This window comes from Chelon labrosus, assembly GCF_963514085.1.
Source record: "Chelon labrosus genome assembly, chromosome: 2".
NCBI classification, from domain to species: Eukaryota; Metazoa; Chordata; class Actinopteri; order Mugiliformes; family Mugilidae; genus Chelon; species Chelon labrosus.
The window spans coordinates 9,413,341-9,474,288 of NC_140338.1; the positions used below are offsets into that span (position 1 = coordinate 9,413,341).

Below are 60,948 nucleotides of genomic sequence, written 5' to 3' on the forward strand. Positions count from 1 at the left end.
GAGAGGTTCTCCTTGGCACCGTGACCTCATGTTTTGAGTGATTGGAGATGGGCACCTTAACATAAGGCCGCCGAGTGTTATCAATCTCCAAGAGGCCTTCTCCTACACTCAACTGTCCTAAGGCAGCACTTTCCTCAACAGGTTCATATAGAACAAGGGGGTTAGAGGCATCAAAGTTTGGGGGTACCCTACACCACACATGAACGGTTCTGCCAGGGGGAATGATGGCATGGTCTTTACCCACTCTTATTGTGACTGGATCACAGTATGTCCTAGGCGGCACCTGGATAAAACTCACAATGGCCTCTGCCTGTTCTTCCTCTATTCCAAATGCACTGCAGAGAAGGCTGATAACTGTTGCGACTGCCTCGCCAGAAGACTCCTTTCTTTTTATGATCTCCTCCAGTACATTGGCTCCTAACAGGGGCTGGGACAATGGTGACTGGCTGACTAGGAAAGGGGCCTGTATGGTAAGATTGGGGTCGTCATTCCCTGCAAGGTTGACAGTGAGCTCAACCCATCCACTGTACGGGATGGCATCGCCAGTGACTGCATAGATGCCAAGTTCTTCCTCTACCAGCTCAGAAAGGGGTCTTACTGTATAATTGGGGATGTGAGTGTCAGCCCATTCTTGGTCAATCATGCTCACCTGTGAGCCTGAATCAAACAGGACTGTCGCTGGGTAACCACCAATCAAACATTTCAGCAGACTTTTCTTTCCAACTAGGGGTACCTTGCAGGTGACATTACTCTGGCAGGCAAGCGCGTGTGGCTTTTGTTGTTTGTTTTGCTTGGGGTGTCTTGTTACTTGATTGGGGATGTGGCCTACTGCCTGGGACTGAAGCTGTTCACCGGTCTCTGGGCGTCCCTCCACAGAGACCGAGCCCCGTTTCCCTGCACCTTGACTCGTTTCAAGCATCCCACTGCTCTGTGTCCTGCCTCTCCACACACGAAGCAGTGGTTACACTCCTGTAAATTCTGCTCAGTACATTTTGGGCAACGAGCTGTTCTGCCTCTCACATGGGTTGCGGGTGTGGTTGGGTAGACCTGCAGTGGTTGGGCAGACCTGTTGGGGGGTAGTTGAGAGGGGGAGTGGGTCTGGATCTTGGCAGGCATAAGGGCTGGCATAGCTAGAGAGTGAGGCACCTGTGCATTTGCTGCCTGCTGATCAATCAAAGAAGCCACCATGTGCGTCAGGGTCTCCACCTGAGCACTGAGCTGTTGTATTGTCTGGAGATTTTTATTGTCTGCTGCTGTATCCCATGACTTGTCGTTGTTGTGACAGTCTCCCGTCCCAACCTTGGCACTGTGCGCTTGTGTTGTCTTCTGTCGGGGCGGTTGACCAAGTCTGCGCTGGTGCTCATTCTCATCGCTTATTATCTTCATGACCTGGCGAAGAATTTCCTCATCTGTGACTTGACTGTTTGAGGTAAGAGGCCTCAGTCTCTGCCGGAGGTCTGCATGTTTTGTCCCCAAGCCCTGGTAAATAGTATGGAGGAAGACTTCTTGGATGGTCTTAGAATCATATGTAGGGCTGAAACGATTCCTCGAGTAATTCGAGTACCTCGATTACAAAAAGTGGTCCGAGGATTTTTTTCTGCCTCGAGGAATCGTCAATTTAATTGTGGTTCAAGCGGCCGCACGGACTACTTTCAATGTGGCACAACGTGCTTACGTCACCTACGCAAGGGAAGGCCGGGGAAGAAAGGAGGAGGAGGAGGAAGCGGACGTACAGGTGTTTGACTGAGGGAGCGGGAAAATGGCAGAGGCGAGGAGAAATAGCGACGATGAAACAGAAGAAAAAGGCGATAAAAAAAGACAGAAAATGTCGAAAGTGTGGGAGCATTTCCGACTGAAAAGAAAGGAGAACACCGTGACGTGCATTAGTTGTAACACGGCCCTTGCATACCACAACAGCACGTCTTCTATGTTGCAGCATCTCCGCAGAAAACACCCGGACTCGAGCGGAGGACCGGAGACAAGGTAATATTAACGTAGCAAATCAGTGTGATCAACGTTAATGTATTTTACGAACATAAACGCCAGCCTTGCAGAGGGCTAGGTTTTTGTTAATTATGACTGACTACTGTCAAGTTTGTGGTTAGTTTATTACGAGCGTGACGACATGACTTCATAGAGGGTTGATTTAAAATTTAAAAGGACAGCGCTGATAAGTCTAGATGGAAATAAAAACATAACAAAGTTAATTAAGCAGTTTTAAAATTTAGTCAACTACTAAGTAGCTGGTCACTGGTCACAGTGTGCCTCACTCTATTGATTAGGCTATGTGTGTGGTTATTGTGTTCCAATACAGTAGTTGTCTTAATTGTGGACACTGCAAAAACTCAAAATCTTTAAAAAAAAAAAAAAAGTATTCCTAGTCAGCTGGTGTAAATTCATAAATGCACAGCCATGAACCTACTGTATTAAGTCATTTAGTCATAGTAATATCATTTAACTAATTATTATTTCTCTTCTTTTTTCCAGTAAATCATCACAGTCTCGGATGGACAAATTTATCTGTAAAGCACCATTCTGTGGCCCTGAGCAAGCAGCTGAGCTAACAAAGAGCATTTTAAACATGTTAGTCAAAGACATGCGCCCACTGAGTATGGTAGAGGACAGTGGTTTTAAAGCAATGGTTGCAACTTTCCATCCGAAGTACGAGCTTCCATCAAGAACATTCTTCACAAAAGAGATGGAGAAAAAGTACGAGGATGTCAAAGCGAAGATGAAGCAGGCGCTGCAAGAGACTGAGTGCATTGCACTCACCACTGATATCTGGACGAGCATTGCAACAGAGGCTTATATGGGGGTGACATGCCATTACATAGGGGAGAATTGGCGCATGGTGTCCCACTGCCTGACAACGATGCCCCTTGAGGAGAGACACACAGCTGCAAATATTGCACAATGGATTGAGGAGGTGATAACAAAATTTGACATCCCAGTGAAGAAAATCAAGGCTGTCGTCCACGACAACGGCGCTAATGTTGTAGCAGCAGCAAAGATTTTGCAAGAAAGGCACGGATGGGCATCAGTGCGTTGTGCCGGGCACACCCTCAACTTAGTTGTGCAAAGCTCTCTGAAGATCCATCAAGCTATCTCCAAATGTGTTGCGGCTGCGAGATGCCTTGTCGAACACTTTAAAAAAAGTGAATTGGCGAGCACGAAGTTGAAGGACAAGCAAAAACAAATGGGTGCTAATGAGAATATGCTGGTACAAGATGTCTGTACCCGTTGGAACAGCACGTACGCCATGTTGTCCAGGCTACAAGAACAGAGGTGGCCAGTGACAGCCACACTCTCTGACCCTGCAGTGACCCAGAGAGGGAAACACTATCTGGACCTGAAACCTGAACAATGGAACCTGATTGAAGAGCTGAACCAGGTCCTTGAACCCTTTGAATCAGCCACAGTGTTCTTGAGTGGACAACAATATGTCACACTGTCTGCACTTCCACATCTTGTGTGCAAACTTAAGCAGAACATAGAGGAGCCAGAACTTGAGACTGCACCTGTGAGGTCGTTCCAAACTCATGCAGCAGAGCAGATAACAGTACGATGGGAAGGACTAACTGAGTTTACTCCTGAATCTCCAAACATCACCCTGCTTGCTGCTGCTCTAGATCCCAGGTTCCGAAAAATGAAGTTCTTGCCTGCTGATGAAGTATTCAAGATCCAAAACACAGTGCGAGCCATGGCTTTTGCTGCCAGCCAGCAAGTGAGGAAGCCCACTGCAAGTAACCATGGAGCATCCAGCACAGCACAGGACTCCCCACCAGCAGCAAAGGCCAAGGGGGCTACGTCATTCCTCGACTCAGACTCCACCACAAGTGACGAAGAACAAGATGAGGAGCAGCAGTTAAATGATTCTGTACAGCAGGAGGTAACTAAATTATTTTTTACATTTGGCTATTAATATGAGATGAGATACATCAGCAGGACTCATTACAGTGCAGTTATTTATAATGAAGTGTTTGTGTGTGTGTGTGTGTCTTATTCCATAGGTCTTGATGTACTTCGGAGAACGGCCCCTATCCAAGAGGGAGAACCCACTGTCTTGGTGGGAAAACAATGCAGCGCGGTATCCACATTTGGCACAACTGGCGAAGACTCTGCTGTGCGTTCCGGCAACATCTACACCTTCAGAGCGCCTGTTCTCCGCCGCAGGCAACATTGCCTCTAAGAAGAGGGCAAGCCTCAGCCCTGACCATGTTGATATGCTTACCTTCTTACATTGCAATAAAGAGCTCCTTTAAAGGTTTGCTCACACACTCACACACACACACAAGATGAGAGAGAGAGAGAAATAAGAGGGTGGCTGTTGCCTTGATATGGACTTACTTGTTCCAAGTTCCTGTTTTTGTCTCCCCTCCTATATGCCAAAATAGCATCTTGTGTTTTACAGTTGTTATGTACATGTTATGCACAACATGAAGGCTTATTTTGCCTTCTTTCTTTTTTATAAATGCCTTATGTTTTTGATAACTTGAAAGTAATGTAATTTTATTTATTTTTGATATATTGAAAGTAATTTAATTGTATTTATTTTGATATATTGAAAGTAATTTTATTTTATTTATTTTTGATATCTTGAAAGTAATTTAATTTAATTTATTTTTATTCGTGTTTTATTTATTCTTATTTATGTTAGCAGTTGCCTCTTTGGTAATGTTTCAAGACCAGAAAATACTTGCTTGTGAATTTAAGAAATAAAAACAGTTGATTCTAAAAAAGGAAACCAATTGGTCATTCATTAAGTGAAATATGTTATTTTCTCTTGTGTATTCATAATTGCTCTTTAACGAAGCAAAAATACGTTTTATCCGATTACTCGATTAATCGATGTAATTTTCAGTAGAGTACTCGATTACTAAAATATTCGATAGCTGCAACCCTAATCATATGAGATGTCTGAACTGGCCTGCCGGGACTGGAAAAGGAGTTTCTGCTTGAGCCCAATCATGCGGTATAGAAACTGCTGGGGTGTTTCTTGGTCTGATTGTCTGGCGCACATCAATTCCTGGAACATCTCAGTCGTTGCTTTCTCACCGAGGTGGGACCTGAGGAAGCCTTTGAGTTCAGATACTGTAATTGAATCTTTATTTACAAGCATGTCCTTAAAGGCCCCCGGTTTAATGATCCTCAACACCCCTCTGACAACCTCTGCCTCTGCAAAGCCCTCTCTCACTCCCTCGTCGATTTGTTTACTGATATTGTTGAAATTTAAATCAGAATTTTGATCTCCAACCTGACCACCATGTACTTTGAAGTCTCTGCGCTGCAAGTAGGAGAGGTCCTTCAGCACTAGTGGTCTCTCTGAGATCATCTGTGGCATACAGTATGACTCTGACTCACCTTGGTGGGGGTAAGTTGCGGCTGGCGGGGTTGCTGTAGAGCCACACTGTCGGAGTTTCTCACCCAGCTCTGCATACACCTGTCTCAGTTCTTCTACTGACTGTATCGTTGCATTGGTATGGGTGTTGGGGTGGGGTTGTGGTTGCGTAACTCCGCTGTTAGGGTGGGAATCAGGTTGTGGTACAGAGTTTGGGATTGTAGTGGATGGACTGTGACTGGGTGTAACACGTGTGCTACCATCACTCAATGCATTAACAGGAAAATTGACAGGAGCATCAACATCCATTACTTTAGATATCAAATCATTTAAAACCAACAATTGACTCATACCTTCATCCTCAAGTCCTAGCAAAGTGTCAGACTGCATGTAAGAGACAACATACTCCATACAACCTTCTTCATCATTAGGATTCAGCTCTCCTTTGTGCTGGCTGTCGATCGCTTTTGCAACCTGATAGATGTCGTTACTCGAGAGTCTGAATAATTGTTTCTTGATACTCCACACTAGTTCTTTACGAGCTGCTGACATGGTGCGTGTAGTTCTGATGTCACCTTATATTTTGTTAGTTCAGTAAATCAGCAGCGTGGCGACTTGGCAAGCAATGTGTGTGTGTGTGTATTGACCTCCTGACCACAGATGTACGATGTGCGACGGCCACAGGATCAGCGGTGTGGCCCTCTGGTAAGTAGCGTGCGCTGGCCCCAGGAACAGCAATGTGGCTCAGCGATGACTGGTGCGCGTTGGCCTCACGATCAGCAATGTGGCTCAGCGATGACTGGTGTGCGCTGCCCCCAGGGACAGCAATTTGGCTCAGCGGTGACTGGCGTGCGTTTGGCCTCAGGATCAGCGGAGCGGCTCCTTGCGAGGTGAAGATCTCTTATCTCCTTGGTTTCCCTCCTTGGACACCCACGGGTTGACTCCTGGCCTGCAGCAGCGTCTTGTCTCCTTGGTCACGTGGTTCTGGTATCTCTGGATCTGCTCCTACGATGGTTATGATGAGGAGAGATCCCGGACGAGCCCCCACAGTTTGTTACGGGTTTCAATATGGAACTGGAGTAACAAATGATTTTTTTTTCTCTTCCTTCTGGTTGCTGGGATCCACCGCTCTTCACTTCCCTGGAAAACCGAACCAATGAATTTAGTGTGTGAAAGAACGAGCCCCCATCTTCTGCTCCGAAACTCTGTCTCTTTATTACAAACTTTCAAAATCATGGTATAAAAATAAACATTCCCTAGTGTAATCTTGTTTCATAAAGTCCATTTGTTATTTTAAATTTTAATAAATCAATATAGTTGTCTCTGTTTTCACACATCTGAAGGCAACAGTTTCCCACATACACATTCACAGAAATAACCATGTCTTTATAAAAATAAACATCCCTCTTCCTTTCAAGTGCAATAATATTCAAAGAATAGATCATGTGTTTTTCACATATATATTTTTGTTCTTTAACTCAAGAAATCCACCATCATACTAATGTAATAATGTAAATCATAAACCCTCTTTGGCTTTAGATGAATATTTAAATGACTTCAGTCATAACCATGAAACATCATACACATAGGGACAACTGCTTAAATTGTAATGCATTTTTGAACACAGACCAGACATAATTACTCCTCTGTAACTTCAGGATTAACTTTGTTCCTTGAACACTAACATTTCCTTCATCACATGTCATTCATAACACATCAGGATACCTCAAAACCGAAATTTAAAACATGCCAGGGAGTGAGGACACTAGCACACAGAACCACACATACAGAGTCGCAATTTACACATGCTAACTAGCCGCTAGCGCCATTGTTTTGAGAAGTCCGCACCTGCCGCTTATAAACGCAGTTCTTCAACTCGGTTACACACATCAGAAATTCAACAAACTTACCACAGCTACAATACACCACTACCCACTTCAGGAGGAAATAGTCTCTATAAGTTTTACCGGGTACTGACCTGGAAAACCGAACCAATGAATTTAGTGTGTGAAAGAACGAGCCCCCATCTTCTGCTCCGAAACTCTGTCTGGAGGGAGAGGGAGGAGTCTCTCACATTAGGTACCGCGGTGTAACGATACCCGCACTTTGGTTCCACCTGATTACTTCCTTCCTACATTAATACTGATCTTATCAATAAAATGTTGAAATTATGTTAAACACTGAGCTGGTTATTGCCGACAGTAAAAAGAACACCGTGTAGAATAATACTCATGTAAATAATGAATTTTCTCTTATGCTCTCACATAAGTGTATCACACAATGACCAAGTGAAGGCAGAAGAACAGGTGAGAAAACATTGTGAATTGAGCCATAAAGATGTTACATGAAGATGTTAAATAAAGGATTATGCATAGGTTATACATTTAGCTGTCAATATACATTTCTACCTATGTTTCTAGTGTAAAGTTGAAGGTAAGGTGAGCATAGGACACAATCGATGATACAGTCAGTAGTATTTTTCTTTCATTTTGCTGAGTAAAGCTGCACAAATGGTAGCGTTTACCAGCTTTGGTAGCAGTAGTCAATGTGACTTTCCCAGTCCGCTCTGCATATTAAAACAATCTGAGCACCTCCTAAAATGTAACAACTTCATTTTGTGTCCTAAACGAACTCCACACAGTTAAACCTTCCAGCAGTTTTGAGGATGCAAAGATGATGATGATGATGTCTGAAGACAAAAAACTGGTAAGATTTTTATTTTATTTTTATTGTATATGTAGCCAGGTGAACAAGGGGAGGAGCATTTTTTTACTTAGTTACTCTGGATTGTTTCAGGAATAAAATACTCATGATTTCATAAGAGTATAGGTGCAGTAGTTTTGCCTCCTCCCGCTAGGGGTGCTGTCCCTTTAAGGCAGGCACAGTGTGAGCCGGGCGAATCAGTGTTGCCAGATTGGGCGGTTTTCCGCATTGGGCGGGTGAATAAAATTTGGGCTGCTTTTGTCCACATTTGGCGAGTTTTTAATATTGTGAAAACAGCACTCTCACTCTCTCTCATTCTCTCTTTTAAATAAATAAATAGCTTTAATAAATAAATAAATAGCTTTAATAAATAAATAAATAATTGATGTGAGTTGTAGGTTATTCAATCTGCATCTTTTTTTTTTTTTTTCAATCGGCATCATTTCATTTGGCAACTTAACCGTGACGTCAGTTCAGCAAATGCACTGTAGCCGCGCTGAATTTGAAGCGGGTGGCCTAGCTAGGTTAGCATCATGCCGAAGTGGGGGAAATATAAGAAGTCCTACAGGAAGGAATGGGAGACCGACCCTGAACTTAAGACCTGGATCGCGGCTGTCCCAGGAGACGACTCTAAAGCCCGTTGCATATATTGTAACACAGAAATAAGACCTCAGCTTAATGATCTAAAAGAACATGGCGCCACAAAAAAACACAAGTCCCGCTGTGCGCCGAGTGTGAAATCGTTTGCTGTACCGATGGGATCTGGTGTAGGACAAGGCACAGTCAAAGATGACCAAAAACGTCGCGAATTTAGGATTGCAACCTACGTTGCCTGCCACACTTCCATCAATGCTGTTCAGGACTTGTCAGATATACTCCAAGAGGAGATGGGGGCGTTCAAAATGCACAGGACAAAGTGTTCAGCTGTTATCACATCTGTTCTGGCGCCACATTTCAGAGAGGAGTTAAAGGAAGATGTTGGTGAGTCTCCATATTCTCTCTATCTGGACGAAACTACCGATATATCAGTTAACAAGCTCCTCTGCATATGTATGAAGTACCGATCACAGAAACACAACAGGTTTGTCAGTACTTACCTGGGAATTGTTGATCTTCTCAGCGCTGATGCTCAAGGCATATCAGATGCGATTGTTTCTTTCCTGAGTGAATGTGGCCTGGACATTAAACATATGGTGGGGATCGCTACGGATGGGGCAAGTGTTATGGTCAGAAAAAATCATTCCGTTTTCACACTCCTCAAACAAAAGCAACCTAGTTTACATCTTATTCGCTGCGTTTGCCACTCACTGGATATAGTGGCTCATAAAGCAATGCAACTTCTTCCAAGCAATCTGGAATATATGATAAGAGAAACCTACAACTGGTTCGCACACTCAGCAAAGCGCCAGAGTGACTATAACAGTGTCTACAAGGCCATCAATGACGGTAGATGTCCTCTGAAATTCATATCCCCCAGCTCAACCCGTTGGTTGGTGATCTCAGACTGTATCGAAAGAATTTTAGAGCAGGAAGATGCCCTCAAGCTACACTTCAGTTTAGTTTCAAGTGCCGAACACTGCTATGCAGCCAGGCTTTTGAATGAAATGTACAGTGACAAATCAAACAGTCTGTACATGCACTTCCTCCGGCCCGTGTTGATGGAAATCAAAACTGTGAACAAATATTTCCAGCTGGAAACGGGAGATACGCTTGGTGTTTTTAGGGATCTTGACAGGCTGTACATGTCGACATTGAGGAGAGTTGTGAAGCCCAGCGTATTACGCATGAACAACGACAGTCGTCTCAGGGAACTTGACCTTAAATCATCCAGTCTCTACCACTCACACCAGGACGCAGACCTGGGCTCCTCATTCCAACAGCAGCTGGAAGCCAGCACATTAGCGCCGGAGCTGAAGGATAGAATTTCCGCGCGCTGTTTTGATTTTCTAAAAGAAGTGCTGGTGCAGTATCAAATGCGTCTTTCTGCATCAATGGAAATGCTCCGCAAACTGGAGCTTTTTTTGTCCGAAGCTGGTGATGTCAACAATAAACAGGCCAGGAGTAAAAGACTTGCCCGCTGAGTTTTTCTCTTGTTCGGTGGACACCTTGGAGAGCCAGTGGAGAAACATTGCATCAGCCGGCTTCTCAAGTGATCAGGCCATTGACGCCTTTTGGGTGGAAGTTGAGGCATTTCAAGATGCTGGAGGAAACCAGTGTTTCAAAGATTTAGCACTGGGTGTCATCAGATTGCTCACTCTGCCAATATCAAATGCCCACGTTGAGAGAGCGTTTTCCCAGGTGACGCTGCTAAAGGATGACACCAGAAATCGCGTGGGATTACGGCTCCTTTCCAGCCTCATGGATGTGCGCTCTGGCCTGAGCAGAAACGGACTGACGTCCACCACTTTCAAACCTCCCCGACAGTTGTTGGGGAGGTTTGATTCATCCATGTATTAGCCAGCCGACCTGGCTTCCAGTGACTGTAAAAAGTTCTTCGCTCTTAACATTGTTCAAGTTAATGGAAAGACGCTGATTCAATTGCAATTTGCAAAAAACCTATTTATCTATCATTTATATGTGGTTGTTTGATGCAGATATGAAGCTCTGGATACTTACGAGTGTTTTCTGTTGCGTGTTATGATATTACGGGTTTACACGGGTGTCTGGCAACTTCGTGGTTTGGGCTGGTTTTTATTGGATTGGGCGGGTTCTAAGATGTGATTGGGCTGGAAACTGTCAATCTGATCTGGCAACACTGGCACGAATATGTGAGTTCTTCGAGGTATCGGAAGTGAGGGAGAGGCAGTAGCGGAGGGACATAGGCTGCTAAGGTGTGTTATTTTGTTCTTCTTTTAATTTAATGGGTCAGTAAGAACATAATAATGGTTAGTAGGAGAGTGTGATTAAGCTAGTAAGTACAGCGCATTAATGATGATTTTGCATTACCGAAGATTTCTGTAGATTGTCCGTGCTGAACCTGCGAACCCTCCACCACGCTGTGAGTGACATTGAACGTCAGGACGGCGTAAGTGGTGATGGAGTAAACTGGTTAAAAATCACCTCATTGTCCCGTTGGCTAATTCTGTTAAAAAGCTGTGATTACTGTGTATGTTTCCATGTGATTTAGAGGGTAGTTATAGCGCTATCCTGAGTTGCGGATGGGTGTATCCATGTGTGCAGGCTGTACACGGAAATGCGAGTGAGTCCATATTTTCACTTATGCATTTTGTGTTCCTACAAGAGTGCTGGAAAAATGTATTTTCTTTACGATTGTTTACTTTTTGGTGATCTAAAGCACTGCTAGGAATATACAGCTATGATACAAGCTATACTGTTTGACCAATGTATTGAGTTTTTTCTTCTGTACTTTTATTTTCTTTCTTTAGGTGTGAAGTAGGCCACTACTGTTGTCTATGTGTTCAGATTTAAAAGGGCTTCTAAGTGAACTATAGGCAGGAGATATTGAGCTATAAATATCAGCAGCCGTGGCCTACTGGTTAGCGCTTTGGGCTTGTGACCTGAGGGTTGCCGGTTCGAATCCCCGACCGGTAGAAAACGGCTGAAGTGCCCTTGAGCAAGGCACCTAACCCCTCACTGCTCCCCGAGCGCCGCTGTAGCATGGTAGTTAGTGTGTTAGTGTGTGCTTCACCTCACAGTGTGCTTTGTGTGTTCACTAATTGGGACGGATGGGATAAATGCAGAGACCAAATTCCTTGTATACACAAGTATACTTGGCCGAGAGACACTTAATAAAGGGATTTCTGTTATTTAGATGTGCTTGAGTAATCTACCCATGTCTTAGCTTTCCACACCACGGTGTGCGATTTGAGTTACTCCTAATTTTCTTGCTAGCATTGGAGAGAGGCGCATCGGCATTCTTGGTTTCTTGTTTTTTTATTTTTTTTATTGTAAACATTCATTCTACCTGTTGAAGACGTTTTCCATTAGTATAACACCCTCCCAAAACTGTGAACCATTTAATGCTGTTCTCTACTGAGTGCATTCGGGGAATAAAATACCCACGAAAAAGATATTTGTCCTGTGTTCTGTCCCAGATCTTGTAATTGGACTACATATAAACTGGTGCTTATTTTTTGTGCATAAGTGTTCAGTTCATCTTCTTATTGGTCATGGTGTGTTGATTAATTACACTGGAAATGGACAAGAAGAAAAGTTAAAAGCATGAAGCATAAACTGAAGCTGTGAATCATTGTGGCTCTGGAACCAACAGTTATTGAATCAGTGGCTGTGAGTTGTTCTGACTTCACCACTGGAGGGAGTCGTGGTCCTTCAATTCCCAGTTCTAGCTTGGCTTCACACCAGTACTGAGCTCTCACCACTCCCTTTTTATTTGCTAAATGGAAGGAAGTGGTAGATAAGACGCAGCTGACAAAAACCCGGATGTGTCTGGTTTTTATGTGCACGTCCCACTCCAAAGTTTTCTACATTTGTGCATAAAATAATGACTCAAAATCTTAGTGGATTTTCACTCAACTCCTGTTGACCAAGAAAACCCAATCAAACAAGTAAAACAGAAATATCATGCTTGTGTATTTGTTTATTCAGGAAATTAATTACATACAGTATTACATACCAGAGAGTTGCAAATGTAAGTTCACTTACAAGTTTCATTTCAAGGCCAGTCAATCAGTGTTTCCAGTCAACGTAATGAGACTGTGGTGTCATTCAGTGCCCTGTTTAGTTAAAAAACTAATCAGATTTGTCACAGTCTGATCTTCACAACACATGTTTGTCAAAGTGTATGAAGGCACAGACAAAGGAGCTCGTTGTTGATCATCCGGCTGGAAAAAGGTCACAAAACCATCTCTAAAGAGATTGGAATCAAGAAATCAACAGTCAGACAGTTTGCGAACAAATGGAGGAGATTTAATACGACTGTTACCATCCACAGGAGAGGTTGACTGACACAGATCACTTCAAAAGAAAGATGCATAATAGTCTGAGAGGACACAAAGGAACCCTGAGTAACTAAAACATTTTACTTTATGTTTTTACATTGTGCATGCATTTACTTTCATTTACAGGCTATAGGTTGATAGATGTTATGTGTCTTTATATTAACGTGTGTGGGACAGTTCAGGGATTCATGCTGCTGCCTGTCACACCGTGGTGAGTTTTTGTCTTATTTCTGTTGTTTCTGTTGTTTGTGTCTCATTTCAGGCCCTTCCCTCATGTATCACTGGTCTGATTGTCTTCCCTGATTCCTGATTGTTTCCACCTGTTTCCCATTTCCCTGGTGTATGGTCTACGTCTTCCCTTCTCTTGTGCCAGAGTGTTTCGTCCAGTCGTGTACCCCAGCCAGAAATCTAGTCCAAGGCGTAGCTAAGTCTGTTCATCAAGACTGTTTATCAATTCCTTTTTGCCTCCTCATGAGTGATTTTTTGTTTGTGAACTTCGAGCTCTTGATTTGTTATTTACCGCCATTGTGTGAAGTCTGCCTCCTATTAGGAGTGATTTTGCGTTGTTAGTTTTGTTTTGTTTTGTCTCTCCATTGAGAGAGTTTTTGATACTAATAAACCCTACATCTTTTGAGAAACCGTCTCTGCTTCAGCTTTAGAGTCGTGGTGTGACAGTACATTCTGGCCAGTATGGATTCAGCAGAGACTGAGCCGATGACTCTTCGCGCTCAAGAAGCCTGTATCTCCTGTCAGGGGGGCTGATGAGAGTATGATGGACTGGGGGTTAGCTAAAAAACTGGGTCTCACAACCAAACAGCTGGTTAAGCCTATCAAGGCCAGCGCTCTTGACAATGAACTATTTATCATCACACACACCACTGAACTCCCCAATCTTCACATCCACGAGCATCAAGAACAGATGAGCTTTTAATTATTGATTGATTGATTGATTGAAGTGTTTATTTTGAATATGCAAACCAAAATAAATAAGAAAAGTAAGGCAAAACATTTTAACATAGAAATACATATTCGAAAAGGAGTGAGAAGAAGAATAACTTATAAACTCCCACCCCTTCTCTTTAAATCGTGAATGACAATACCAAGCTTCCTTGCAATTTATTCAAGTCACCCGCAAATGCACTCATTCTGGGACATCCATGGCTGCTCCGACACAACCCCCATATCAATTGGCAAACTATATTGTGGGGTGGGGGAAAGACTGTGTGGCTAACTGTTAACAAAGATTCACTTTGTCTCTGCTAAACCTGCCACAGAATCCAAGTACCCGGACCTGAGCTCTGTTCCTTCCTGCTACCACCACCTCAGGGATGTTTTTAACAAAACTAAGGCAACGTCACTCCACATCAGCCATACAATTGCGCCATAAACCTGAATCACGGTACCACATTTCCCAAGGGATGCCTGTATTCGGTTTCTGGGCCAGAGAAGAAGGCTATGAGGGAGTACATAGAGACCTCACTTAAGGTGGGGCTTATCTGCCCCTCATTGTCTCCAGCAGGTGCTGGATTTAAAAAAAAAAAAAATTTGTGGTGAAGAAAGACGGGTCCCTAAGACCTTGCATAAATTACAGTCCTCTAAATGACATCACTATTAAGAATCGTTATCCTCTCCCTCTCATGACATAAGTCTTTGACCAGCTTCTGCAGGCCAAGGTTTTCACAAAGTTAGACCTCCACAAAGCACATCATTTGATCAGAATTCTGGAAGGTGATGAATGGAAGACAGAGTTTAATACTCCCAGTGGACATTATGAGTACTTAGTCATGCCATTTGGGCTCACCAACACACCAGCAGTTTTTCAAGCTATGATTAATGATGTACTAAGAGACTTTCTTGACCAGTTCGTGTATGTTTACCTTGATGACATTCTCATCTACTTTCCTGACCTTGATTCACATATTGATCCCGTACCCTAAGTACTTAGGAGACTGTTAGATAACAGACTTTATGTAAAGACTGAAAAGAATGTTTTTCATGCTGACACCGTCTTCCTGGGCTTCATCGTAGCCACTGGAAGAGTGCAGATGGACCCAGCTAAGCGGCTGAGTGGACCACACCTGATAGCCGCAGGAAGGTTCAGCAGTTCCTCAGGTTTGCTAACTTTTACAGGCGGCTCATCAGAGGCTTTAGCGGTATAGCTGCTCCGCTCCATGCTCTTACCTCTTCTCAGGTGCGGTTCCACTGGTCTCCGGAGACAGCCTTCCAGATCCTCGAGCGCCTTTTCACCTCAGCTCCCATCTTCACCTTGCCAGACCCCCAGTGGCAGTTCGTAGTCAAGGCTGATGCATCCAACAAGGGACTGGGGCCATCCTTTCTCAACAATCTGAGCAGGATGGGGAGATGCACCCCTGTGCCTTCTTGTCACGATGGCTGTCCAAAGCTGAGTGAAACTATGACGTCCGCAACCGTGAGCTGTTGGCAGTAAATGTGGCTTTGGAGGAGTGGCGCCATTGGCTAGAGGGGGCTGAACATCCATTTATAGTCTACCATAAATACCTTGAATACATCAGGAAGGCAAAAAGATTAAACTCTTGTCAGGCCAGGTGGGCGCTATTCTTTAACAGATTTTCTTTTACTCTCTCTTACAGGCCGGGGTCCCGGTAAGGTCAAGCCTGATGCTCTGTCTCGAGCCTGTTGCCAAGGAACCAGAACCTATCCTTACACTGACCTGTGTGGTTGAAGCGGTGACTTGGCTGATAGAAAAGGATGTAAAGCAGGCTAATGGTGAGGCACCGCCACCAATGGGTGCCCAGAGAATCGATAGTTTGTTCCCATTGAGTTGTGCCCACAGGTGATTCCTCGCTGCTTTCCTGCCATCCAGGAGTTTGGAGAACCACGTTCGCCATCTACCAGAGATTCTGGTGGCCGTCCATGGAGCTGGAGGTCCAGGTGTACGTAGAGGCTTGTTCGGTCTGCGCCAGAAACAATATGTCCTCTGGGTCACGCATGGGACTTCTGCAGCCCCTCCCAATTCCTTCCAGACCATGGGTTGACATATCCATGGATTTCGTCACGGGGCTCCTGGTCTCTCAAGGTAACACCACTGTTCTCACAGTAGCGGACAGATTTTTGAAGATGGCAAGGTTCATTGCTCTGCCTAAACTGCTTTCAGCCAAAGAAACAGCAGAAATCATGATTAACCATGTCTTCAAGTTCACGGTTTTCCTAAGGACATCGTCTCTGACCGGGGGCCCCAGTTTGTATCCCGGTGCTGGAAGGAGTTCTGTTGACTCATTGGAGCCGAAGCCAGCCTGACCTCAGGATACCACCCGGAGGCTAATGGCCAGACCGAACGCCTTAACTAACAACTGGAAACCGGCCTCCGGTGGCTGGTGTCTCAGCATCCCTCTACATGGAGCAAATTCATGCAATTTCCCCATTACGGGACTAATAAAGGTTTTTCTTATTCTTAAACACCTGGTCTGGGTCGAATACGCCCAATTCCCTGTCCACCTCAAACACAGGGTTTTCACCATTCAAGTGTGTTTTTGGATATCAACTGCCTGTTTTTGCAGACAATGAGCCGGAAGTGTCAGTTTCCTCCGCTTATGCCTTGATTTTCCGCTGCCGCCGTATCTGGGTAGCTGCCGGCAGGTGTTAATCCCCCAAGGGGACCGGGTCAAGAAAGGTGCAGAACGCAAGAGACAGCCTGCCTCCGCCTACCAGCCTGGCCAGAGAGTGTGGCTTTTTGCTAAGGATCTCTGTCTCAAAGTCCCATTATCATCGGCACTTGCCCCGATCCCTTCGTATTCACCCTACCTTCCATGTAAGGCAGGTTAAGCCAGCCAAGGAGAGCCCAATGGTCACACCTGTGCCGTCACCTGAATTGGTAGACGACGGCCCGGTCTACAAGGTAAAACAGCTGCTGGCAGTTGGCCAGAAATCTAGTCCAAGCCATAGCTAAGTCTGTTCATCGAGATTGTTTGATTTCTTTTTGCCTCCTCATGAGTGATTTTTAAAAAAAAATTTGTGAACCTCGAGCTCTCTGTTTGTTATTTACCACTGTCGTGTGAAATCTGCTTCCTATTAGGAGTAATTTTGAGTTGTTTCTTTTGTTTTCTTTGATCTCTCCATTGAGCGTTTTTTGATAAGGCCAAGTCATTTCCGTTGCCAAAATCGTTTCATCCCATGCAGACAATACAAGGATTTCCTGAGATTTACACACCCATCCGAAATCTGGGCTACCTAGTTTCAGTTTTACTTTTAAGACTGTTTCATTAAATGGTTTTCGACAGATGACTAGACACTTGATATCTGCAGTGCAGCCCCCAGCTCATATGTAAAAAAATTACCATTACCAAGACAGAGGCACCTCGTTTGCCTAGTAATCTACCCGGACATCATGTTGTTCTCTTCCATAATTTTGGTTGTTTCTCTGATGAGCTCTCTGCGTGACTTCCATGTTTCCACCTGTGGTAAGTTTTCAGTATTTGTTGATCTTGGATTTTCATCGTTCGCCTTTTTACCGTACAGCTTAGTTTTCAGATCAAGTGTTTTAAATGTGTTTAATGTTGGTAATTACATTACAACAAGCCAGTACACTGAATAGTGATAATAATCCAAACCACTTGCTTCTTCAAATCTGAATTTATCCACTAGTTAACATTAAACAACATATACTCTGTACCTGAAAAATTTAACTTTTCTTTTGTATGTTATCAAAGTTTTCACTGTGCAGAATGTCAATATATTTATTATACTAACCCAGACCAACATTTGTTAAAGCTATAAACAATCAGATCTTCAATCACATCATCTATAACCAGATCGACTTATTACATATTTATTAATTATATTATTAATATGATTGTTATCTAAAATAGTGTAAAATTAAAACAGTGAGTTAGTGAGTTAAATGTGCACTAAATCACAAATTACTGAAAACATCTGCTACCCATGTGCAACCCAACAAGGAGTTATTGATATTTTATTTAGAAAAAAATATGAATACATTTCATTAACAACACTGCTACAATTTACAGTATATATAGTACTTAAATGTTTGGTTTCTTTCAAGAAGGACATTGTATGTGTGAAGATGTTTCACAGCAGTTATTGTTTATCTTACAGATCACAACTGTGCAGATAAACCTGTATTCACTCCATCCAGTCTGGTAGTGAAGTATGGAGACCCAACCTCTGCTACATGTGTTGCTTGTAAAAATTCCTGTCACTACAGCTTATATGGTTTGGAAAAATCTCAGGGAGTGGAAACAAAAAATGGAACTACATTGGTGTGGACCGTTGACAGAGTGACTGAATGGGACTCAACTATCACCTGTTACTATTACCATGCTGATGATGATAAACACTGTTGTACCAACCTGAATGTAACTGTCTACCGTAAGTAAAATTGACCAAAACACTTTTAACCCCTTGACGCAGAGTGTCACAAATTCGCGACGCACTGCTTCTGCTCAGACTGCAACCAAAATAACGCATATAATCCTCCAATGATGGTTTGTACACATTCAATACATACCTAGGAACCTTTTGCAAGCACTAGTTTCTCGTAGGACCAATCGGAGTGGGAACTACATCCGGTTAATGGAAGCTAACAAATAGAAAGTTCATTTGTGAATTAACCTTTTAAAGTTAAGAGTCCTAAGTGAAACGCTTGAACTCTGTTTCAAATTGGATTATAATAGTTGGTGTTATAGTGTATAGTGTGTAATTTGAATTTGTAATGTATTTGTACATATTGATTTTGTAATTTCAGTAAATGTTTTACCGTTTTTACCTTTCATGCCTGTTGTCTAATTTGCTTCATACCTAAAATTTTATCTATACTGTGTACTAAAGACAAATTAACAATCTCCACTTCATTTAGCAGCAGCTTCAAAGCACAAATATTCTCTTCTTTAGTTCAGATTCAATAAACAGACAACTTTATTGATTCCTTTGGGAGGTTCCCGCAGGGAAATCTCCATCGCATACAGCACTGTCAGACATACACGTACACGAATTGTATAGAAAAAAAGCGAATAAACCCCAAATACCCAACAGAAAAGAATAATAATAAATACTGTGACTGTACATACGTGGTTTGTTATTGCATAAATATTGTGATTGCATATGGTTTGTTTATTGCACATTCTTAGAGAAAAATACCAACTGCACATTATTATTGCACCCTGTTATTGCAGTCAGAGAATCAGGAAATCAGGAGACTGGCTGCCCCCCCCGTCTTTCAGTCCCTTTCCTTTTTGTCTTCCCCCCCCCAAGTGAGTGGTGGTTAAACAGTTTGCTGGCACGAGGGACAAAGGAGTTCCTCAATCTATTTGTCCTGCACTTTGGGAGGAGCAGCCTCTCGCTGAAGGTGCTTCTCTGGCTACTGATGGTTGTGTGCAGAGGGTGGCTGGCATTGTCCAGGATACCCATTAGTTTTTTCAGTTTCACAGTACTTACAGGGATTTATAGTCTCTTGTTTGCTTTGTGTGTCTCTCTACATCTTTGTCTTCGTCCTTGTCTCCTCAGAGCCTCCAGAACATGTGTCCATCAGCTTTGTAAATCACACTGGGGCGATCATTGACGGTCATCAGTACCAGCTGCAGTGTACCGTGAAGAACATAGCTCCTGTTAGACACATTGTTGTGACCTTCTACAGAGGAGAGACAGCACTGGATCAACCCCAATCCATAAGTAGTGAACGCTATAAACCAGTGAATGAGACCTTCACTCTGAACATCACTGCTAGTAAAGAACATGATGGAGCTCAGTACTGGTGTGAAGCCAAACTAGATCTCAGACCTGAAGGACCACAACCACCTCCAGTGGTGACGTTAGAAAACATCACTGCTACAGTCTACTGTGAGTCTGACAAGAAAAAAACTACTTTAACACCTTTGTTAATCATTTCACTCCACTTGCTTTGATGGATGAAGTCCTTTCATTCATTTACTGAAGCTGTTCCTAACCTGGGACCTTATAGTGACAAACACACATACAAATGTTTCCCAACTGTTTACTTCCCCTTAGCTTTAAAGAAATGTATTATTTGGTTTGCAGGTCCAAGACTTTACTGTTTTGATTTTCTCTCATAGTTCTGACCAGAATCACTTTCTCTTGCAGAATGCAGCTGTTTATAGAGCTATAGAGTTTATACTAACTCCTCGTCAACAAACTGAAGGACATTCTCCAGCACAGGTTATTGTCATTTTCCCCCTGGAGGACGCCTTAGTGCAGAGGTGTCAAACTCAATTGCACAGGGGGCCAAAACTCAAAACACACTTTAGGTCGCGGGCCGAACAGGATAAACATTTATTGAACACGCTAAAACTCAATGTTTTTTGAACATAAATATGAATAAAAACAGACAGGAATGTTATTGGAGAATACACTTTATATATATATATATATACTTTATATAACTTAAAATAATGTGCTCTCCATAAAAATATCTCTTGTCAAAATTATTAAGTTAAGTTATTAAGTTACAACTATGAACATGCTGCAAAAAAACCCTGACAAAATATAAATAAAAATTACTCTTTTCCACAAAAGTAAAAATCAAAACATTGTTTTCTTTGCTCTTGTGCCATTTTATTAAAAATAAACTTAAACTTTAAATATCTTTAAATATTTTGCCCCCCATAAAAATACCTCCTGTCAAAATCATACAAATTCAAAATAAGAGCATGGTCCAAAAAAAATTGGAAATATAAATAAAATTTGTTCAGCAAAAAAGCTTTTCAGCAAAAAATAAAAATAACAAATCAAAACATTCAGTTTTCTTTGCTCTTATGCTATTTTGTCAGAGCTGGATGCCTGGCATCTTTTCTTGGCAACAAGTTTGTCTATGTTTGGTGTAAGGTTCTGTGTTGTGGACATTCTCAGGATGGCTGTGGCTCAGTAGGTAGAGCGGGTTGTCCACGAACCAGAGGGTTAACGGTTCGATCCCCGGAATGTGCCACATGCCGAAGTGTCCTTGAGCAAGACACTGAACCCCCAGTAGCTCCCAGTGCGTGGCACTGGTGTGTGAATGTGTGTGTGCTTGTGTGAACGAATGGGTAGATGTGTCTCTGACTGTAAAGCGCTTTGAGTACCAATAGGTAGAAAAGCGCTATATAAAAGCAAGGCCATTTACCATTTACCATTCATCAGTGAGACGACTCCTGTGTGCTGTCTTTTTCATTTTCATCACTGAGAACAGCTTCTCACACAGATATGTGCTACCAAACATGCACAAGGTTCGAGCCACATGTAGACGGAGCTGAGGCATTGCTTCAGGAATAGAGCGAATGAACTGTGTGGGCCCCGCAGTGTCGTACTTTGCCTTTAGTGTTCCATTACACTGCAGCTCTATCAGCTCCATCTGAATCTGTACAGGTGCAGTTTCCACATCGATGGCAAATGGGTTGCAAGAAGCTTGAAATTCCTTTTTTGTGCTTCAAAGTCTCGGAAGTGCCGTGAGAACTCAGTGCGAAGTGCGCTCAGTTTATCAGCAAAGTGTGCATTTGGGAACATCGTTGCGCCGACTTGGTTCAGCATCACTTGGCAACAGGGAAAGTGAGGCAAGTTGCACTGGTGCATTTGTGTCTCCCATAAGAGCAGCTTCACTTGATATGCCTTCACTGCATCATACGTACATGTCAGTGATCATGCGGTCACGTCCATGGAGCTGAAGGTTCAAGACTTTGAGATGAGTTGTTATGTCAGCCAGAAACGCCAACTCACATTTCCACATCTCATCCCGCAGAACTGTGGAGTCTTTTCCTTTACTGTCCATGAACTGACAAATTTCCTTGTGTAACTCAAAAACTCTATTGAGAACTTTTCCTCGACTCAGCCAACGCACCTCTGCAATTGTATTTCTACTCAGGCTTACATTAGCCAACATCTGCTTTTTGTCTGGACACAAGACGTCGCACACCTTCATCATGCAGGTCTTCAGAAATTCTCCCTCGGTAAAAACTCTTCTACTTTCTGTAGCTTCTGCTCTGTTTTTCAGCTTATCCTGATGTTTTGTCTCGAAGTGCCGTCTTAGATTAAATTCCTTAATCACAGCCACATTAGCTCCACAAATAAGACACACGGGTTTACCAGCAATGTCAATAAACATATACTCAGCCTCCCATCGGTTTTGAAAGGTTCTGTTTTCAGAATCAACTTTTCTTGTCGCCATCGTTGGGGGCTAGCTTTGACTTTACAATAGGGTTGTATACAGCAACAGACCCTTGACTTGATTGACGTGGGAATGTTCCAGGTAACAGTAACCTATCGTTCGGCAAGGCAGCCGTTTGTGTGTTATCAGTAGGTATGGGCGATATGGAGTAAAAAATTTATCCCGATAATTTCTGGTATCTATCACGGTAACGATAAAAATGACGATAAATAAACACCAATTCAGCCTAATCTTTTTGACTATAATTCATCGGCAAGTTTTATCTGAGTTGTTGTTTTTTTACCGGACTCTTTGAATGAAGTCGACGCTGCTTCTGCATCCTTGCGCTTTTTCTGGCATTCTTCATATTCTGGTTTGTGCTTGTGTTTGAGGTGGCGGAACAAATTAGTGGTGTTACTGTTCTTTTTATGCACTATTTGTTTGCAAACCTTGCATGTTGTAATTTGCTGCTCCGCATCAGACTTTTTAAAACCAAACCAGTTCCAGATAATGGAGGTGGAGCCTCGTTTAGGAACGAGCTCCTCGCTACCCGGCGTATCCATAGACATATATACATAGACCCCTCATTGAGCGCTGTACCATATGTCAGGGTGGCCGCCATATTGGATCTGTCCCGTGAACTAATACGAGTCAATGGAATGAACATTATTAAGCGTTTTCTACAAAGTACTATAAGCATTTGCACATTCACACAGAACGTAAGGAACCAAAAACAACATCTGTAACATTAACTACTCAGAATGTAATCAGACGTTGTTTTTGGTTCGTATCAGTTTCCTGAATATATACGTTCGTGCGTGAATATGTAAATGAGAGGCATTAACTTACAGCACTTTGTAGAAGACGCTTAATAAAGTTCACTCCATTCACTCATATTGGTTCTAGGGACAGAGCTGCCCCCTCCAATATGGACGTATCGCAACAACGGGCCAACCCGCTCAATGAGGCGTCTATGTATATATGTCTATGGGCGTATCTGCTCCGCCTTCCGCCATCGTCAATTTGTCAATCTTCCACATGTGTTGGGCTGCGAGTGTGTCGCGCCCATATATACGTCATCAATGGGAATTTATCGTTTTTATCGCGGGATGACATATTCTTACCGTGGCGAATGTTTTTGACGATATATTGTAAACGATAAAATATCGCACATCTCTAGTTATCAGCGCTTCATATTGCCGGGCCATTAATAACAATAATAATAGATCTATATAAAATGATCTCGCGGGCCGGATATAATTGCACGGCGGGCCTTGAGTGTGACACATATGCCTTAGTGAGAAAGCTTTAACTTTTCTGGCTAATGTTGGTTCAAGATATCTTCCCCATCCCCCCAACATGATGCTGCCACTACCATGCCTCACAGTTGAGATGGTGTTCTTCAGCTTACAAGCTACAACCTCTTTCCTCAAACATAACATTTCACAACAATTGTTTCTAAGAGAAGACACGTCTTCTGCAGCAGGTCGAGTTTCCTTTGACTAGGCACTTAGTTAAGCTAGCAACATGATTGTTGTTTAAGTTTATTTCTAAGAAATGACAGGGGATATTCACTGGGACTCTTAAAGTCACTCTATATCCAGTATATCAGGGTCCCCCAATTAATTTACCCAAGGGTTGATTATTGTGAAACATGCCAAGCCAAGGACAAACACATTGCGGTTTTACCCATTGCGACAATATCAGTTTTTTTTTTTCATGTGGAGAGACTTTTTTTTTTTTTCTTTTTTTTTACTGGTAGTGTTTTTGGTGATGATACAATTATCATTATACCACAAGAGACAAGATACAAGATGTAGACAAAAAACACCAAGGAAGAACTTGACAAAATAAATCAGGACACACATAAAAAACACAAAATTCAGAACCATGACAATCAGTGAGAGAATGACAGCGATGGTCTGAGGCACCCTTTCTGAAGTAGCTGGCATTAAAACTGGTCGCGTGTTGACGTGCCACTTTACCGAGTACAGAGTTAGAAACATCACTGTGATGATAGAGGTACTTTAAACTATAATGTTCCTGTGTGTGTGTGTGTGTGTGTCAATGGATAATGTGTTAAAATAACTTGTTCTGTTTCTTCCTCTCTCAATCAACACACAGATGGACCTAAGCTACTTGTGTCAGCAAATGAAACCATCAAAATCGCAGCAGGAGACACTCTACGTCTGAACTGCTCGACTGAAGGAAAGCCCACACCCTCATACTCCTGGAAGCTCCCAGCAGAAAGAGCTCCCTCCTCCTTCAACGGCAGTGTTCTCACCATCCAATCTGTGGGCTCTAATCAAGGAGGGAATTATGTTTGTACCGCCAGCAACAAAGTGGAGACTGTCATTGTGAATTTTAACGTGGACGTCCAAGGTGAGTGTTTTCATTTCCAGCTTTCGAAAGTTATAGTTGTTACTGAAAAATGAGCAACCATGATTTTGCTCTCAGTATTGTTACAGAAGTTGAGAATAAATCATAATTGTAGCTACACTGGTCCAACAAAAAAGGCCATCCTTCTTACTGACGTCTTGATTTTCACCTTTATTTCTCTCTTCCACCGTGAAAACTATGAAGTAAAAGCAGAGTCCGTATGAGGCTAATGCTAACACAACTTAAATTAATAAACACTTGAAAGGTATACTGAATGCTCAAAATATATTGTAAACCACTAAGAAATTATATACAGATGCAACAAAAGCACAATTACCGTGTGTGCCCCTTGAACACAGTGTAAACAGTTACGGCCATGCACCATGACTTCCTGCCTCCATGTCTGTGGTCCCACTTCTGACCCACAATCCCACAGTTCAAACTCAAAACAGTCCAGGGCCATGTGACCATATACTTTCAAAATAAAATGTTCTCACATGAAGGTTTCTTTTTAAAATCATATCTGAAATCATTTAGGACATTGTTGCACAAGGTAATTATAATGTAACCCCTTTTACGTCTCTTATTTTTTGTCTTGTACTTATATTCCTCTTTATTAATCTTTTTAAATATTTCGTGAACTCATCTATTTGTATCATTTATAACGTATGAAATGTAAATTATATAAGCAATGAATGTGTCTCACAGACAGTTAAAATGATTCATGCAAAATCAGGAAGGAAGTTCATTTTGACTGTTTCATTTTGTATTTAATGTTCTCTTTTCTTTTTTTCTTTAATCATACATCTCACTCACCTCTGCAGTCGACTTCATCCCATACATAGTGGGGATAATAATAGCTGTCCTGATTTCCTTCGGACTGACCATGGGATACATCCAGTATAACAAACACAACCGAATGGGACAATACAACCCGAAGGATGCTATCCATTCACATACACGACACAGTCCTGTACCTGTTGAAGGTTTAATTTACATGAAGGCATGAAATGTAGATGGACCCTCTGAAACTCTACACATGAGGAAAAACTGTTTTCTAGGAAAACTTTGTATTCTACTATCAAATTCACCATGCTGATAGCTAACTTGGAGGTTATGGAGTTATGGTTCAAGTGTCAAATCGCTTTTAATGTGACCAGGACTTGACACCAACATAGGCCAATAAGCTAACAGCCTTCAAGGAAACTAGATATCACCTCATAAACATGGTGAACTAGCCAAACTGAGGTGTGTGGAATTTATTTTGCTGCAATGCTACCAACATATGTGTGCAAACACCAACTTGATGGGTGACCACTGGCTTCGCTCAGTTTTATAGCATAGATAATCAATAGGACTATACTCCCTCCCTCTTCTCATTCTCCTCACTGTGTCTCTCATCACAATGGTGGATTCATGAACATTAACATTAGCCAATGTGAGAGAGGCCTTAGTTGTTGTAAAAGTTACTCTGGGTTCCTTTGTAACCTCTCAGACTCTTACACTCTAAAAAGTAATACTGCATGTTACTTAATTAAATTGGTGAAACATTTCTACACTTAAAAATATTGAGTTCATTTGTAAACTCTCAAATAGGTTAAAACAAAACATGAGTAATGAGTAAATCTAAATAATATTTTCAATTGCGTCTGAACTAATTGACTTGGCTCAAATATCATAAACTGAGTAAATGGAACTGAAATACTGTTTTAAACACATAGAAAGCCTCAGTAGAAAGTACTTAAGAAGCTGAGTAAATATAATTAAAATTATTTGTAGGAGATAACTGCAAATTTGCAAATGACTTACTAGTCATGTACTGTGTACTGACTAATTTTTCAAAATTTTTTCCAGCATATGCACATACCAGCAGCAACATTATTTACGTTGTATAATGCAAGTAATAACCAACAAGTGCATTTCAACATGGAAATTTATTCCAATACTTCTCCACAAGAACTGATCTGTATCACAACGACACAGGGGTTCATCTGGGAATCAACAACATCCACTTCAACAAGCATCTTTTGAAATACTTCAAAAATGTTAGAGTTTTGGGATATTTAAGGTCCAAGGCATACGTCAGCCCAAGCAAGAAGCAGCAGGCTCTGCTGAGATCCCGAAAGTGGTTGAATATGATGATCCTACATCCCTGACTTGTCCATTTCCATTACCCACATGGTACAGAGCCATCATCTCTGCTGCCAGCTCTTCTTCCACATTGATTGCTAAATCATCGAAAGTCTGCAGACATTGTAAAAGAAACTGCTTAGAGCAGGCAGGATGTCACCAGAATAAAATAAATGACCAAACTGACTACATAAATTAGCTATACAAACATATGACAAATATGAATGATATGAACAACAATAATAATAATGATTTCAACACTAATGAAAAAGTATAAAAAGTACAAAAGTATTCGCTCATCTGCCTTTGCACGCATATGAACTGAAGTGACATCCCATTCTTAATCCATAGGGTTTAATTTGATGTCAGCCCACTCTTTGCAGCTATAACAGCTTTAGCTCTTCTGGGAAGACTTTCCACAAGGTTTAGGAGTGTGTTTTTGGGAATTTTTGACCATTCTTCCAGAAGCACCTTCATGAGGTCAGACACTTATGTTGGATGAGAAGGCCTGGCTCGCAGTCTTCGCTCTAATTCAGTCAGAGTTCCTTTCACTGGAACTAAGGGGCCAAGCCCAACTCCTGAAAAACAACCCCACACCGTAATCCCCCCTCCACCAAATTTCACACTTGGCACAATGCAGTCAGACAAGTACCGTTCTCCTGGCAACCGCCAAACCCAGATTCGTCCATCAGATCACCAGATGGAGAAACATGTTTCGTCACTCCAGAGAACACGTCTCCAGTGCTCTAGAGTTCAGTGGCAGCACGCTTTACACCACTGCATCCGACGCTTGGAATTGCACTTGGTGATGTATGGCTTGGATGGAGCTGCTTGGCCATGGAAACCCATTCCATGAAGCTCTCTACACACTGTTCTTGAGCTAATCCGAAGGCCACATGAAGTTTGGAGGTCTGTAGTGACTGACTCTGCAGAAAGTTGGCGACCTCTGCACACAATGCACCTCAGCATCCGCTGACCCCGCTCATGGCTGAGTTGCTGTCGTTCCCAATCTCTTCCACTTTGTCATAAATCCACTGACAGTTGACTGTGGAATATTTAGTAGCGAGGAAATTTCACGACTGGTCTTGTTGCACAGGTGGCATCCTATCACAGTACCACGCTGGAATTCACTGAGCTCCTGAGAGTGATCCATTCTTTTACAAATGCTTCTAGAAGCAGTCTGCATGCCTAGGTGCTGGATTTTAAAGAGTTGTGGCCACGGGCGTGATTGGAATACCTGAATTAATTATTTGAATGGGTGAGTGAATACTCTTGGCAATGTAGTGTATCTCAAAGATACTGAAGTAAGTCAACTGGACTAAGCTATATGTCTGTTGGTACCATATGTAGTTTTTATGTTTTTTTAAGACAGAACCCAGTCTGAGATGTTTAGGTACTCAAGAGACAGTGAACAAACACGAGCACATGTGGCATATGAAATTAAAAACAGAGAAAAAGAGACATGAGCTGAGATGCCTCAAATTCAAGCGGACTGAAAACTAAACCCAGAGAAGTCACCAAAACAGGAAATTAAGCGGTGTGCCTTCTTCAACCGAGAAGTTATATCCCTGGGAGAGGACTCGGTCGGTGTTTCGAGCAGCCTAAAAGACAACATGTTCGAGCTACACAATGTTTCAAAGAATCCTATGACTAACTTAAAATAGTGTAACACCTAGAGATGTTCAAATGCTAACAAGGCTAATTAAGTAGGTAAGCTAGCTTTGGAGAGGAATGGCTTTGTCGCGATAGCAGAGTTCGTCAACTGACATTTCATGCTCATATCAGGCTTCTGTAACTAAGGAGGGTTGTGAAAAAATATATATTTGTTCAAAATTACTCACGGTTGAGTCCGGTTGAGTCATCTTCATCTTCTGTAACTGCTTGTCCTGTGAAGGTTCAGGTTGAAATTCCATTCCGCTGTGCCCACCAAGTCTGCTAATTTAGGAAATGACGTCACTTAGTCGGTTCTGCTCTGTTTACTTGATTTTTTAAGTTATATGTCCAAAAAAATTTAGTTTACTTCTTTAGTAATTGCACTTTTTAAAACTATATTCGTAGAATATCGTCAAATGTTGTTGAAGCATACACTAATTATTACAAATATTTAAACCATGTAATCTGTGAGTCAAATATATTAAATTATTTTAAAGAAGTAAATGTGATTTACATATGTATATTTCACTCAAAGATTCTTGTTGGAGTTCTACTAATGAATTTTGATGTAGTCAAAATCAAATGCTCATGATGATATTCAGCAATTTTATTAAGCATGCATTCCTATATATTACTGTCACATTTACAGGGTTCTTAAATTTTGTTTTTTAGACTATAGGCATCTTGCTTTTGTAGTGATCTGTGTTGGTCAACCTCTCCTGTGGAGGATAACGGTCTTCTTCATTCTCCTCCATTTGTTCACAATCTGTCTGACTGTTGATTTCCTGATTTCAAACTCTTTAGAGATGGTCTTGTGACCTTTTCCAGCCGGAAGATAAACAACAATTCTTTTTCTTCAGAAAGTCTTCAGAAAGCTCCTTTGTCTGTGCCATCATACACTTTGACAAACGTGTGTTGTGTTTGGGGTTAGGGTTATGGTTAGGCCTTGAAATTAACTTATACTAGAATGTTGGTATACTGGTAATATTGGAAGTGAACGTAGTTGCATCTCACTGATATGCAATATTGGCTCATTTCCTGAATAAACATGTACACAAGTATACTATTTCTGTTTTTCTTGTTTGTTTGGGTTTTCTTTGTCTATTTTCAGGTCTAAAAAACTAAAACACTGTATATCTAAAAGAAAACACCTTTGTGGATAGGCCTTTAATCTATTTTATATTGTATTCTATCTGTCTTATATTTTTATAGATGAGTCATGTGTTTTTATGTAAAATGAAAGTGTTTTGAGAGGAAAAAAGAACTTTGAGAGATTTTGGTCAAAAGTCAAAAATGTTTCTTTAATCAGCGATTCACAGAGAGTCTAATCACAGCTTCACACAAAATGTTTATACAGATAATCTTGGTATGTGGTTTCCATGGTAATGTGAGTTCTATCAGTCCCTTGTCACTTGTAGCTCGTAACACACTCAGTGTAATGACCATGTGAAGACAGAAGAACAGGTGAGAAAACACTGTGAATCCAACCATAAAGATATTACATAAAGATGTTAAATAAAGGATAATGCATAGGTTATACATTTAATTGTCATTGTTATACAAGTCTATCTATGTGTTTTTAGTCTAAATTTGAAGGTAAGGTGAGCACAGAACACAGTTGATGATACAGTCAGTAGTATTTTTCTATCATTTTGCTGAGTAAAGCTGCACAAATGGTAGCGTTTCAAGAAAAGTACCTACAATTAAACAGCAGTAAATGTGATTTTAAACCAGTGCCACAAGTTTTGGCCTAGTTCATGAAGGAATGCTTGTAGAAGCAGACCTTCCTTATCTCTTTCCTGTGAATGTTTCCTCAATTACATACCAGGAGAGGCCATGCTCAGAGTCAGCTTTACCCGGTCTTGTTAATATGTCTAGGTTTTATTCTTTCACATGACATGAATGATATTCAGCTATTTTTATTTCTTCTTCTTCTTTTCTGGGCTACTTTAATCACTTTATTCCAGCCCCCTTCCCACTCCAGCTCATTGCCAGAGGAGACAGAACTCAATATCTTTTAATATTTAATATTTAGATTTAATATTTCTTTTTATTTTCTTTCAATAATTTTGTCATTTTGCACCTTCAAAGTGGTAGATATTTGGTCTCAAATCAAAGGGCACATACACCCACACCAAAAACTACTTTTGTTTCAAATATATAGCTTTATTGTAATCCCAGGATTGAATGCTAAAAGCTACATGTGAGAGCTTTTACAAAGCTCTGTAGTTCAGCTTTTAAGTGTCAGGAAATGGGCCTGGAGAATGATTTGATGACAGAGTAATAATGTTTTGATCCCAGTCTTGACTGAAACATAGAGACTCGAATCTACAGCTTTTATTTATGTTTACTTCTGTTTTACAAACATAAATAGTGAAAATATGAACTGAACTCAATATGATGTATTCATGTATATCTTAAAAAGTAAGAAAGACATACCCTGCACGTACTTGCTTATTTTACTTTTAACAAAATAGCTCAAATTATCCAAACATCTATATTTTTTCCTAAACTATGACACTGTACAGTGAACAGATTGATACCCTGTTGTATTTTTAATTCATTTTTATTCCCCATTGTCCCTGAAGTTCTCAAATCCAAATACAGCAACTCCTCTGCTTCTACCTGTTTAGGATAATCTAGTAAAGGACCCACAAAGTGTATATGTTCCACCCACGAGTGATTAAACTCACAGAGGATGTGACTTGATGATCTGAGATTATGATCTACCACTATCTAGTGGTGAAGCATCCGTACTACATTATTAAATGGAGGCGTCTACACAGGCTGCTGCTTTCTCACAGTCCACTCTGCATATTAAAACAATCTGAGCACCTCCTAAATTGTAACTAAACTTTGTAGCCTTAACAAACTCCACAGAGTTAAACCTTTCAGCAGCTTTGAGGATGCAAAGATGATGATGATGGCGTCTGAAGACAAAAAAATTGGTACAATTTTTATTTTATTTTCATTGTTTAAACAGGTGTGTTTTTTTTGTGCATGAATGTTCACTTAAACTCATGGTGTGTTGATTAATAACTTTTTGAAAAAAGAAAAGTTAAAAGCATGAAGCACAAATTCAAGTTGTGAATCATTGTGGCTCTGGAACCAACAGTTATTGTATCAGTGGCTGTGAGTTGTTCTAGCTTCACCACTGGAGGGAGTTGTGGTCCTTCAGGTCCCAGTTCTAGCTTGGCTTCACACCAGTACTGAGCTCTCACCACTACCTTTTTATTTAATAAAAGTAAGGAATTGGTGGGTGAGACGCCGCTGACATCTTCAAGTATTCTGTGTGTCAGTCACAGTAAAAACCCGGATGTGTCTGGTTTTTATGTGCATGGATTGTGAGTCTGATTAAACATGATCCAGTCAGTTTGTGCATAAAAATGACTCAAACTCTTGAAAGGAGACAGAGAAAACCCACGAGTAAAACAGAAATATTATACTGAGCCAATATTACATATCAGTGAGTTGCAAAACTACGTTCACTTCCAGGATTACAAGTTCATTTCAAGACCAAATTAGAGTCCACCTGTTCAGAAGTGTTTCCAGTCAACGTAATGAGACTCTGGTGTCATTCAGTGCCCTGTTTAGTGGGATTTGTCACAGTCTGATCTTTATAACACGTTTGTCAAAGTGTACGATTGCACTACACTGTTTCGTGGCAGGCAGGGTCAGTGGGGAGAACTGTTTGTGTATGTGTACTTTCCCTCCTGTTCCTCTCATCCCCTCCTCCTCCTCACTGCCTTCAGGTAGAATCAGCTTAATTAGTCTACACCTGTGGAGTGCAGCTGGCCAATCATGGAAGGGTCCAGCATAAAAGGGCTGGAAAAGTTCACAAAACCATTTCTAAAGAGTTTGAAATCAAATAATCCACAGTCAGACAGATTGTGAACAAATGGAAGAGATTTAAGACGACTGTTACCCTCCACAGGAGAGGTTGACTGACACAGATATCTGCAGCACCGCCCCCAGCTCACATCTAAAAAATAACTCCGTCAGGGAGTGGACCTTTTTCTTTTCACCGTTTCCAGTTCTCTCTCAGAGCCCAGAGATTACCATCAACAGGACAGAGGCAGCTTGTCTGCCCAGTAATCTAACCGGACATCATGTGGTTCTTTTCCATAATTGTGGTTGTTTCTCTGATGAGCTCTCTGCGTGACTTTCATGTGTCCAGCTGTGGTAAGTTTTCAGTATTTGTTGATCTAGGATTTTCATTATTCACTTTTTTAGAGAGTGATTATTATTATTCTCTTCGCTCTTTACATAGATGTACCGTACAGCTTAGTGTCCTGATCAAGTGTTTCAAGTGTGTTTAATGTTGGCGATAATACACTGCCTGGCCAAAAAAAAGTCTCCACCTGGCTTTAACTAAGCAAATAGGTACGAGCCTCCTATTGGATAATTACTGCATAAGCGATTATTTTTCAGCTGACAACAAGTTATTTAACCCCAACTGATGCAATGAGTAGCTTCTCATTTCTTAAACAACCGTGTCTAAAGACACATCCTGTGGTCGTGGAAAAGATGTTAGTCTATTTGAGAAGGGTCAACTCAGTGGCATGCATCAAGCAGAGAAAATATCTAAGGAGATTGAAGAAACTACTAAAACTGGGTTAAGAACTGTCCAGCGCATTATTAGAAACTGGAAGGATAGTGGGGAGCCATTGTTTTCCAGGAAGAGATGTGGTCAGAAAAAATCCTGATTGATTGTGATCGGCGATCACTTAAACGTTTGGTTAAATAAAGTCAAAGAAAACCAATAGTAGAACTCAGGGCTATGTTTAATAGTAAAAGTAAGAGCATTTCCACATGTACAATGTGAAGGGAACTCAAGGGGTTGGAACTGAACAGCTGTATAGCCTTAAGAAAACCACTAATCAGTGAGGATAACTGGGAAAAAGATTATAAAGATTGGACTCTGGAGCAATGGAAGAAGGTCATGTGGTCTGATGAGTCCAGATTTACCCTGTTCGAGAGTGATGGGGGCATCAGGGTAAGAAGGGAGGCAGATGAAGTGATGCACCCATCATGCCTAGTGTCTACTGTACAAGCCTGTGGGGGCAGTGCTGTGATCTGGGGTCGCTGCAGTTGCTCAGGTCTAGGTTCAGCAACATTATGTTGCCCAAAGAATGAGGTCAACATATACCTGAATATACTGAATGACCAGGTTATTCCATCAATGGATTTTTTTCTTCCCTGATGTTCACGGGCATATTCCAAGATGACAATACCAGGATTCATGGGGCTCAGATTGTAAAAGAGTGGTTCAGGGAGCATGCGACATCATCTTCACACATGGATTGGCCACCACAGAGTCCAGACCTTAACCCCATTGAGAATCTCTGGGATGTGCTGGAGAAGGCTTTGTGCAGTGGTCAGACTCCCCATCATCAATACAAGATCTTGGTGAAAAATGAATGCAACACTGGATGGAAATAAATCTGGAGACACTGGATTATTGAAACAATACCACAGTGAATGAGTGCTGTAATCAAAGTTAAAGGTGTTCCATCAACCTTTTTTTTTTTTTTTTTTTGTTTCGTGGCGATTTTTTTTATTTTTTTTTTATGGCCAGGCAGTGCATTACAACAAGACAGTACACTGAATAGTGATAATAATCCAAACCACTTGCTTCTTCAAATCTGAATTAATCCACTAGTTGTTAACATTAAACAACATATACTCTGTACTTGACTTAAGAAAATAAATTTGACTTTTCTTTTGTTCGTTATCAAAGCTTTCACTGTGTAGATCAGGATGTCAGTGTATTTATTATACTAACCCAGTTATTGAAGCTAAAAATTGTCAAATCTTAAATCACATCATCTATAACTGTATCAATTTATTAATTATTAATTATATTATTAATATGATTGTTATCTAAAATAGTTGTGGATCATTTTAGGTTGCCAGGTAACACATTATATAGTGTATATATAGTACTTTAATGTTTGGTTTCATTCATGAAGGACATTATGTGTGAAGATGTTTCACAGCAGTTATTGTTTATCTTACAGATTTCAGCTGTGCAGATAAACCTGTATTCACTCCATCCAGTCTGGTAGTAAAGTATGGAGACCCAACCTCTGCTACATGTGTTCCTTGTAATAATTCCTGCCAGGACATCGTATCTGGTTTGGAAAAACCTCAGGGAGTGGTAACAGGAAATGGAAATACATTGGTGTGGAGCGTTGACAGAGTGACTGAATGGGACTCAACTATCATCTGCTATTACAGCACTGATGATAAAATGTGTTGTACCAACCTGCCTGTAACTGTCTACCGTAAGTAAACTTGACCAAAACACTTTTAACATTGATGGATTTATCATTTATGATCAGAATGTATTCTCTTCTTTAGTTCAGATTCACACTAGTTACAGGGATTTGTAGTATCTACTTTGCTTTGTGTGTGTCTCTACATCTTCGTCCTTGTCTCCTCAGAGCCTCCAGAACATGTGTCCATCAGCTTTATAAATCACACTGGGCCGATGATTGAGGGTCATCAGTACCAGCTGCAGTGTACCGTGAAGAACGTAGCTCCTGTTAAAGACCTTGTTGTGACCTTCTACAGAGGAGAGACAGCACTGGATCAACTCCAGTCTAAAAGTAGTGAACGCTATAAACCAGTGACTGAGACCTTCACTCTGAACATCACTGCTAGTAAAGAAGATGATGGAGCTCAGTACTGGTGTGAAGCCAAACTAGAACTGGGACCTGAAGGACCACAACCCCCTCCAGTGGTGAAGTCAGAAAACATCACTGCTACAGTCTACTGTGAGTCTGACAAGAAAAAACTACTTTAACACCTTTATTAATAATTTTACTCCACTTGCTTTGATGGATGAAGTCCTTTCATTCATTCATTGAAGCTGCTTCCGTGACCAGAATCACTTTCTGTTGCAGAAGGCAGCTGTTTATAGAGCTATAGAGTTTATACTAACTGATCATCAAAAAACTGAAGGACATTCCCCAGCACAGGTTATGGTCACTTTCCCTTTGGAGGACCCCTTAGTCAACAAGCTTTAACTTTTTTGGCTAATGTTGGTTCAAGATATTTTCTTGCAGAAAGCCATCCCTATAACATGATGCTACCACTACCATGCCTCACAGTTGGGATGGTTTTCTACAGCTTACAAGCTACAACCTCTTTCCTCAAACATAACTTTTCACAACAATTGTTTCCAAGAGATGACATGTCTTCTGCAGCAGGTTGCGTTTCCTTTGACTAGGCACTTGGTTAGGCTAGCAACATGATTGTTGTTTAAGTTTATTTCTAAGAGATGACAGTGAGCAGAACATCTAAAACATTTTACACTTAAATGTTTTTATCTCAGTGACTTTTATTCACTGGGACTCCGAAACCTCTTAAAGTCACTCTACATATATCAGGGTCCCCCAATTAATTTACTAAAGGGTCAAATATTGTGAAGCATTTACATTTACATACCACAATAAGACTTACAAATGGACTGTCACACCTAAGTCAGTGAGAGAATGACAGCGATGGTCTAAGGCAACATTTCTATTTCTTCCTCTCTCAATCAACACACAGATGGACCTAAGCTACTTGTGTCAACAAATGAAACCATCAAAATCACAGCAGGAGACACTCTACGTCTGAACTGCTCGACTGAAGGAAACCCCAGGCCCTCATACTCCTGGAAGCTCCCAGCAGAAAGAGATAACTCCTCCTTCATCGACAGTGTTCTCACCATCCAGTCTGTGAGATCTGATCAAGGAGGGAATTATGTTTGTACCGTCAGCAACAAAGAGGGGACTGTCATGGTGAACTTTTACGTGGACGTCCAAGGTGAGTGTTTTCATTTCCAGTTTTCGAAGGTTATAATTGTTACTGAAAGCTGAGTAACCACAATGTTGCTTCCAGTACTGCTACAGCAGTTGAGAATAAATAATAATTCATGTGAAACCAGGAAGGAAGTTCATTGTGACTGTTTCATTTTGTATTGAGAAAGCTCCTTTGTCTGTGCCATCATACTCTTTGACAAACATGTGTTGTGAAGATCAGACTGTGACAAATCCCTGATTTTTTTATTTATTTTTTTTAACAAAACAGGGCACTGAACAACACCAGAGTCTCCGTTGGTTGGACACATTTCTGAACAGATGGACTGTAATTTAGCCTTGAAATGACTTGTAGTCCTGGAAGTGAACTTACTTTTGCAACTCACTGATATGTAATATTGGCTCATTTTCCTGAATAAACAAATACACAAGTATAACATTTCTGTTTTCTTTGTTTGTTTGGGTTTTCGTTGTCAACTTTCAGGTCTAAAAAACTCACAAAAACCTTTAAGCAACACTGTATATCTGAAAGAAAACACATTGGTGGACAGGCCTTCAATCTATTTTATATTCCATTCCATCTATTTTATATTTTATGGATGAGTCACATGTTTTTATGTAAAGCGAAAGTGTTTTGTGATGGAAAAAGAACTGTGAGAGACTCTGGTCAAAAGTCAAAAGGTTTCTTTAATCAGTGATTCACAGAGAGTCTAATCACAGATTCTCTCTGGAAAGAAGCTCCTCTGGCTGTCTCACCTGTACACATAACGTTTATACAGATAATCTTGGCATGTGGTTTTAATGCTAATGTGAGTTCTATCAGTCTGTTATCACTTTTTGCTTGCAACATCCTCAGTGCAATGACCGTGTGTCTGTGTATCTAGTCTAAAGTTGAAGGTAAGGTGAACGTAGAAAACGATCAATAGTAGTAGTATTTTTCTATCAAGTAAAGTACCTAATATTAAACAGCAGTAAATGTGTCTTTAAACCACTGCCGTCCACACACAAGTTTTGGCTTATAGTTTGTGGAGGAGTGTTTTTTCCAGAAGCAGACCATCCTTATCTCTTTCCTGTGAATGCTTCCTCAATTACATACCAGGATGGGCCATGCTCAGAGTCAGCTTTACCCAGTCTTGTTAATATATCTATGTTTCATTCTTTCACATGACATGAATGATATCCAGCTATTTTTATTTATTCTTCTTTTCTGGGCTGCTTTAGTCAGTTTATTCCAGACCAACTCCCACTCTAGCTCATTGCCAGAGACAGAACTCCATATCTTTTAATATTTAGATTTAATATTTCAGTTTACTTTCTTTCAATAATTTTGTCATTTTTTCATTTCAAATATATAGTTTTATTGTAATCCCAGGTTTGAATGGTACAAACAGGAAAAACACCGAGGAGGGATGTGAGAGCTTGTACAGAGCTCTGTAGTTCAGCTTTTCAATGTTGGGGAAATGGGCTTGGAGAATGATTTCATTACAAAGTAATAATGCTTCGATTAGTCTTTTGACCGAAACATAGAGATTCATTCAAGTCTTCAGCTTTTATTTATGTTTACTTCTGTTTTACGAACATAAATAGTGAAAATATGAACTGAACTAAATATGATGTATTCATATCTTAAAAAGTAAGAAAGACAATCCCTGTATTGTACTTTAACTTTTAATAAAATAGATGAAATTATCCAAATATCTATATTTTTTCCTAAACTATGACACTGTACAGCGACCAGATTGATACCCTTTTGTATCTGTTATTCATTTTTATTCTCCTTTGTCACTGAAGTTCTCAAACTCAAACACAGAAACTCTACTGCTGCTGCCCTGATGGTCTGAGATTACAGTCTACCACCATCTAGTGGTGAAGCATCAGTACTACATTATTGAATGGAGGCATCGCATCTACACAGGCTGCTGCTTTCTCACAGTCCTCTCTGCATAATAAAACAATCTGAGCACCTCCTAAATTGTAACTACACTTTGTAACCTTAACAAACTCCTCAGAGTTAAACCTTTCAGCAGCTTTGAGGATGCAAAGATTATGATGATGGTGTCTGAAGACAAAAAATTGGTAAAATTTTTATTTTATTTTTATTGTTTAAACTGGTGCCTATTTTTTGTGCATGAATGTTCACTTAAACTCATGGTGTGTTGATTAATTACTTCTGGAAAGAAGAAAAGTTAAAAGCATGAAGCACAAACTCAAGCTGTGAATCATTGTGGCTCTGGAACCAGCAGTTACTGTATCAGTGGCTGTGAGTTGTTCTGACTTCACCACTGGAGGGAGTTGTGGTCCTTCAGGTCCCAGTTCTAGCTTGGCTTCACACCAGTACTGAGCTCTTACCACTACCTTTTTATGTACTAAAAGGAAGGAAGTGGTAGGTGAGGCACCGCTGACATCTTCAAGTATTCTGCTGTCTCAGTCACAGTAAAAACCCAGATGTGTCTGGTTTTTATGTGCATGGATTGTGACTCTGATTAAACATGATACAGTCCCACTCTAAAGTTTTCTACCTTTGTGCATAAAAATGACTCAAAATCTCAGTGGATTTTCGCTCAAGTCCTGAAAGTAGACAAAGAAAACTCAATTAAACGAGTAAAACGGAAATATACTTGTGTATTTGTTTATTCAGGATAATAAGCCAATATTATATATCAGAGAGTTGCAAAAGTAAGTTCACTTCCAGGATTACAAGTAGCTTTCAAGGCCAAATTAGAGTCCATCTGTACAGAAGTGTTTCAAGTCAACGTAGTGAGACTCTGGTGTCATTCAGTGCTCTGTTTAGTTAAAAAACAAATCAGGGATTCATCATGATGAAAGACACAGTGAGGAGAATGAGGGGAGGGAGTATAGCCCTAATGATTACCTGTTCTGTAAAGCTGAGCGATACGTGCTGGTGGTGACCCATCAAGTTGGTTCACCATGTTTATGAGTTGATGTCTAGTTTCCTTGTAGGCTGTTAGCTTATTGACCTGTGTTGGTGTTAAGACCCGATCACAAAAAAAGTGTTTCGCCATTTGCCCATGACTCCATAACCTCCAAGTTAGCTATCAGCATGGTGAATTTGATAGTAGAATACAAAGCTGTTCAAGAAAAATGTTTTTCCTCATGTGTACAGTTTCAGAGGGTCCATCTGCATTTCATGCCTTTATGTAAATTTAACCTATAACGGGTAGAGGAATGTGTCTAACGGAAAACATCCTTCAGGTTGTCACTGTCATCTCTTAGAAACAAACTTAACCACTTAAGTATCCAATTCGGTTGTGTTTGTAGTATTGGATGTATCCCATAAGGAGTCCGAAGGAAACCAGGGCACCAGCATTTATTATCCACAGTATAATGTATGGGAGGAAGCTGGCTGCAGAGGTGGGTGAGAGGTACGGTTAAAGGAAAAAAAGAAAAGAGAGAAAGAAAAGACGTCAGAAAAATACAACATGAAACAGTCACATTGAACTTCCTGGTTTTACATGAATTATTTTTTATTCTCAACTGCTGTACTGCAATACTGGAAGCGACATTGTGGTTGCGCAGTTTTCAGTAACAATTATAACCTTCGATATCTAGAAATGAAAACACTCACCTTGGACGATCACGTTAAAATTCACAGTGACAGTCTCCACTTCGTTGCTGACGGTACAAACATAATTCCCTCCTTGATCAGAGCCCACAGACTGAATGGTGAGAACGTTGTCGTTGAAGGAGGAGTTATCTCTTTCTGCTGGGAGCTTCCAGGAGTATGAGGGTCTGGGGTTTCCTTCAGTCAAGCAGTTCAGACGTAGAGTTTGTCCTGCTATGATTTTGATGTTTTCATTTGCTGACACAAGTAGCTTAGGTCCATCTGTGTGTTGATTGAGAGAGGAAGAAATAGAACAAGTTATTTCAACACAATATTTACTGACACACACACACACATTGGAACATTATAGTAGAAAGTACCTCATTACTGTCATCACAGTGATGTTTCTAAGTCCGTACTCAGTAAAGCAGCACTTCAGCACTATGCATGTTACCAGTTTTAATGCCAGCTACTTCAGAAATGTTGCCTCAGACCATCGTTGTCATTCTCTCACTGACTAAGGAGTGAAAGTCTATTTATTTTGGACCATTTGTAAGTCTTGTTGTGGTATAATGATAATAACAACAATAACAACACTACCAATAACAAAACCCTGATATACTGTATGTAGAGTGACTTTAAGAGGGTTCAGAGTTCCAGTGAATAAAAGTCACTGAGATAAAAAACAGTTAAGAGTAAAATGGTTTAGATGTTCTGCACACTGTCATCTCTTAGAAATAAACTTAAACAACAAGCATGTTGCTAGCTTAACGAAATGCCTAGTCAGAAGAAACTCGACCTGCTGCAGAAGACATGTCATCAAAACTTCAATTGCTGTGAAATGTTATGTTTGAGGAAAGAGGTTGTAGCTTGTAAGCTGAAGAACACCATCCCAGCTGTGAGGCATGGTAGTGGTAGCATCATGTTGTAGGGATGGCTTTCTGCAAGAAGGTATCTTGAACCAACATTAGCCAGAAAAGTTAAAGCTTGCTCACTAAGGCGTCCTCCAAAGGGAAAGTGACCATAACCTGTGCTGGGGAATGTCCTTCAGTTTGTTGATGATAGTGGGGGAACAGCATAAACTCTATAAACAGTTGCCTTCTGCAACAGAAAGTGATTCTGGTCAAAACTATGAGAGAAAACCAAAACAGTAAAGTCTTGGACCTGCAAACCAAATCATAAAGCTCTGTAAAGCTGAGGGGACGTGGACAGTTAGGAAATATACACTACCAGTCAAAAGTTTTAGAACACCACTTTTTTCATGTTTTTACTGAAAATTATTCAGTTTAGTGTCTCATTGCACTCTCAAATGAAAGAATAGAACAAATTAGCAATTTGAGTTGAAAAACAAATCATGGAATCAATTTATAGACCAAAATATATTCTAAACTTTTGACTCATCAAAGCAGCCACCTTTGGCAGATATAACAGCTGAACACACTTGTGGCATTCTTTCTACAATAGAAATTAGATATTCTTCAGAAAGTTCTTCCCAACTCTGTTGCAGAAGTGGCACTTGTAGGTTGCTTGGCTTTCACTCTTCTGTCCAGTTCATCCCAAACCAGCTCGATGGGGTTTAAGCCTGGAGACTGTACTGGCCACTCCATGTTTTCAAGCTTACCATCTTGTTCTTTTTTCCTGAGGTAGTTCTGGCATAGCTTGGACTTGTGTTTTGGGTCATTATCTTGCTGTAGGATGAACCTCTGACCAACTAGGCGCATACCAGACTGTATTGCATGGCGCTGCAGAATGCTGTGGTAGCCCTTTTGGTTCAGGATGCCTCTCACTCTGTACAAGTCACCGACCCTGGATCCAGCAAAACAGTCCCAGACCATCACACTTCCTCCTCCATGTTTGACAGTTGATGTCACACACTGTGGAACCATCCTCTTGCCTACTCGACGGCGTACAAAGATCTTGCGTGATGAACCGAAGATTTGAAATTTTGATTCATCAGTCCATAATACCTTCTTCCCTTCTTCAGTAGTCCAATGGCGGTGTTTCATGGCCCAGGCGAGACTCTTTGTCTTATTCTGACATCCTAGCAATGGCTTTCTTGCTGCAACTTGTCCTGTCAAACCTGCAGCTCGAAGTCTTCTCTTCACAGTTGAAACTGAGACTTGCTTACTACGACCACTATTAAGCTGTGCTTGAAGCTGTTGTCCTGTGAGCCGCCTATCACGCAAGCTGTTAACTCTCAGAAGCTTGTCCTCTGATTCAGTTGTGGCTTTGGGTCTGCCAGACCTCTTCCTGTCAGAGTTTCCCCCAGTTTCTGAGTCCCTTTTGATGGTGAAGAAAACTGTACTCACTGACACCTTGACTTTCTTTGCAATTTCCCTGTAGGAAAGACCTACATTTTTAAGTGTTATGATGGTCTGTCTCTCTTCCATTGTTAATTGCCTTTTTCTCACCATTTTTGTAGCAACACACTACTTTCTGCAGTACAATACTGTTCACTGATGCTCATGAGGGTCTGGTACCACAGTGTGTTCCAACACTACTTTTATGCAGACAGAGGGAGTAATCAAGAAAAGTTGGAACACCTCCAGTAGCATTAGTAGCACCAGCGTTCAAGGCTGATTCAACCTTCATTGCTGCAGAACAGCTTTAAATTGTTAACCCACTTCGTGTTCCCTGAAACAGGCCTTTTTGTATAATTCTGAAATGTACATTATTTTTCAGTTTTGGGTAACCAAACCTTTTTTTTTTTTTTTTAAACCTCTGGCTGTTCAGTACTTGCCTTTGTACCATTTCAAGCTATTCATTGGACTTGCACGACTTGAATTGCAATAAATAACTGGTAAAATTAGGGTGTTCTAAAACTTTTGACCGGTAGTGTATGTATGTGTGTTTGTCACTATAAGATCCCAGGTTAGGAACAGCTTCAATGAATGAATGAAAGGACTTCATCCATCAAAGCAAGTGGAGTGAAATGATTAACAAAGGTGTTAAGTAGTTTTTTCTTGTCAGACTCACAGTTGACTGTAGCAGTGATGTTTTCTGACTTCACCACTGGAGGGAGTTGTGGTCCTTCAGGTCCTAGTTCTAGTTTGGCTTCACACCAGTACTGAGCTCCATCATGTTCTTTACTAGCAGTGATGTTCAGAGTGAAGGTCTCAGTCACTGGTATATAGTCGTATTTACTTATAGACTGGGGTTGATCTAGTGCTGTCTCTCCTCTGTAGAAGGTCACAACAAATTGTGTAACAGGAGCTACGTTCTTCACGGTACACTGCAGCTGGTACTGAAGACCCTCAATCATCGGCCCAGTGTGATTTACAAAGCTGATGGACACATGTTCTGGAGGCTCTGAGGAGACAAGGACAAACACAAAGATGTAGAGAGACACATAAAACAAACTAGAGACTATAAATCCCTGTAACTACTGTGAATCTGAACTAAAGAAGAGAATAAATTCTGATTATAAATGATAAAACAATCAATGTTAAAAGTGTTTTGGTCAAGTTTACTTACGGTAGACAGTTACATTCAGGTTGGTACAACACTGTTTATCATCAGTGATGTAATAGCACTTGATAGTTGAGTCCCATTCAGTCACTCTCTTAATGGTCCACACCAATGTTGTTCCATTTTTTGTTACCACTCCCTGAGATGTTTCCAAATCAGATACGGTGTATTGACAGGAATTATTACAAACAACACATGTAGCAGAGGTTGGGTCTCCATACTTCACTACCAGACTGGATGGAGTGAATACAGGATAATGTGAACAGATGTAATCTGTAAGATAAACAATAACTGGTGTGAAACATCTTCACACACAATGTCGTTCATGAATGAAAACAAACATTAAAGTACAAACATTAAATTCTGTCTGATTATGTCTGTCATTTTGATCTCTCTCTTTATATATTTGTTTATTGCTAATTAACCACAGAAATCAATCAATAAACTTATAGAGCATGTGGTTTAAGGTATCTCTGGACGTTTTCAGCAAAGCATATTTGTGTTGTCATTAGCTTCCATGACTTAATGTGATCTACTTTCTTGGTTTGTTATATTATCTTACATATATACAGTCCATGGATGACGGTGTACACCACAGGTGGATTACAATAAAAGAAAAATTAAACTGGTCTTTGTGGTTAAACAAACAATATATTGAAATACTTCTTCTAATAATTAAATAAATAAAACTTACCACAGCCGGACACATGGAGGTCACGCTGAAAGGTCATCAAAGAAACAACCAAGACTATGGAAGAGAACAACATTATGTCCTGTTAGTTTTGTGGGTAAACAAGCAAACAGTCTGTCTGGTGGTGATGATCGCTGGATGGAGAGGGTCCCAATAAGTAGAAGTGATGAAAATAGTAAGAACCACTTCTTTTTCATTTACTATTAAAAGGGGAAGTGGTAGGTGGGGCACTGCTTTCTTCAAGTATTCTGTGTGTCAATCACAGCAAAAACCTGAAAGTAGCTTGTTTTTATGTGTGCAGGTTTGGAGTCTGATAAAACGGCGTACAGTGGAACTAACCCAAACCTTCTTCAGACTCTTATATATTTCGGCATAAAAATTACTCAAAACAGCAAGTAGACAAAGAGAACCCAATCAAACAAATGAAACAGAAATATTATACTTGTCTTCTTGTTTTGTAATCGCCTGGAGCCTATCCCAGCTGTCATCGGGCGAGAGGCGGGGTACACCCTTGACAGGTCGCCAGTCTACTGCAGGGCTAACACAGAGAGACAGACAACCATTCACACTCACATGCACACCTACGGCCAATTAAGAATCACCAGTGAACCTAAAGAGCATGTCTTTGGGTGGTGGGAGGAAGCTGGAGTACCCGGAAAGAACCTACGCAGACGCAGGGAGAACATGCAAACTCCTCATCTATAGACAGACAGACAGACAGAGAGACAGATAGATAGATAGATAGATAGATAGATAGATAGATAGATAGATAAAATTCACACAATAGTCCACAGTGTCATCTGTCACACACAGATGAGGAGTTGTACAGACTGATGGCTTGAGGCAAGAAAGATTTCCTGTCGCGTTCTTTGAGACAATGAAGAAGTTGTCTGAGCCTTCTGAAGAAGGTGCTCCGTTGCCTGTCTCTTATATGGTGGAGAGGGGTGGTCAGGGGTATCCATGATTGAAAAAAGTTTGTTGAGTGTCCTCCTCTCCACCACTGATTCAAATGTTTCCTGTCTGCAGCCAATGATGGAGCCAGCCTTCCTGATCAGTTTGGTCAGTGTTGGCGTCACTGGCTGTAATGCTGTTCCCCCAGCAGACCACAACAGAGAAAAGTGTGCCGGCCACAAGAGACTGGTAGAAATTTTCCAGCATCTTGCTGCACACCTTGAAGGACCTCAGCTTCCTTAGGAAATAGAGTCTGCTGCAGCCCTTCTTGTACACAACTGTACTGTTGGTCCTCCAGTTCAGGCTGTTATCGATGGTCACTCCCAGGTATTTGTAATGCTCCACCACCTCCACGTCCCTACCAAAGATGCTGAGGGTCAGAGGAGCTGTTCCATTACTCCTGAAGTCAATCACCAACTCTTTGGTCTTGTCCACATTAAGCAGCAGGTCATTCTATCTAGCCCACTACCCCAACATTTGTCCACCAGCCCTTTATACTCCTTCTCATCCCGTCCACCGTTTATACACCCTACAACTGCAGAGTCATCAGAAAATGTCTGTATCTGACATGGTAAGGTGAACAGGAATGGAGAAAGCACAGTGCCCTGTGGGGCTCCTGCACCACTCAACACCACATCAGACAGAACATGACCAAAACACACAAACTGTGGCCTGTCTGTCAGGTAGTCAGCGATCCAAGAGACAGTGGACGCACCAACACCCATCGACCGCAGCTGTTACCCTCCACAAGAGTGATCGACCAACAAAGATCACTACAAAAGACTCTCTACTACTCTCTCTACTGTCTTGCTCTCTCTGTTTCATAAAAAAACATTCCTTCACTTTTTAAGGTTGCACTTTTTTAAGTTTTTATCCAATGAGTTCATGCTTTTGACTTTATTCAACACAATCTGATCAATCATTTATTCACTTTCTTTCTCTCTGTCTCATAAAACCAGGATGCTGTAGTTTGTTTTACGATTACCTGCTGCAGAATATACATTTCTGTTAAGTCATCTTTTAAAGGTATTTATCATGTTTCCTCTATCTTAATTTTATTTAATTCCCTTCCTTGAAGATGGGTGGTTTGTGATTATTTTCTGTGTCAAAACGGCAGGACCACTTTCTTGTCCCACTCTAGCTCGCGTGTTGTTGTTTGGACAAGCTGTCTGAGCAGGGGTACCTCCTTAAACATACTTACAATGAACTCAGTAGTCAAAGAAATCTTCCAAGGATGATGGAGATGATAATCACTTAAACATTAAAACGTTTGAAGACAATTTGGATACGCCCTGTATAAAAATAGGCTACACTTGCGATTGAGTCACGCTGCAGTAACCATGTATTTACTCTGCACACATTTTCAGTTCTGCAAACGAAGGAACCAAACAAACAAAAAGAGGCATAAAAACATTCAGACACGGGTCAGTGGTCATTACTAACGAATGGGGAAGAAATGTGATCTCTGTGATTGGTGGCCAATGCTCTGGTTTAACTGCCGATCTCTTGGGATTTTCACCACAACTGTAGCATTTACTCACAACGATGAACAAAACAAAAACCAACAAGTGAGCGGCAGCACTTCTGCAAACAGGATCCACCTGTTAATGAGATCAAAGGAGACTGTGCAGACTCAAACAACGACTATTTTCGAGCTTTGTGAGGAGAACATCACGTTGTAAGACTGGAAATACGTATCATCAGCATAAAGCCATGGAGCCAAAATGCCTTGTGTCAACAGTCAACAAACATGACTGCCATCTTTCCAGAGAGCCCTTCCTGAAGTACGAACCAGAAGAAGTCATATTTAAACTTCAGCTTTCAGGCCCGTTGAAGAACATTGAGTGACATCTGCCTTGTCTCCATCTTTGGTTGATTCCTTCACACTCTGTTGTCATTTCTTCCTCCTCATTGCTTAGCTGTTTTATAGTGTTTATTCCGACCACCCACCCACTCGAGTTTATTCCCAGAGGAAGGAGATCATTTGAAACACGATGTAGTTTGTACATCACAGTCTGACATCTGACGTCTTGCTGATGGCTGACTGAAAATTGTTGGTGCTTCTGGTTTGTTGTCTGGAGCAGAAGACACTTCCTGTTCTGCAAAGTCAAGGAAACACTGGCTGATTAAAGATATGTTAAATGTGGAGGGAAATGCTGCATTAAAATTTAGTTTGTTTTTGTGTCACACACACACATTCACTCATACATTTACACTCATAGAAGGCAGACTGACTGACATACACCGATCAGCCACAACATTAAAACCACTGACAGGAGCAGTAAATACCATTGACCATCTTATGACAATTCAGTGTTCTGCTGGGAAACTTTTGGACCTGGCATTCATTCATGTGGATGTTACTTAGACATGTAGCACCCACCTAGACCAGACCAGGCACCCCCACCCCATAGCAATGACGGTACTTGATGGCAGCAGCCATCTCCAACAGGATGGCACAGGCACACACACAAAAATGCTTTGGGAACAACTAAAACAACAAACAAATATGAAAAACAGCACAAGGTGTTGACCTGACCTCCACATTCACTAGATACTATGGAAACAACCAACACGTGTGAACCGAAGATGTAAGAGGTCTCTCTACTGGTGCACTGTCGACCTTCTTTGTTAAACAGGAGTTAGTATAAACTCTGGTCAGAACTATGAGAGAAAAGTTGCAAAAGTAAGTTCACTTCCAGGATTATTAAGTTAATTCCAGTTCAGAAGTGTTTCCAGTCAATGTAATGAGACTCTCAGGAATTTGTCTGATCTTCACAACACATGTTTGTCAAAGTGTATGATGGCACAGACAAAGGAGCTTTCTGAAGACTTTAGGAAAAGAGTTGTTAATCATCAGGCTGGAAAATGTCACAAAACCATCTCTAAAGATTTTGGAATCCACAGTCAGACAGATTGTGAACAAATGGTGAACAAATGGAGAAGATTTAAGACAACTGTTACCCTCCACAGGAGAGGTTGACCGACACAGATCACTACAATAGTCTGTTCTATTCAGTTTCACTTTCACTATCAAGGCTAATTTATTAAATGGTTTTCCACAGATGACGCTACTGGATATCTGCAGCCCCACCCCCAGTTCACATCCAAAAAAAAAAAAAAAAAAAACTCCAGCAGGGAGTGGACCTTTTTATTTTCACCATTTCCAGTTCTTTCTCAGAGCTCGGAGATTTACCGTCACCAAGACAGAGGCGCTCCACAAATATAACCGGACATCATGTTGTTCCCTTCCATAGTTTTGGTTGTTTCTCTGATGAGCTCTCTGCGTGACTTCCATGTGTCCAGTTGTGGTAAGTTCTGGGATTTTCATTGTCCTCCTTTTTAGAAAGCAATTGTTTTTCTCTGTATAGTGTGTGCGTGGGGTCAAACACTTATGTATTTGCAACATGTTTATCTGTCGTTTGTCGCACATACATATCTGTAGTTTAACAACTGTAAACCTGAGAAATGTGACCATAAATAAAACTGAACACATCACTAGAGCACAAATTAACGTCTCAATTTTTACATGTCTCACAAATTATCACTAAGAGTTTGTGCTCCTTGCACAGAAGCCTGGTGTACTGGGAACACCAGCTGCTGACTTTTCTTATCTTTGGAAACTGGACGTTTCCTCTTATTTTGTTCCTCCTGTCTAATGTCCTCTAGTGGCTGCGCGGTGTCTGTGTTTGTTTTTCTTTTAGCCCACATCTTCCCATTGCCTCAATATGCTTTTGGAATTTGGGCACGCCCTCCACACACCTCTTTATATGTAGGATAGCACGCTGTTTGCTGGCGTATATTGTTCCCACCACCCATATAATGTGGGTGTTGTGTGGTGAAGTTGGTGAAGGCCACATCCAGCATATTGCACCAGAGAACCATGGGCAACCTCCTGGTTCTCTGCTTATATAAGTAGTTGCTAACCATCCATTGTGTCCACTCCTCCTTTTGTTTTGTTGTAGTACTGGATCGCTTCTGGTTTCTTCTTCTGACTACTGTCATCCACTACTTTGTTATCATGCACGGTGCTCAGTAGGACAACAGCCTTCCCTACTTCTGCACATAGCTCACCGTTGTCATGTTGCCATTGAATCCAGATTCTGAGCAATGAATCTTGCATGATTCAGAAGGCTTTATGATAGATGGCATGTCCAGCTTGTTCTGGTGAAGAGTCACAACGATGGTCAGGTTCTTCTCCAGGAGCTTTTTAACCAGAGGGACACTGGTGAAGGAGATGTCCATTGTGATGTTGTGACCTATGAGAGGGTGAAAAAGATTTTAAATATACTCAATATAGAATTCTCTAAATTCTACAACTATAATCCTTTACATTGCATTCTACTATTAATAAATCATACTAAATATTATAATTTGAAGAAATACATTTATTTACTATTAATAATATTAATGAATATCAGGTGCGATTGGAGTGAGGAGGACTGGTTAAATATTTTGTCAAATACAGGGAAACACATGAGAGAGGCGAAGGGGAAATTCATTCAATATAAGATAATTCATAGATTTTATTTCACTCCTTCAAAACTTCATAGAATGGGCTTGATAGGAAATAATCTATGTTGGAAGTGTCAGTGTGAAATAGGGACATTTTTACATGTACTGTGGGGATGTAAGCTAGTGTACCCGTTTTGGGAGAAAGTAGTGGAACATGTGAGTAAATGGCTCGGTGTGGCGATACCTGTATCACCAAGACTGTGTTTGTTAGGGGATCAAATGGAGATGCCAAATATATCTAAATATGAACGGGGGGTTTTAAAAGTTGGGATGGTTACAGCTGCCCGAATAATTCTTAGAGTATGGAAGAGTACAGTCGCCCCAGATGTTAAAAAATGGATGGAAATGATGTCAGAAGTTGCATCATATGAATGCATGTTAGCTAGAATTAACAACAAAGATGAACAATTTAGGAGGACCTGGGGACGTATTTTTTTGTAGGTAGGGCATATGGAGAAATTTGTAGACATGGTGCTGAATGTTTATTTTGGTTGTTTCAAAAATGAAAATGTAGATTTGCAGGAGGCCGTTGTTTATATGATTGTATGCTGGATATACTGTCTGTTAATGTTGGTGTCAATGTTTGTTCCAGAGTTTGATTGTATGTTTATGTATGTATGAATAAATAAAAACTTTAATGACAAAAAAATAATATTAATGAATAAAAAACACAATATGAAGTACTGCAAATAAATAAATAAATAAATAAAAAATGCAGGTATTGTGCTAAAACCTTTTTGACAAGTAATGCATTCACTCTCAAGGTAACCTAAACCTAAACCGTTTCCAATATAACAGTAGAATGACTGAAAAACAATACTTACATGTGTTAGATGTGCATAGGGAGCTGTGCTGAGCTGTGAAATGTAGTAGTAAATGCATGTGGGTTGTTTCTGACCCATGTGTGCTTGTTCACTAAGAGAAAAATGAAAAATCAAAATGATGATTGGTGCCAAACAAAAACAAGATATTTACTGCATACCTGGAATAGTAAATGATAACATAAATGTATTTCAAAGATATATTATAGAAATAACAAACAGTAAGAAAGGAAAAAAGTAAATAACCCATAATACATTTGACTTTTCTTTTGTACGTTATCAAAGCTTTCACTGTGTACATCAGGACGTCAATATCTTTATTATACTAACACAGAACTACAGTTGTTAAAGCTATAAACAGTCAGATCTTCAATCACATTATCTATAACCGTATCAACTTATTATTACATATTTATTAATTATTAATTATATTATTATGAGCTAACATACTGTAAAATTAAAACACATTAGTGAGTTAAATGTGCACAAAATCAGAAACTGAAAACAAAACAACTGCTAATGTGTTGATAGATCATTTTAGCTTGCCAGGCAACCTCACAAGGAGTCATTGATATTTTATTTAGACAAAAAAATATATGAATACAGTTCATTAACAACACTATAACAAGATACAGTATACATAGTACTTTAATGTTTGGTTTCTTTCATGAAGGACATTGTGTGTGAAGATGTTTCACAGCAGTTATTGTTTATCTTACAGATTACAACTGTGCAGATAAACCTGTATTCACTCCATCCAGTCTGGTAGTGAAGTATGGAGACCCAACCTCTGCTACATGTGTTCCTTGTCATAATTCCTGCCAGGACGTCGTATCTGGTTTGGAAAAATCTCAGGGAGTGGTAACAGAAAATGGAACTACGTTTGTGTGGACCGTTGACAGAGTGACTGAATGGGACTCAACTATGACGTGTTACTATACTGGTGATAAACAGTGTTGTACCAACCTGCCTGTAACTGTCTACCGTAAGTAAACTTGACCAAAACACTTTTAACATTGATGGTTTTATCATTTATAATCAGAATTTATTCTCTCCTTTAGTTCAGATTCACAGTAGTTACAGGGATTTATAGTCTCTAGTTTGCTTTGTGTGTCTCTCTACATCTTTGTCTTCGTCCTTGTCTCCTCAGAGCCTCCAGAACATGTGTTCATCAGCTTTGTAGATCACACTGGGCCGATGATTGAGGGTCATCAGTACCAGCTGCAGTGTACCGTGAAGAACGTAGCTCCTGTTAAAGACCTTGTTGTGACCTTCTACAGAGGAGAGACAGCACTGGATCAACCCCAGTCTATAAGTAGTGAACGCTATAAACCAGTGACTGAGACCTTCACTCTGAACATCAACGCTAGTAAAGAACATGATGGAGCTCAGTACTGGTGTGAAGCCAAACTAGAACTGGGACCTGAAGGACCACGACCCCCTCCAGTGGTGAAGTCAGAAAACATCACTGCTACAGTCTACTGTGAGTCTGACAAGAAAAAACTACTTTAACACCTTTGTTAATCATTTCACTCCACTTGCTTTGATGGATGAAGTCCTTTCATTCATTCATTGAAGCTGTTCCTAACCAGGGACCTTATAGTGACAAACACACATTCATATATTTCCTAACTGTCCACTTCCCCTCAGCTTTACAGAGATTTATTATTTGAAGGTCCAACACAAAAACTGGTAAAAAAAAAAAAAAAAACCTGGTAACATGCATAGTGTTGACGTACTGCTTTACTGAGTACAGAGCTACAAACATCACTGTGATGACAGTAATGAGATACTTTCCACTATAATGTTCCAATATGGGGCGGCACAGTGGTGTGGTGGTTAGCACTGATGCTTCACAGCAAGAAGGTTCCAAGTTTGAATACATGGGCCGACTTTTGTGTGGAGTTTGCATGTTCTCCATGTGTCTGCATGGTTCTCTCCGGGTACTCCGGCTTCCTTCCACTGTCCAAAGACATGCTCGTTAGGTTAACTGGTGATTCTAAATTGGCCGTAGGTGTGAGTGTGAATGGTTGTCTGTCTCTCTGTGTTAACCCTGTGATAGACTGGAGACGTGTCCAGGGTGTGCCCCGCCTCTCGCCCCATGACAGCTGGGATAGGCTCCAGCCCCCTACGACCCTTCATAGGACAAGCAGTTACAGAAGATGAATGAATGTTCCAATGTGTGTGTGTGTCAGTGGATAATGTGTTGAAATACCTTGTTCTATTTCTTCTTCTCTCAATCAACACACAGATGGACCTAAGCTACTTGTGTCAGCAAATGAAAACATCAAAATCACAGTAGGAGACACTCTACGTCTGAACTGCTCAACTGAAGGAAACCCCAGACCCTCATACTCCTGGAAGCTCCCAGCAGAAAGAGATAGCTCCTCCTTCAACGGCAACGTTCTCACCATGCAGTCTGTGGGCTCTGATCAAGGAGGGAATTATGTTTGTACCATCAGCAATGAAGTGGAGACTGTCACTGTGAATTATTACGTGGACGTCCAAGGTGAGTGTTTTCATTTCTAGTTATTGAAGGTTATAATTGTTACTGAAAACTGAGCAACCACAATGTTGCTTCCAGTGTTGCTACAACAGCTGAGAATTAATAATAATTCATGTAAAACCAGGAAGGAAGTTCATTGTGACTGTTTCATTTTGTATTATTCTGATGTTTAATGTTCTCTTTTCTTTTTCTCTTTAACCATATCTCTCACCCACCTCTGCAGCCAACTTCCTCCCATACATTATAGCGGGGGTAATAGCAGCTGTTGTCCTGGTCTGCCTGATCATTGGATGCATCCGATGTAAGAAACGCAAACAAACTGGACAACTAAGTGGTTAAGTTTGTTAACAGTAATGAGATGACAGTGACAACCTGAAGGATGTTTTCCGTTTAAATAAATGACACAGTCCTGTACCTGATGAATGTTAAATTTACATGGAGGTATGAAATGCAGATGGACCTTCTAAAACTGTATACATGAAAAAAAAAATAATAATAATTCAAGGAAAGCTTTGTACTCTACTATCAAATTCACCATGCTGATAGCTAACTTGGAGTTCCTTTGTAACCTCTCAGACTATTAAGCATCTTGTTTTTGTTGTGATCTGTGTCAGTCAACCTCTCCTGTGGACGGTAACAGTCATATTAAATCTCCTTCATTTGTTCACAATCTGTCTGTCTGTTGATTTCTTGATTTCAAACTCTTTAGAGATGGTATTGTGACCTTTTTCCAGCCGGATGACCAACAACAACTCTTTTTGTAAAGAAAGCTCCTTTGTCTGTGTCATCATACACTTTGACAAACATGTGTTGTCAAGATCAGACTGTGACAAATCCCTGATTTGTCTTTTTAACTAAACAGGGCACTGAATGACACGTTGCCTTTAGCCTTAACAAACCCCACAGAGTTAAACTTTTGAGGATACAAAGATGATGATGATGGTGTCTGAAGACAAAAAAACACAATTAACTGAATAAAAATAAAAAAGTTTAATTTTTTTATTTTTGTTGTATAAACTGGTGCTTATTTTTAGTGCATGGAGGTTCACTTCATCTTCTTATTGGTCGTGGTGTGTTGATTAATTACCCTCGAAATGGACAAGAGGAAGAATTGCATGAAAGCATGAAGCACAAACTCAATCTGTGACTCATTGTGGCTCTGGAAACAACAGTTACTGTATCGGTTTCTGTGAGCTGTTCTGACTTCACCACTGGAGGGAGTTGTGGTCCTTCAGGTCTCAGTTCTTAGCTTGGCTTCACACCAGTACTGAGCTCACATCTAAAAACAATCTGACAGGGAGTGGACCTTTTTTTTTTCAACGTTTCCGGTTCTCTCTCAGAGCTTGGAGATTTACCATCACCAAGACAGAGACAGCTTGTTTTCCCAATAATCTAACCGGACGTCATGTTGTTCTCGCCCATAATTCTGGTTGTTTGTCTGAGGTGTGGGAAGGTCTGGGTGGTGGTTGTACACAGTAATTGTCAAGTCACGCAACAGGTTCTCAGTTGGATTGAGGTTTTTGCTCGTATGTTTCTGTTTAAACTACTCCACTGTAGCTTCAGCTTTATGCCTCGGCTCATTGCCCTGCACTAAGATGAACCTCTGTCCCAGTCTTTTAATTAGCCAGTTAGCCAACGTTGTTTCATAATCCCACCTAAAGTAAGGGAGAATATTTTCTAATACCTTCACTAAGGAATTACAGATGTGAATTATGGTTAAAATATGACAACAATGTGTTATACAGCACATTGTTTGATCTTAATGCTCATTTGATTCAAGTTGCAGTATAGGCAGGTTGCAACTAGTCCCACCCTTCTTACATTTCTAGTTCACTTGAACTGGAAATGCAGAAAAATCTATGCAAAAGGACTATGCAAGAGGACGACGTACTACAGAGAAGGAAAACGAAGGAGACAAGATAGAGACAAGGGAAGCAGTTAAGTACACGATTCTGATTCAGAAAACTTTATTTGTCCCCGGGGGGGTAATTTAAAGATGCAGAAGAGAATAAGAGAATTTAACTATGAGAACTTTTACTTCAATAATCATTAGTATTTTTCTAATCTGAAAGTACAGATAAGATAATGAGACCATCATTATGTCTGTATGTCGTCATTCATTGTGTCACTCAAATTTAGAAAACGTTTCCAGGGAATGACATATTCACTTAACTTAGGAAGTGAGTCATTGATCCCCTTTTGCTTCTGCAGTCCTGTCTCTGCATAGGTGTTGGAGTCACGGCTCAACACATAATACTGTATAGTATGCTGACGTTAAGACGTTTTTGTTCATATTTTGTTTTTGTTTTTCTTTTCTAATACTTTCCAAGGTATCAACCCCTGAAAGTGAAGTGTCATCAGCTTCTCTTCAGTGAACCGTGGATGAGGATGTGCACCAACTTCAGTGTTTCACTTCTGTTTTGGAGATCTGGGAAACTACTTTTAAAAGTATGTCACAACTTTGTGGCGACTGTATCGGATACGTATATACAGAGCAAATTAAATTCTTCCATCCAAGTTTTCACATTCATTTGAAAATAATCAACAATATAACGGTAAATGGTATTCATTTCTACCCGTGTATAAAATGTGTTGACTAAGGATTTCTTTTTACTGGATGTGGGGTTTTTTACCTTTACAATAGTTCCTGATTCAAGTTCTTCTATTTATGTCGTGTCAAACAGTACCACAGTATCACTTGACTGTATCATCACAGAAAAAGTTCTGTGAGAGTGTGAGGAAAGTTTTAAAAAGTCAGTGGGTAATGGCTTTGAGATTGACCACAGTACAGTAAGTTATAATTTAACTAACATTGTTGAGTATTATATATGAACCCTGTCTCTCACAACCTGATCAATGCTATTTTTATTAAACTGTTGATCTAATACAATGTAAACTTGTATAATAAATACAATAAATAAATAACGTGTGTGTGGGACAGTTCAGGGGTTCCCGCTGCTCCCAGGCCGAGTAATTTAAGTTGCCTCTGGTCACAACTGCATCAGTATATCTGGACTTCCCCAAACATGACATACGTTACCAAATTAGTTTCATTTTCACTTTTAAGGCTAATTCATTAAATGGTTTTGATACTGGATATCTGCAGTGCAGCCAACAGCTCACATCTAAAAATAACTCTGACAGGGAGTCTACTTTTTTCTTTTCACCTTTTCCAGTTCTCTCTCAGAGCCCAGAGATTACCATCACCAAGACAAGAGACAGCTCATCTACCCGATAATCTAACCTGGACATCATGTTGTTCTCTTCCTTAATTTTGGTTGTTTCTCTGGTGAGCTCTCTGCGTGACTTCCATGTGTCCAGCTGTGGTAAGTTTTCAGTATTTGTTGATCTTGGATTTTCATTGTTCACCTTTTTACTGTACACCTTTTAAGTGTGTTAAATGTTGATAAATATATTACAACAAGTCAGTACACTGAATAGTGATAATAATCCAAACCATTCGTCTCTCTCGCTTCTTCACTTCTGAATGAATCCACTAGTTGTTAACATTAAACAACATATACTCTGTACTTTAGTTAAGATAAATTTGACTTTCCTTTGTATGTTATCAAAGCTTTCTTCCAACAAGGAGTCATTGATATATATATATGTACTGTATATATATATATTTTAAACATGAATACTTTTCATTAACAACACTACTATAAGATACAGTATATATAGTACTTTAATGTTTGGTTTCTTTCATGAAGGACATTGTGTGTGAAGATGTTTCACAGCAGTTATTGTTTATCTTACAGATTACAACTGTGCAGATAAACCTGTATTCACTCCATCCAGTCTGGTAGTGAAGTATGGAGACCCAACCTCTGCTACATGTGTTCCTTGTCATAATTCCTGCCAGAACATCGTATCTGGTTTGGAAAAATCTCAGGGAGTGGTAACAGAAAATGGAACTACGTTGGTGTGGACCGTTGACAGAGTGACTGAATGGGACTCAACTATCACGTGTTACTATACTGGTGATAAACAGTGTTGTACTGACCTGCCTGTAACTGTCTACCGTAAGTAAACTTGACCAAAACACTTTTAACATTGATGGTTTTATCATTTATAATCAGAATTTATTCTCGTTTCTAGTTCAGATTCACAGTAGTTACAGGGATTTATAGTCTCTAGTTTGCTTTGTGTGTCTCTCTACATCTATGTCTTCGTCCTTGTCTCCTCAGAGCCTCCAGAACATGTGTCCATCAGCTTTGTAGATCACACTGGGCCGTTGATTGAGGGTCATCAGTACCAGCTGCAGTGTACCGTGAAGAACGTAGCTCCTGTTAAAGACCTTGTTGTGACCTTCTACAGAGGAAAGACAGAACTGGATCAACTCCAGTCTAAAAGTAGTGAACGCTATAAACCAGTGACTGAGACCTTCACTCTGAACATCAACACTAGTAAAGAACATGATGGAGCTCAGTACTGGTGTGAAGCCAAACTAGAACTGGGACCTGAAGGACCACAACCCCCTCCAGTGGTGACGTCAGAAATCATCACTGCTACAGTCTACTGTGAGTCTGACAAGAAAAAACTACTTTAACACCTTTGTTTATCATTTCACTCCACTTACTTTGATGGATGAAGTCCTTTCATTCATTCATTGAAGCTGTTCCTAACCTGGGACCTTATAGTGACAAACACACATACGTATATTTCCCAACTGTTCACTTCCCCTCAGCTTTACAGAGTTTTATTATTTGGTTTGCAGGTATATACAGTGTAATAAACATCATATGCTCCGTGTTTAAAGTATTACTCTGTAAAATGACCTACAGCTGTTAAATAAATGATGAGGATCAAAGGGTATAATACTAGCCTCAGTTGGGATGGAGGTGGTGATAATGGTAGCAGAAACTGAGTAAAACACAATGAAGAGTGAGGAACAAAACTGTGATGACAGTGATGAGGTACTTTCCACTGCAACATTACAATGTGTTTGTGTGTGTCAGTGAATAAGGTGTTGAAATAACTTGTTCTATTTCTTCTTCTCTCAATCAACACACAGATGGACCTAAGCTACTTGTGCCAGCAAATGAAAACATCAAACTCACAGCAGGAGACACTCTACGTCTGAACTGCTTGACTGAAGGAAACCCCAGACCCTCATACTCCTGGAAGCTCCCAGCAGGAAGAGATAACTCCTCCTTCAACGGCAACGTTCTCATCATCCAGTCTGTGGGCTATGATCAAGGAGGGAATTATGTTTGTACCGTCAGCAACGAAGTGAAGACTGTCACTGTGAATTTTAACGTGATCGTCCAAGGTGAGTGTTTTCATTTCCAGTTTCCAGTTGAAAGTTATAGAAAACTGAGCAACCATGATTTGCTTCCAGTGTTGTTAGAACTGTTCTGAATTAATAATAATTAATGCAAAATGAGGAAGGAAATTCATTGTGACTGCTTCATTTTGTATTTTTCTGACATTTACTGTTTTCTGTTTTCTTTTTTCTTCGCCCATACCTCTCACCCACCTCTGCAGCCAACATCATCCCATACATTATAATGGGGGTAATAGCAGCTCTTGTCCTGATTGTTGTCTTACCATCCGTGGGATACGTCCATTACTACAGACGCAACCGAATGGGACAATACAACGTCTTCCGTCTCCAACAAGTTCCTGTGCCTGTTGAAAGTTAAACCTACACGAAGGCGTGACATGCAGATAGACCCTCTGAAGCTGGTGCTTTGACTTTACTTGTGGAGTTCAAGTCATCAAGGAGCCTTTGTGGATTTGTTGTAAAGACTCTGGTGATCAGCTACAACGTCCCCAGTTTGAGCTTTGCTGGTGCTGCATCTCTCTCTCTCCTTCATTTCTTAACACGTCTACACTGCCACAAAACGGCAAAAATAATATGCTAAAAAAAAGGGAACTTGAGTAAGCTGTGTGGTGAACTGAAAAAGCAACTTCCTCTCATGCTAAACCCATGTGAGAAGTTTACTGTGAAAAATCATGAGACATTTGGTTGACTCACACAGGTGAAGTGAAGCTGGAAGCCGTTGATCGCAGTGTTTAGAGGACAGGTGTCAAACATACGGCCCGCGAGCCAAAACCAGACTGAAAGAGGGTGTAATCTTGCTCGCAGCATGAATTTGAAAAGTGCGAAAATTACACGGAAGTTTTCAATTAAAATAGCTGCTATTCCTAATTTGTCTACTGTTTTAGAGAGAGAAGTGGACAGAACACAACAATGGGATCCAGGGCTAAACAGCAGACAGCAATGTGCCCAAACTTCACTTATTTTAATATGTAATTATTTTAAAAGGATAGTTTATTAAATGTAAATATTCTAATTTAAAAAGTCTGGAGTTGTAGTGACTTATAGGTTATTATTCTGTTAGGTCACTGGTCTGGCACGCTTGAGATCAAACTGGGCTGTATGTGGCCCCCAAACTAGAATGAGTTTGACACCCCGGGTTTAGAGAGTGTTGTCTACAGGTTGGATGATTTAATTATCAAAAAAATAATAATAATTTAAAACACTTTTAAGTTTAAAATTGGCCACTGTACCATACTCTAAGGTAGAGCTATTCAATCACAAATTTAGTTTTAAAGTTTTAAATTTTAAAATCAAGAAATGTTAGGCGCCCAGTAAGCAGTAACATCAAATTTCAGACCAATACAGATCAATATGATGAAAAATATGCACTATTCATAGTCTCCCTTTTAAATTTGGCAACATAACAAAGACACATCAAAAAGCAAAGGAAAAACACAATAACAGCTGTAAATGAACAGAACAGAAGTTTGTCCAGAAAGTTGGGTGTTTCTCGATGTGGTGCATCGGGACATTGTAATCTTTTAGTACCCCAACCAAACGCACCCATGACAGGGTTGGTTTTGGGCCGCATGTGGTCCATGGGCTGCTCATTGAATAGGCCTGCTCTAAGGACATACACTATATTGCCAAAGGTATTCACTCACCCATCCAAATAATTGAATTCAGGTCCCCCAATCACTTCCATGGAAACAGGTGTATAAAATCAAGCACCCAGGCATGCAGACTACTTCTACAAACATTTGTGAAAGATTGGATCGCTCTCAGGAGCTCAGTCAATTCCAGTGTGGTACTGTGATAGGATGCCACCTGTGCAAATTCGTAAAATTTCCTCACTACTAAATATTCCACAGTCAACTCTCAGTGGTATTATGACAAAGTGGAAGCGATTGAGAACGTCAGCAACACAGCCATGAAGTTGCAGGCCACGTAAAATGACAGCGTGGGGTCTGTGGATGCTGAGGCGCATAGTGCACAGAGGTCGCCAACTTTCTGCAGTGAGTCACTACAGACCTCCGAGCTTCATGTGGCCTTCAGATCATCTCAAGAACAGTGTGTAGAGAGCGTCATGGAATGGGTTTCCATAGCTGAGCAGCTTCATCCAAGGCATACATCACAGAGTGAAATGCAAAGCGTCAGATACAGTGGTGTAAAACCCGCCGCTGCTGGACTCTAGAGCAGTGGAGACGCGTTCTCTGGAGTGATGAATCATGTTTCTCCATCTGGCAATCTGATGGACAAATCTGGGTTTGGCGGTTGCCAGGAGAACAGTACTTGTCTGACTGCATTGTGCCAAGTGTGAAGTTTGGTGAAGAGTCCTGGCCTCAACCCGACAAAACACCTTTGGGATGAATTAGAGCGAAGACTTCGAGCCAGGCCTTCTCATCCAACATCAGTGTCTGACCTCACAAATATGCTTCTGGAAGAATGCCCATGAACACACTCCTAAACCTTGTGGAAAGCCTTCCCAAAAGAGTTGAAGCTGTTATACCTGCAAAGGGTGGGCTAACGTCAAATTAAACCCTATGGATTAAGAATCAGATGTCACTTATTAATCTATGGTTTGCTAAACCCATAAAACAGCTGCAGGTTTCAGTAAACACTATCCTAACAGACTTTTTTTGGGGACTATTTTCAGTTGGTGGCAGCAGGACTATGGAATACACCATGGGCTTTTAATAGTTGTGCAAGTAAATTTACACACAAGTTCTCAATATTTCAACAATTTTGTAGTTAAAATGTGTTAATATTGTGCCTTTGTGGCACCTGGGTCCCCCTGATGAAGGTAAAACCCTGTGGCTGTTACCTACTTTATCACGTTTGTTATCTGTCCTGAAGACAAATCCGCTGTTAGTTTTGGTCTTTGCCTACAAACTGAATAACAAAACGTAACCCCAGTTTTATCCTTGAACTGTTGCACAGCCTTGAGTTCGGACCACGGAGGGGATGGTTTTCAAATAAACGAAAACACACATACACACACGGAAATAATGCTGTTTTAAACACTGAATGTGGAGTGTGAACCGACACAGATTTTAGTTCTGTAAATATATAAGAATAGAAGCTTTATTGTCATTGTATAACAATACAACG

General features: G+C 40.6%; 2 protein-coding genes across 2 annotated transcripts; both read left to right on the forward strand.

The window, feature by feature from the left end:
• Nucleotides 1-1,759: 1,759 nt before the first annotated feature.
• Nucleotides 1,760-4,262, forward strand: LOC311507861 (E3 SUMO-protein ligase ZBED1-like; the record flags this gene model as incomplete). Its single annotated transcript, XM_084572401.1, has 3 exons — nucleotides 1,760-1,983; nucleotides 2,488-3,889; nucleotides 4,011-4,262. 3 exons carry the CDS (start codon nucleotides 1,760-1,762, stop codon nucleotides 4,260-4,262), a joined length of 1,878 nt encoding a protein of 625 aa, XP_084428527.1.
• A 43,649-nt stretch (nucleotides 4,263-47,911) lies between these two features.
• On the forward strand, nucleotides 47,912-53,032 carry LOC311502940 (cell adhesion molecule 4-like). Its single transcript, XM_084565400.1, has 5 exons — nucleotides 47,912-48,037; nucleotides 50,784-51,047; nucleotides 51,213-51,545; nucleotides 52,314-52,571; nucleotides 52,792-53,032. Exons 1-5 carry the CDS (start codon nucleotides 47,965-47,967, stop codon nucleotides 52,905-52,907), a joined length of 1,044 nt encoding a protein of 347 aa, XP_084421526.1. The 5' UTR covers nucleotides 47,912-47,964; the 3' UTR covers nucleotides 52,908-53,032.
• Nucleotides 53,033-60,948: the final 7,916 nt, after the last annotated feature.

Bases quoted from the DNA above. Each gene is read 5' to 3' on its own strand.
- LOC311502940 (XM_084565400.1), top strand. From the start codon at position 47,965: ATGTTGTTCCCTTCCATAGTTTTGGTTGTTTCTCTGATGAGCTCTCTG. The intron at 48,038-50,783 runs GTAAGTTCTGGG...TTTATCTTACAG, and splicing joins CTTCCATGTGTCCAGTTGTG to ATTACAACTGTGCAGATAAA. The intron at 51,546-52,313 runs GTGAGTCTGACA...ATCAACACACAG, and splicing joins CATCACTGCTACAGTCTACT to ATGGACCTAAGCTACTTGTG.